General features: G+C 38.0%; 2 protein-coding genes across 4 annotated transcripts; one reads left to right on the top strand and one right to left on the bottom strand.

Moving 5' to 3' along the window:
* Positions 1–28,575: 28,575 nt before the first annotated feature.
* LOC129237029 (uncharacterized) lies at positions 28,576–49,813 on the bottom strand. Of its 2 annotated transcripts, XM_054871396.1 has the most exons (12): positions 49,217–49,813; positions 47,479–48,672; positions 35,054–35,150; positions 34,565–34,965; positions 33,992–34,506; positions 33,404–33,907; positions 32,800–32,913; positions 31,956–32,177; positions 31,753–31,902; positions 31,067–31,689; positions 30,260–31,010; positions 28,576–30,198 (listed from the first exon to the last, which is right to left on the bottom strand). In XM_054871396.1, exons 2-12 carry the CDS (start codon positions 48,121–48,123, stop codon positions 30,138–30,140), a joined length of 4,083 nt encoding a protein of 1,360 aa, XP_054727371.1. In that variant the 5' UTR covers positions 48,124–48,672; positions 49,217–49,813; the 3' UTR covers positions 28,576–30,137. The 2 variants fall into 2 exon arrangements, with proteins under 2 accessions (XP_054727371.1, XP_054727372.1); XM_054871397.1 differs by lacking the exon at positions 32,800–32,913.
* LOC129237030 (myb-like protein I) lies at positions 42,200–47,455 on the top strand. Of its 2 annotated transcripts, none has more exons than XM_054871399.1 (4): positions 42,200–42,363; positions 42,437–42,670; positions 42,759–43,820; positions 46,848–47,455. In XM_054871399.1, the coding sequence occupies exons 1-4, from the start codon at positions 42,312–42,314 to the stop codon at positions 47,306–47,308; spliced, it is 1,809 nt and encodes a 602-aa protein (XP_054727374.1). In that variant the 5' UTR covers positions 42,200–42,311; the 3' UTR covers positions 47,309–47,455. The 2 variants fall into 2 exon arrangements, with proteins under 2 accessions (XP_054727374.1, XP_054727373.1); XM_054871398.1 differs by having other exon boundaries at positions 42,419–42,670.
* Positions 49,814–72,089: the final 22,276 nt, after the last annotated feature.

Raw genomic sequence — 72,089 nt, 5'->3', positions numbered from 1 at the left:
CATCAGACATGAAAAGGCAGTTTAACATGTTTTGGTCTTCTTCCACCATTTGCAGGATCTTCTGGCAAAATTCCAAGCGAATCGGCAAGTCTGCTGCATTCAGTTTGTTAACCATTTGAATTTTGTAGGGAAATAAGTCTAAATCTTTGTGCATTATTGTTTGCAAAGACTGTCGGCTGACACCAAGTTGAGCAGATAAGCTTCTTGTTGAAACCCTTGGATTGCTTTGTATAGCTGCAGCTACAGCAGCGATCGTTTCCTCCGTCCGAACTGGTGGGTTTCGATGATAAGGCCTTCTTGCGACTGTTCCTTGCTCAGCAAAATTATTCACCAGTCTCATTATGGTCCATCTGCTCGGGGGATCGCCGCCAAACATCCGCCTGTACTCTCTCTGTACCAAAACTACGGACTCCAGTGCGTCATAGCGGCGGACTATCCAAATTCTTGTTTGCGTGTCCCAGTTATCCATTTTAATAAATTTTAAAGATCAATCTGCAAATTAAAACAAAAATGGAACAGATAACTTAAAAAGAAAAAAAGTTATTCAATTTTTTTTGGTAGCGGCTTTCATCAGCCACCCGTAGTATACGGTCAAGATCATCTTCTGAATTCGTGATGAGTACTGCACTATCCGCACAACATAAAATTTTACCTTCTTTGAAGCTGGATCAATAGGAACTGGGACTGCACTGAAGATATAAAAACAAAAATTTACATGACAAGGGCATCCTTTTACAATTATAAGAAGGTACTACGCAGTAACAATTTTAATATTCGCAATGGAAATATGGACCTTTAAAATAGCTGACTTGAATAATGTGAACAAATCAAAATAGACAACTTTTAACCACAATTAAGCGAAGGAAGACAGCATGTTTGGGTCATATCCTCAGAAATCCATAGTATCAACTGTGGCAATCAATTTTGGAAGGTAAAGTCGGATGAAGACGATGCGTCGGGCGAAAAAAATTGTCATGGCTGCGAAACTTTAGAAATTGGACGGGCTTGAGCAATATAAGAGAGATATGGCACGTTGTTAGTGATAGAGAAGCATTTTGTAATATAGTTTATAATATATATTAAATGGTTGTATTTATTTATTTATTTGTTATATGTGAATCTAGTCTAGTCAATTTATTTATATGTGCATATTTTTTGATTTTAATTACTTTTATGCGGTCACTAACCATTCGAAATCGAATATACAAATAAAGTAGACAAAAGTTACGTCATTTAGATCATGAATGATTTCATCGATTATGGTATTGAATAGGATTGGGCCTAAGCTATACTTTGTCGTATGCCTGTTCAAGGCTCCAGGGTGCTCCTTTTTTTGTCAGTCTGGGGCAGCGCGCCACCTTAAATCCCATCAACAATCTCCATTACATTAACAACTCTGGTTGGCTGTAGTTTGAGCTCTCAGAATGGTAATAAAACGGCGTTTTAGTGCTACTTGGGGAGTGTCGGATTGGTATTCAACCATTTCATCTACCTACCTCCCTTTTTGTGGTTAGCGTATTGGAGTAAGTTTAAATGTTACGTTTTAGGGAGATATGCTTCTTGCTAAGAAGTACTAACTCCGTTTTCTCTGTGGCTAATTTGAGGCCTTGGGATCTAGCCTCGTTTGTGACCGTATTCTTGAAAGTTTCGTGCTGGGATGACTGCGGCGATATTGCATGGAATCCGATTAGAAAGGTATCATCAAGCATTTCTGTATATTCAATACATAAATGGTCATAACTAATGTTCCACAAGTTGTGACCGCGAATTGATGTTTGTGCCGCTCCGGGTGTGACCGCTATGCAGCGAGAACCCTCTGAGCTTTGATAGATGAGTTTGTAGTTTCGCAAAAAATCTTTAATACATAATTATAATATTACGGCAGAAGTTCCTAAAACAATTGTCAATACTATTTTGTTTCTAAGTAGACCAAAAGGCCATTGACTTTTAAAATTCCCTTCGAGTTTGTATGATCTGGGATCTGCGCATCAGTGCTTAAATTTTGCTAGCTACTCGTTGTTTATCTTATTAAAATGTAATGAGACAAATTATTTCTGTCATTCGACACTGCTCTGTACCCAGTTATGGCCTTTAACTGGCAATAGCGTCACTCTACTCGGCGTCTTAGTTGAGTTGGTTGGGGCTGTTGACATTGCATTTGGATTCTAAAACAAATTGCGCACATTTAAAGGATTAGATCAAATAGCGTTCACTGAACGTAGGCCGTCATTTATACACACATACTTTTATTTATATTTATACACAGTAAATGTGGCCAAGGCTTGTAAGACGTAGGTCTGTATGCATTTACGTTCAAGAGTGCCTTTAGTTCTCACAGACAGATGTGTGTGTGTGTGTTTTTTTATTTGAAATGGCTTAACTCATGCATTGAAAAACGGTATATTAAACGAATGCAATGATATCCGAGTATTCCATGAAACGGCCACAAATGAGCTCTTAATTGTGTGAGTGGGAAATTTGCATGGCAACCTTCATTGTTGAAATGGCAGAGAATCCGCAAAAGCTGCTACATTTCAAAGTCTGCTCGCACACATTTGTCACATTTTATTAATATCCTTTCGTAGCAGCTGCGTGACTGTCGGCATTTCCCTTTCCTTCTCCGCTTAAACTTTTATTGCAATTTTAATGGAGTGTAAATCACGTATACGCCCACGCATACCGACAGATCTGGCGTGTCAGCGGTTGCAATTGAAAGAAAGCTTTATTTAATTGTGGTAAAATTGCATTTAAATGTGAGTTTTAATGAACAAATATTTTTTCGATGTAAATAATTTCCTTTTCATACCTTAAGTAAATGTGATTTTATTTAATATTTTAACCTGACTGTTGAAGGGTAAGTTTAATGCGAAGAAATTGCATTATATTACTCTTACACAGGTACAACTCAAAAAGTGTGCATCGAGAATTAAAAAAAAATTTCACAAAATTTGAAATAGGGGTAAATATTTTACATTCCTTTGTTCACATCTTTATTTGCACAGCACAAATATTGGCATAAGCGTTCAGTAACGCACATGTAAATATGTATGTGTGTGAGTGCTCTGACACACTCAGATGGGATTGGATATTTTTGGTGTGCTATATTAAAACCATGCCGCACAACTTCTGACGCACATCCATGAATGGAAGAGTTGGCGCGAACGCCTACCTACGCCTCCCACTTTCGTAACTATTGGGTGTGAAAGCAAATATTGAGAGTTGTTCTTATAACATTGAAGTTTTATTTAACGAAATTACATCAGTGTTTCAGGTGTTTTTTTAAGACCTTGAAAACTTTAAATGATAATAATTACAAAACCGAAATATTATTGCAATGTATTTTGTTTACTTTAATGTGGCAGATAGTTTCGTGGCATTTATTTTTTTAATTTGATATCTGGCATATACCTGCTGCGACTACTTTTTCCAATAAATCTAAGTAATAAATCTAAATGAGCTCATTCAGCAAAATGCGGTGCAAATGATGGCTTCAATTCTTATACGAACTATATTTTATAGGCAACATTTCGGCGTTTTTTTCAGCACTTCGCTCAATAAACTTCGCGTACAGATTTATTTATTTTCAAAAGTAAGTATCAAATTAAATACTTTAAAATCGATATACATTACCTTCGGCACGAAAAAAAAACTTTCAAGCCAGTCTACATAAACAACGTAAATATACCGTACGTCAACGATATCAAATATGCTACAATAATCCTTGATCCAAACTGCGTTCGAAGGCGCATGTCAGGAAAAATCATGAGGAGCTGCAACTAAAATTAATAAATCTTCTTTGCCTTGTTGGCAGACACTCTGTTCTGCCAACTCACGTAAACTAATTTCATATAACCAAGTTCTTAAGCCAGTCTGGACATATGATAGTCAGATACGGGGATGCTGAAACGAATCATGCATTACGATTATCCAACGATATCAAACGAAAGTATTGGACAACATCGTCAATGCCCCATACAATGTGAGAGACCTCGACCTCCACCGACTTTTTGGTATGCAATACGTCACTGACGTGGGGAAAAAGTGAGTGATGGCTAACTGACAATGTCTACGTGCACAATCATAACTGAAATATTGGCTTTACTCCAGCCAAGTAATCAGCGTCGGCGGCTGAAGCGTAAAACACTTTTAGACTATATCGGCATCTAGTACCAACTGTTCCTTATTTCAAGGGCCAATGTTGAATGCGAACCACACCTAAACATCAAGTTTTTTGGCATTTTATTTAACATTTTTCAATTTCAGACTAGCTAAATTTCAACCATGGAAAGACGTGTTAAAGTTATCCAGGCTTATTATGAAAATGGGCGTTCAAACCAAAATGCATATCGCGTCCTTCGTGATTTTTTCGGTCAATTTAATCGTTCAAATGTGCGTACAATCGGAAAAGTTGTGCAAAAGTTTGAGGAGTGTAGGAGATGTAAAAATACCAGTGCATGCTCGTTCAGCTCGTTTTGCAGAAAATATTGCTGCTGTTCGCGATAGTGTGGTTGAAGAGACGTCCACCTCAACTCGTCGTCGTGCCCAACAATTGCACCTTTCACGCTCGTCGTTGATGTAATGTGCATAAAGACTTGCATTTACACGCTTACAAGGTGCAATTGACTCAAGAACTAAAGCCTCTTGACCATTTCAAGCGTCGTCAATGGTCAGAATGGTGGCAAGAAATGGCAACAGTGAATGACCAATTTTCGAAGAAAATCATCTTCAGTGATGAGGCACATTTTCATCTCAGTGGATTCGTCAATAAGCAGAATTGCCGCATTTGGGCAAATTATAATCCAAGAGTGATTGCCGAAAAACCAATGCACCCACAAAGAGTGACTGTTTGGTACGTATTATGGGCCGGCGGCATCATTGGGCCGCATTTTTTCCAAAATGAGGTCGGTCAGGCAGTTACTGTGAATAGTGTTCGCTATCGTGAGATGATAACGAACTTTTTATGGCCCGCATTGGAAGATATGGATGTGGACGATATGTGGTTTCAACAAGACGGTGCCACTTGTCTCACAGCTAACGAAACAATGGCTCTTTTGCACGAAAAATTTGATGGCCGAATCTCACGTCGCGCCGATGTCAATTGGCCGCCAAGATCATGTGATTTGACACTGTTGGACTTTTTTCTTTGAGGTTATTTGAAAGAAAAGGTATACGTTGATAAGCCAGCAACAATTCAAGAGCTAAATGATGAGATAATTCGGCACATTAACGGCATAGAACCTCAAGTATGCCTCAGCGTCATCGAAAATTTGGACGATCGGATGGAGGTGTACCGCCGAGGCCGTGGCGGTCAATCGGCCAATATTTTGTTCCATACGTAATTGAACCATACCAATATTATCCTGAAATTTGAAAAGGTCGAGCCAAGGAGCACCAGGAGATTTGGTGGCTCCTAAAACACTCAGGCTAAAGAGCCCATTGTATTTAAAACTCTGGAAAGGGGGTAGATAGTCAAGGAGGGAAGGAGAGATGTATCAGAGAAAGAGAAAGGAAAGAATGGAGACAGAGATAGAGATAGTTAGTCCTGTGAGAATTTTCCAAATTCTTTGGTAAATCTGTAAATATCCTCCAGTTCTAGAGAACGAATATTACTCATTCTCATGACATCGGAACCCAGTACTCGTAGCCTTGCTCTAGCAAAGGCAGGACACTCACAGAGAAAGTGCTCAGTGCTATCCGCCTCCTCCAAGCACGACAGGCATACTGGGTCCTCGATGATTCCAATGGTGGTCATATGCTGGCCCCATGGGTTGTGTCCCGTAATGATGCCAACCATCAACCGAATATCTTTCCTTCTAAGTTTTAGTAGAAAGTTTGACATTTTTCTGTTCGGACTTGTCACAAAACACTTTGCAGTTCTGCAGCGTTCTAGACCGGACCATCGCTCTTTATGTAGATTGCCTACATAATCGGTGATCCAATTCTTGATTCTTGCGGAACTGATTCCGATTATTGGCTCTGGCCCTTATGGGGGCCCCGCTCATCCACGGTTGGCCAATTCGTCGGCAATTTCGTTTCCTTGAACACCGGAGTGTCCCGGAACCCATATAAGTACAAGCCTGTTTTGTCTTGCGACAGAATTAAGCTTCTTCTTACATTCTTGAACAATCCTTGAGGCTTGCTTCGCGTTCTCCAGGGCCTTCAATGCAGCCTGACTGTCACTGAAGGTTCCAATCTGTTTTACCCTTTCTCCTCTCGATTATCCATTATCAAATTTCCTTCCCAATGAAACTGTGGGTATCAGGTAATCTTTAGGTGCCAAAAATAGTGGACACTGCTCCGATAGCAACTTAAAGATTTCTCTGTGTCCCGAAGTTCCATCTTCGTGCCAGAAACCATATTTATGGAGTCTACACATTGCTTTTATTGCTTCCTGTTGTATCTTAAGATCCAGGGGGAGCAAATCAAGCATAGCATTTAGGGCATCACCAGAGGTTGTACTCATGGCACCCGTGATGCATAAACATACACCTCTTTGCAGCCTTTATAGTTCTCGGATTGTGGACTTAACCATGCTCCGTCGCCACCAGACCACAGAAGCGTAAGTAATGATTGGTCTGATAAGTGCCGTGTATATCCATAGGACCACAGCAGGTTTCAGACCCCAAGTTTTGCCAAAGGCTCTACGGCATTGCTGAAAAATCTTCAACGCACGATTCACCTTCAGTGAAACGTGTGTCTCCCAAGTCAGCTTCTTATCCAAGATTACTCCTCCATATTTAACTTCGTTGGAAAGACCAAGTGTCACACCTTTCAGTGTTGGAAGACTGAATCCATCTAATTTCCGTTTTCTCGTAAACAAGACTATGGTTGTTTTGTTCGGATTAACGGAAAGGCCTTGTCTCATGCACCAGTCATCGATTTTGTCAAGAATCTGCACTTTCGTGCAGAGAGAAAAATGAGAGAAATGACACTAATTTCTTAAAAAAATTGTATTTTATTTAAAATCAACACCAGCCCTTAAAACTTAACCACCCTTTATATTTACACATTAATTCTTAAAAATAAAATAAAATAAAATTAATTTTTGCATTCGAAACATCTGGTTTCATAGATGTAGTTTCTTTTATAGTGAAATAATTTTTGAAAAATTAAGAGGAGCCTAGTTCTCGTAGGAGTTTGTAAATTCTCATATGAAGATTTCATGTGCCCAAATACCAATTGCTTAAAGTATTCCTAATTATAATTTAAAATATATCTATCACCTGGCCGCCGTAGCCGAATGCGTTTGTGCCTGACTACCATTCGGAATTCAGAGAGAACGTAGGTTGGAATCTCGGTGAAGCACCAAAATGAAGAAAACCATTTTTCTAATAGCGATCGCCCTTCGGTAGGCAACGGCAAACCTCCGAGTGTATTTCTGCCGTGAAAAGGCTCCTCATAAAAACCCGACACCATTCGGAGTCGGCTTAAAACTGCAGGTCCTTCCATTTGTGGAACACATCATTTTGGATCATTTTTGGATCAATGGGTTCGAAAATAAGCAGAATTGTCGATTTTGGAGTGAAGATCAGCCAGAAGAATTGCAAGAGCTCCCAATGTAGTCGTATATGCGTCGTCACAGTTAGTGCGGTTTATGGGCTGGAGGTTTCATTGGACCGTACTTCTTCGAAGATGCTGCGAATCGTAACGTAACTGTGAATGGTGAGCACCATCGTGAAATGAATGATATCCAACTTTTTTTTGCCCAAAATGCAAGAGCTTGAATTGCATGTCATGTGGTTTCAGCAAGACGGTGCCACATGCCACACAGCGCGCGTAACAATGGACTTGTTGAGAGGCGAGTTCCGTGAACATTTTATTTCACGTTCGGGACCTGTCAATTGGCCACCCAGATCGTGGGATATAACGCCTTTAGACTATTTTTTGTGGGGCTATGGACATGGAAAGAGTATGCCAAAATTGGACTAAGCGGATGGACCATTTGAAGCGCAGTCGCGGTCAACATTTGCATGAAATAACCTTCAAACATTAAATAATATGGACTGTAACATCGGTTGAAATAAAAATTGTATGCATTTTTCTGAATTTTACGTGTGGTATTTTGAAAAACTTTCCTATAGCTCTCAAAAAATCACCCTTTATATACCACCCGAAATTTAAGCAATAAATATTCATCAGTGACTAAAATTTAAAAAAATTATTTGCCATTGTCCACTTTCGGTGATTTTAAATAGCAAAACAAAAGGAGGTTAGACGGACATGGGTCAATCGATGCATCTCATCAAAATTCGCAATGCCATTACCTGCTTTGTTACGATTTTCATTGTAAATGTTTCAACTATTCACCCAAGGGACAGTTTAACACTGAAAGCTATTAACTGTTATAAAAAAAACAACATTTATACTGCCGATGATTACAAAAACTATCAAAAGCGTTTATAGCAATTTCTGCAACTGAATTTCCCCTTGGAATTTGACATGCTTCGTCAAATAAAATCAAACTGAATATTTCACAAGCAACAATGAAAATGTTGAGGCTGCATTTTGCTGATTGTTTTCGAACTTGGCAGGTGTGCAAGTATGTGTGTGCCATAACAGTGCTGCTTTATATAATCAAGCAGTTATGCATAGGTGCTCACACACATCCACACTCAACGTTTGAAATGCGCGTCGGTCAGCAAAATTATCAGCAGGTACACAAATTCCATTAAATGCATTTGCGCATGCATGCAAATGTCAAAACAGCAAAAGCCGTAGGAGAGCGCATGCATAAATTGCGTTCAGTACAAAAGATAACAGAGAAATGGAAAACAAATTCGTTTGCGGTGAAAAAATTACAAAAAAATAAAACTTTCGAAAAAATAGCGACCAATATTTTGCTGAACATTTTTCACCTGCTGCACGTCGAGTACGACTATGAAACTATGCCTTTGTGTGGGAAACATATTTACAACAACTGCATTTGTTGGCTGCGCATTGCGCACAAATATTCATAACTGCAATCAGCAATCAATATTCGTCTAAAATAAACAAAAAAACAGAAAACACAAATCGCAATATCTACATTTCTACCTCACTTCTGCCACAACGGTAATCACTCTCATTGATTGCAACAACAAATGTCACCACAACACAACTAGAAGCCATCATAAATGCCACAAATGCTAGTATTAATCTCACATAATACCGTTACAGTGTTTGTGTTTTATGTTTTTGCTTGCCACAATCCGCCAGTGATTCCATTTTGGCCACAGTAGATTTGACAAATGTCACCAAAACCCTACTAGCATCGATGGATTTGTGAATTGTGAGTTGTGGCGCTCACGTATCGTGAGTGAGCGTTAAGCGGTTGGGCATGTATGAATCACCGCAAATCACTTTCCACATGCATGTGGCTCCGAAAACATTTGCCAGCATTCTTCTGCAATCTTACACATCATTTCCAGCTGTGACGTTCATGTGAGTTTGAGTCAGTTTCTCCCCTTTCGCACTCAACCCCTACTACCCACTAATTAAAAGACAAATATATTTCATGTTTTACATGGCCGCTGCCCCTCTCATTTTCTGTATTTTATATCACACAACTATTTCGGTATGCCGCTGCTGAGGAATGGTGGCAAGTTCCATTACAATTGGATGCACATTTGAATGTCACCAAATGACAAATTCTTGGGTTTATAAATAAAAATAAGTGCACCTACTGGCACATTTCTGCTGGTGCTGCTGTTTATGCTGCTTGCGACGAAATGGGCGTCAGTCATTGCTCAGCGAATCATATTCAGCTGTGGGTCATGCACGGCTGAGGAAGTCACAGAGCTCTTGCTGCAGGCATTTTGGGGACTCTGCACAAGCACTTTTGGCCTTAACTTTCTATTTCTGCTACCGAAAGCTTGCAGCGCCAGGGTTGGCTTCGGTTTCATTATTTTTTATTTTGTTTTTATTTCAGCCCCGTGCGACCTTGTTCCGTTTGTGAAATGGCATTTTATTTGCATTTTATTTGTAATTTATTCACTTTTATTTATGTTTGCACCCATCTGTGTGTGTGTCGAAGGAAGGAGAATTCTAAGTGAATTTTTTTACCAAATATGTTTGTGGAGCAAAATAAATTATAGTGCGGCTACCGCAGCCGAACAGGTTTGTGCAAGACTGATCATTCGGTTGAATCAGGATTTGAGTTCCATAGAGAAGATGAAATATTAAATGGTAAAAAAACATTGAAGGGAGAAGCAACTTATTGTATGGAAACATAAAAAAAGAGTTTATGTGCAAATCAAATACAGGATGTGTACGGTATTTGAAGAAAACTTAAGAGTAAAACTAATTAGCTTTTATTTTGCATAAAATTTAATGAAATTTCACGAATTTTTTACACAAAACTTACACAATGACGCTTACACCCGTTTTGGGTGTTTGGCCGAGCTCCTTATTTGTGGCATGCGCTTTGATTTTGTTCCACAAATGGAGCGGCCTACAGTTTCAAGCCGATTCCGAACGGCAAATGGTTTTTTACGAGAAGCTTTTTCATGGCAAAAACATACTCGGAGGCATTGCCCTTGCCCCGGAGGTATTGTCAGTCCAGCTACGGTGGACACCATTAATTTAATGTACATCTATAAAATCATGCAATACATTTTTCATTAGCTGCAATAACCTCCCCGATCCGGGTTCAGAAACGATTCCTTGCCCGAATCAATTCATATTGACCATAACGGTATTAATTGCAGGCTTCAGAGAAGAAGTGGTGTTGAGAGGACGCTGAACCATACCGCATAAGGAGTAATCTAGGCATGGATATACGGTTCACTAGACAGGAGAGTCAGGAGACACCTCCTCAATTACGCCGACGAGATCCAAGACGAAACGAACAGACAACTACTGAACCAGAAAACAGACAATAAACGACATCGAGAAATCTTTTCCATCTTCTTAAGCTCCCGACCACCAACCACCGAATGCCGTAATCGAAGCCCAACCACAACCTACAGCAGATGAAGAGCTCCAACTTCCCCGCGAGAGCCGCGTAATACTGGCACAATTAGGTTCTGGATATTGTGGCAGGTTAAACTCCTACTTATTCGGAATTGACCCCGACATACCAAACATATGTCCTGCATGTGAAGACATCCCGCACGACACTAACCACCTCTTCACATGCCTCACCAAACCCTTTAGTTGAATTAGTATTGTTGCTGCAACAGCAACAGTAGCAATCTAGGAGATTAAGGCCGGTGTGAGTTAGATGACTCTAAGTTCGGTGTTTTCAGGGGTTTCAGAGTGTTGCGTGTCTTTGTTTCGAAGGCGTTTTGGTCAGATCGCTCGCTGTTCATATGTTTGCTACACATAAACTATCTTCTGCGTATAATCCAGGATTTACACCGAAGATCTTCCTGAACAACTCGACCGATAAGATCTTCAGAGACTTTAATCTACGGCGCAAGTGCCCTCATTGATTTTGAAGAGTCCTCGCCAGTGCTCGCTTGCACTTGTTGAATAAATTTTGCAAACCGGACTGCGTCAGAATGTTTCTTGTATAGTATTATTTGCGTTTTTCAACAGATTCTGTACCGCCGCCTGTTGATTCCAATTCATGGCGTATCTTATGAACTAATGAATGGGCGTAAGTAGGAAATTTTCATATTTCTAAATAGGTGTGGTTTTCAGATGTGAAGCGACGACAACTGCATGTCTCTTCATTTATAGAGTTAAGTTGTTGTCTTCCATGTCTTATCTGAAAAAGAGTAAAGAGAAAAATAATGGTTTCGGGAAGTTATAGCCACATAATCGTATATACTTATTAATATATGGACGTTTCATTAAATTTTGTTGAAAATAAAAGTTTAGTTTTACTCTGAAGTTATCTTCAGATACCGCGTCTGTATTAGTTTGAAGGCTATGTGATCGATGAAAAGTAGTTGCTAGTCAAATATAATTCCCAGATATTTAATGCTGGAGATCACACATTACTTTTTATCGAGAAATAGAGGGCTTGCATTTGGCTTTCGTACACTTTGATTTTGCATTAATAAAAATATCATCATCCTATCATTAGATTTACAGCAGACTGCGAATGGGTAACAAATCGATTACCGAACTCATGCGAATATCAAATATCATCTGCTTACTTAGCATAATAGCTCTTCTTAAAAATGTCATCTAACAGTATATATTATCAAGAAATAGACAGCAACAAAAAAGGTCAGTCCATTTAGATATGTATGTCTGAGCAGAAAATTCTATAAGATAACTTCCCAATGATTTAGAACAGAGGAATTCGTGTGGGAACTAAATTTATTTCGTTTACTCATTACCAGGCTAAACACAAACATAACTCAAAAAAGTGTTTATTATTTTTATTAAATCTGGTGGAAAACAGTAATCAATCAATTTGAAAATGAATCCATTATGTCATAAACTTTACTGAAATACTCAAATCACCAAACGTAAAAAAAATTAAGAATAATTTATGAATGTGTAAATAAAAATAATTTATTAACTAATATTCAAATTAAAAGTGAGCTGAAGGCCTTGGCTGCCATTCTCCCTTAAAGTAGGGCAATACTTACACTCCACTTCTCCTATAATAAATAAATAAATAATAAATGATGTACTAATTTGTCAAAATCAACCTAACTTTGACCAAAAGCAATTAATTACTGAGGGCCACAGTAAGGGTCAATAGTGAGGGATACAAATCTACCATCAAGTCAGTCATCAGTCCTTACTATATGAAGAAAAAAGTGCGTGCAACGTAGTACACATAACAGGAGTGAAGCTTTCAAGGCAGACAAAGAAAGAGGAAGAGACCCGAGAGAGAATGAGAGAGAGAGAGAGAGAGAGAGAAAGAATATATATCTAAATAAATTGCCAACATTTGCAGAGAATACCAATAGACAAAATTTACAAAAAACAGTGAAGGGTCAACCGGTGTAGGTAAACGCCGGACACAAACCGTGGCAACAAGGCGCACTACTCCGAGCGTTTATCACTCGCAAAAACGCAGCGATTCCACGACCGCAGCAACGGCACAAATTACCGCGAGGCAATACCAATAAATCCGACGCCGCAATGTATAGCACTTTGTAGTAAACCAAAGCACTAGCCAGGAAACGTAAATAAGCGACAAAAAGTAGACACCAAAAAAAAAACACCAAAAAAATTAGGACCAAAAACGCCAAAAAGTAGGCAGTGTTATTTCTCACTAGAAATTAGCAACCACAAGGAAGAACTCTGGAAAAATAGCCTAAAGTGTATCTAAGATATATATAAGGTATAGGTATCTCTCTCCTTTTCCTCTACGTTATATCTTTTTTCTCTCTCGCAGAACGAAAATGCCCAAAACGTTGCATGGCCTTGAAACTTCACTGTCCATTCTCGCTCCTCCATCGACTCCTAAGAAGCTTCACTTCAATATAAAGATGTGTGCACTCAAATACACCTTCCTTAACATCGCCGTATGAGATTCCATTGTCGATGTGGCAGGGAGAGGAAACGCAAATTAGGTATAATTCCAAAGTCTCTTTGCTTTCAGTTACCTTTTGCATGCCCGTCCTGTATGTGTGTTCTTCTACCTTTCTTTGTGAGTGACACAGCCCTTTTATAAGTGACTCGAATCGGAGATTAAATTTTAACACTTCATCACTACTTGAACGCCTGAAGTTTTTGGTCAAACGCCACGTAAATGGTTGTTGGTGAAAGCAAAACAATTTATCTTCAGGAGAGTAAAATACAAAACACCACATTTCGCTACCGGAATTTAAAAACCAGAAATTTAATTTATTTGTGTTATGTTTATTTGACTTTTGAAAAAATAAACCACACATTTTTCTTCAACACTTAGTTTTATTTCTTAGATTTCAAATATTTATTTAATTTATAATAAAAAATGGTAGTTTAATTTGTCGTAGGTATGTATGTACGCCCCATTTGCAGAACAAGATCAAGACGCACGCCACAAATAAGAGGAGGAGCTCGGCCAAATATCTAACAGAAATGCACGCGCCAATTATTTATTTATTATGTACACTCGTGCTACTGAGCCGAATAAAGAAAAATATCAATATTTTTATGTTATATTAAAAAAAAAATATGCTTACATAAAGCTTCCATATTTTCCGTTTTTTTAATTTTTTTTTACATTTTGATTCTTTTGTATCTAAATACAAAAAAGCTGCCACTTCCTTCCAATTCTTCCTCGCAGAAAGAGTCAGCGTTTTCTCGGGTATGAAGAAAACGATTTTCTGAGTGCGAGAATTTTTTCTGAGCTACTCGAGTATCCCGTGTACCCCACCACTTTGGTTCAAAATATGGCACCTAAATGTATCAGCGGCCACATATTTTGATGCTCTGAATACTTTTTTCTTTTTAATCCCCCTAGTCTTGATTTAAATAAAATGCAGGTAACACTGTTGCTGGGCCTGCCGCAACTAATAAATGACAGGATTTAAATGTTGAACAGTCGTCCATAACACTCGATCTGGGTCCATCCAATCCTGTTGACTACTGTTTGGACTAACTATATTTGAAGGAGTTATTCTGTACTAGAACCCCAGCTAGACATGAGTGGGTTGACAATATACCTGGTCGAACTACTGATGTTTGAAAAATTGGCGATAAAGTTAGCTTTGGTGTCTATTGTAAGAAGTAAAAAGGAAGCGTTTCAGCTCGTCTTCTCAATCACTGTAGCGAGTTTCTGGCTGAAATTCTAGCCATTGATGAGGCAGCTGTCTATTTAGGCAAAAGCATGACTACCTTTCGAGAAATCTGTATTTATTCTAATAGCCAAGTGCCGATAAAATCTCTTGGTGGGGTTGTCACTAATTCCATCATTATCCGCAAATGTCAGGCATCTCTAAACGGGACTACGGAATACTTCCCAATTCATTTGATATGGGTGCCAGGGCATAGTGACATACTACGGAATTGAAATGCAGGCAAATTAGCAAGAGAGGGCACCTCCACTCGCGTCCGTCTTTATATGGAGATTTTAACTATACCACTCTGAACCAACAAACTGCGTGGGACAAGTGACTTTGCTACTTCAGCCAACACGAGATGGGTTGATAGTTTGTAACGCTAGAGATTGGCCAGAATGGCACAACAGGCGCTCAAAGATGTTACTCAGTCGGTCGTTTCTATGTTAGTTGCAGACCACTATCTCTTGCTGAAAGATTGAATTATCTCACTTCGACTATTGCAGGAGGTGCAATAATGAGAAGGAAGAAAAGTCGGTCAATCATCTTCTTTGTCACTGTTCTTGGTGGTATGCCAGTAGGCTTAGATACTTTGGCTCATCATCCTTGAATGATACTCATGGTCTGAGGAATATAAGTGCCAGACATATCAGACAAGACCCATTGCCACTTTTACTTACTTGCCCACTTTAGTATCCCGCGGACTCTCAAGTTAAGTTGTAGAATGGGCCTAATACAAATAATATAATAAAACGTTCTTTCTTAAAACTTTGACAGCCATTTACCAACGCTTAAATTTTTTACAAATTATGTTAGTTGTAAAAACGGATGAATCACAGTCGGTTGAAAATCGTAGTAACCACAAAAAATCCTTCATTGAAAAAATAATTTTATACCATTAAAATTTGCTTATGAAATTGGGCGCATTTATTTATTTTGTTTGCCTTGCAGTAATTCCGCAAATACTGGCTTTTGCCTGGAATGTGATTTCTCCATTTTTATTTCCCACTCTTAATCGGTTTTGCCACGTTTGCTTTTAGCAGCGTGAAACCAAACATTAAACATTTATTTTTGAGTAACACTCGAAATTTTGCCTTCATGCAACTATCAGCTCACTGCTGTCTCAATTAAACACGCCATCAATAATTTAATATATTTATTCGGATCCATTTAATATGTGAATAATTTAAAATGAGGCAACTAATGAGCGCTCAGTAACAGTAAGGAAAATATTTCATGGCATTCTTACTGAAATCAAATTATATTTTTTATTATTTGTAGTGATGTGTAATAAATACTGCGGAAAAGTAGCCAGACTGTTACAATAAGCAACTTAGTGCATCGATATTCGCTAGGATATGGTACAGAGGCATGGGTAAGGTGATGCATGTCAGTCTGGATGATATTGTGACATAACCTCAAAAAGCATTTGAAGTCATTGCAAAGATTTATTTCCTTATTATTAAAACACCAAAACTTAGAATTTTCAATACCAGCATAAAATCGGCCCTCCTACAGGTATCTGAGACCTACACCACCTCTGAGCACATAAGCCGATCTCTTGAAACCTTTCTCAACAAATGCTTTGGATTACATGTCGCAGTTTTTGGCCAAGCTCAGTCTTCAATGCTGACCTTTTTTCGCTCACTGATACGTGCCCAATCAATCTTGAAGTTAAAAGCTGAAATAAAACTGGATTGGACATGCTCTCCATATTTTCCAATGAAACCCACGAGGAAGCCGGCGCAGAGGACGGCCACGACAAACTTGTATTTGCACGATCCTAAATGAGAGCTCTTCCATCGCCAACTGGAATGGAATTTAGATATATAGCGGCTGACAGAAATCAATGTAGAGCCTTTGTTTCCGCCCTATGCTCCGGCTAAAAGTATACATTATCAAGGAGTGAAAAAAAACTAAAATTGACTGATGAAGATAGACTGAGTAAAGGACTTTTTTAGAAGAGTTATTGTTTCTAAACCATGGTTAATTTAGTTTATGTGGGCTGCTCTTTTATAAAAAACTAACTTCTTCGCCACAGAAGTTTTTTGCAGTACCCAGAAGAAAATTTCTCCCAGCATATTTATATGTAAGAAATAAATAAAATAAATAATTTTCGCATATACTTCTGTTAGGTGTTTGACCTCTTCCTATTTGTTGCGCGCGTGTTGATGTTGTTTCACAAAGTTTTAAGCCGACTCTGAACGTCAAACGGTTTTTATGAGAAGCTAGAGGCAAAAATACACTCTATTTGTATATGACTTGACACCGTACCAATGTGTTGACGATATAATGAATCGCTCCAACAAAACTATGTCTAAACTGCACAACTCTTCGAAGAAATGTACGCTCAGGTACCTCTAGGGTAAGATTCCTTTACGCAGAAGGGCGGGGCATTCGCACATAAATGTCATCTCGTTCTCATCCTAACAGCTTCTGCAGAAATTATGTGAGGATGCAGTTCTCTTTATCATATGACCAATAGACAAGTGTTCAGCTAGTGCCCCCCTGAACAATCGTAAAGGGTTTTCCTATAAGAGGTGTTATTTTGATATTCGAAGAAAAATCCTATTTTTTTAATACAAATGATCGGGTGTTTATTTCATTATAAAGAGGAAGGTATGCCGTTAATAGTGGAAAGTAACATCAGGCAAATGAACACCACGACCACGCTTAAAGGACAATATCCTTTTCATGAAATTTTCCATAACCGAATTGCAAAGTGGCTGCCCTATGTCCTCGATAGCCTCACGAATTTCATCTTTGAGGTCTTAAATCGACTCTGGGCTGTTGGCGTAGACCTTCTCTTTCACGTGGCCCCAAAGAAAAAAAGTCACACGGTGTTAAATCATAAGATATCGGTGGCCAATTGTGATCACCTCTTCGAGAGATAACACGGTCCAGAAACTTTTTCCGTAAGAGATCAACGGTTTCGTTGCTTGTGTGGCACGTAGCTCCGTCTTGTTGAAAATAAACGTTGTCCAGATCAATACCATCCAATTCCGGAAATAAAAAAATCGTTAATCATCTCTCGATAGCGCAATCCATTCAACTGTAACACCTGTTATTGGAAAACCCTTTATATTTATACCAGAAATGTTGGCTGAGATTTTTTACTAATACAAATATCAAAAATAGTATTATACTTAATTATTAATTAATTTTACGATAATTTCACTCAAAAAAAGAATGTTAACAGTGACCTTTATAGGAGTGCTTCAATGAAAATATATTTCCAAACATAACTCAGGCACATTCTGGTACTCTTTTCCTATATAAATAAATAAAATAGCGAGTGTCGTATTAATTTACTTTTGCTAGCTTAGGCTAACTTTGATTATTCACATACATAATTACAATTTACGTCCTATTAAACGCAAATTTGAAAGACTAGGGCTACACATTATCACTACAGCGTAGTTAACATTTCAGTAAACTTAATGTTAAATCAAACTAAGCCTCAATGATTTTGTTGTTCTCATTGCCAACACCTATGTATTGGCGCTGCCTTTATTGTTATTACCGGCACCACTGGTACTCTCTCATCGACATCTACCCCTCTCATCAAACTTGCTCTCAAATAAAGGCTGAAAGAGCTTTGAAAGCTCAAGTACTAAAATTATTGGAGATGCAAATTAAGAACACAGAAAATGTAGTAGACCTGAAATGAGTAAAGCATTTCTTAAGTAAAATCGGTCAAAACAGCAAAATCGTAAATCTAGTCACATGAAGGACATTTATATAAAAAAGTTTAGTAGAAAATTCAGCGAAGTAAAATTCAACAATATTTTTAAGAAATTAATATGCCCAATATCAGTTATAGATTGTCTGTTCATAAAATATTAGACACTTTTATGCAGAATATTTCAGTATAACTCTTTTATCATCCGAATTTTTCCTAAAAAAAACTTTTTTTAAAACTAATTTATTTATAAAAAACGAGTTTTGGAGGTACTTGCAAATCGGATCGTGTACTGGCCCTAGTATTTGGTGCAAGCTTTAAAATACAGGGTGTCCGGTGGCAGAGTCAAAAATTAAAAGCTAATCTAAAAGAATTGTACTAACAATAAAAGTTTATTCCTATAAATATTACAAAGAAGCCAGGTGTGGATATTATTTATTTTCAATTATTTCATTTAAATGTTGACCGTTACTTTGCATACACTCTTGGAATCTGACCTTCGCACTCCATGCCACTCGGTGGAGAAGCGATATCGGAATGACATCAACCTTGCCAACTGTATTTTTTTTAGTGCTGAGATGGTCAGGGTCAGGGTTTGTTTGACACACGTCACTTTTAGGTACCACTTAAAACAAAGGCCATAGAAATAAGATCGATCAAAGTGACCAGGATATGTCACCAAAACTGTTCATTAGTTTAATAGCGAAGAAATAATGCAGGTTGGAAATGTGCGGCGTGACACCATCTTGCTGAAACCGTGTGTATGTACGGAAGGAAGGAAAGTTCGCACTCTACTAGCAGAAAACAATCGTTCAACATGAGCCGACAAAAGACACCGCAAATTGTTACCGTTAAGCTTAAGCGCTTGAATTTGAAGTAATGAAAACCAAGATTCTTCCTCAATATTTTGTGCAAAATAGTTTTTGAAAGTCCCAGGGCGGCCGCTCGCTTGTGCACGTGCTGAAGCGAATTATCGTGCAGCGACGAGGTCAATATTTTATTTGTTCTCAATGTTCTGCTGGGCCCCGGTCGAGGGCTGTTTGCTATCGAACTTGCTCCGCGAAACCTTTGCACCCATGGACGCGTTTAACCGTCATTTGGAGCATCACGTAAACGTCGAATATTGTAACGCAAACAAAATCTACGACGATCATTGGCATCTACTGCGACATCGTGACTAAATAACTCGCACGAATAACGAAGCTAATTTGTTCTCCTCCCTCACTCCTACGCTCGGCGGTTAAAAAGAAACTTTAAATTTAAAATCTACTTTTGCAACCGTATACTGGGAAAGCATTAATGATTTTTTTATGGAGAGTTATGTACCATAATTATATATACATACACATGCTTATCTATCATATTACAAAAAAATTTTCGGTGGTGAATAGTCCTGCCGGTTTTTGAGAAGAAATAATTTACTAATCAATTAAAATATCAACGATTTGAACTTTTTGTTAACTTCGCTTTTACGAAATCGCTTTTTGTGGCGTAGTACTGTAAGAAAGCCCTTTACGCGTGCGACAAAGGCATTCATCAAGAAGAGCTGAACCAGTAGGTACACGTCCTCGAACGAATAAGCTGCACAAAAACCGAAGATCCGTTTTGCAGCAGTGAGTTGCGAGTGGTCAGCTTTAACAACCGATAAGGTCCTTTCAAAATGGTGAAAAGCTTTAAATAATTGGGTTCGCATGTTAGTGGAGATGGTAATTTTGAGCGAGAAATTAGCGAATTCCATGGGTATGGCAAAGTTGGAGAGTCCAGCTTCTGGAGTCCTGTGCGACAAGAAAATACTACAAAAGCTACAAGGTAAAATCTGCAAAACCATGATCAGACCATGCGCTTCCGAGTGCTGACCTATATACTTTTGTTTTGAGTCCGTTTGCAAGGAAAAAAAAACAACGAACTGATTTGTTATTTTAATTTTCACTTTATCTAATTATCCAATCTATCTTTTTGGATAGCTAATTACAGACTGCAAATCTATCTTTAGATGGCTGATTACAGACTGACTTAAACTTATTACAATTGTCTTACTTATACCTTTCTTTATGTCTACCTTGCATATTTGGTCAGCAGGAAATTAAATTATTATTTGCAAATCGATTCTTTGGAATTGTTTTGCTATACAAAAATATTGAAAATATTGGCAAGTGCCGGAAATGTAAATTCATCATTTGTTAAGTAAGTTTAATTAATATATGATAAAAAGTTCTTTAGCAAATTCAGCATTTGCTAAGCAAGTTCAATATTCTTTCGATTAATAAGTGGTGAAAGGTTCTTTAGCCATTTCAGCATTTATGAAATGTGAAAGGGTATTGGCATATGCCGGAAATGCAAACTATAATAATGAAATGTGAAAGGATATTGGCATATGCCGGAAATGCAATTTCAGTTAAATTATGAATATTAAGAATTTGTTATGCGTATTAAATTATGTTTAAGGGTTTTACTATAACACTATATCTGGCAAATTAGAACAGAAACTGCACGTGGCAGAAATTCGGAAGAACAACTTTATTCTCGGTAGCAGCAAAGTTGCTCTAATTAGCGCAAAACTTCAAGGAATTCGTCCAGAAATGAAAAGACCAAAGAATTGCGCAGTGAGGCAAGTGTTGCAGATAAAGGAGTTAAAAAGAGGACCAGACAGACCACGAGAAACATGGAAAAAGCTTGAACAGACGGCATGCGATACAGAAGCGCGAGATATCGCATAAGGAGAGCCGACCCGATATGGTATAAGGCTAAGCAAAAAAAAGAGGAAGAAGATACACAAGTTAATGATTTTTAGATTCTTCCTAAAAGTGTAGCGATTCGGAAGGAATGACGACGGCTGCTCTGAAAATTATAATACAAAATTTTGCTCGAAATTTTCTTTAAAAAATTGTAATGTAAAATTGAAAACATTTATGGTTAAATTTACTTTAACTCGTTTATGTTGGTAAAGTTGATGAATTGTTGATAAAATTAAAACTCATTATTAGCTTTTTCAAAAGTCCATCTACTTAACTATAAAAATATTCCCAACTAGTAAAGTCACATACCACTGAACTTTATAATAAATAATTTATATGGAAAAGCATAGTGAATATTAAATTTTTAAAAGCTTAATTTTGCGAAGCTCCAAGCTTTAGTAGCAGAGTAAAAAAACTTTTGCGTTACCCCTAATCTGTCCTAATAAATGAAAATGAAGCTTTGGAAGCTTTAACTTCACCTAGCAATAAAAGTGAAAATGTTGGGTGCAATTCAGGGGTTTTTTCACTTATGTTAATAAAGAGGATCCGGGAAGTTGGTATGCGACTACTTATTTCATTGCACATGAATTAAAAATTGGTCTGAAAACTATTTGAAACCATTACGATAGGGTTGATTAAACTGGGTTTAATTTCATCGTCGAGAAACAACGCAACAACTATGAGAACTTTACCTTCGTTTAATATTTTTCCTAAAGTTTTTGAAAAAGCTACTAAGTGTAGAGTTTTAACTTACAATATGTGGAAAAAATCAACTACAGTGGCTCAAGACTACTTTCTCTGTGTACGCCCACGATATTTTCATCATCCGCCGATAGCACCACATCTCAAACGCCTCCAATTTATTCATACTCGTTACCTTTAGTGTCCATGCCACCACACCGTACAACAACACTAAAGAAACCTAGCATCTACTCTAAGAAGACGTAATTTTATATTTCAATTCCTATTGACAACAGCTGTTCTATAGCTGAAAAAGGCTTCTCTTGGTGCTTTGCTCCAACAACAAATTTCTTTCTCATTTACCCAAGTGTGTATCCAAGAGTGGTGGAAACCGGTGCCTCGGCTCCAAAACGAGTTCGTGTCCAGAAGGGGATCGAAAATCAGCCAAGAAGGTGTTCTTGGAATGCGAAAGGAAAAAATTCGAGAAGGAAGATACAGTTTGCTAAATAAAAAGGTCCTTTTCAGCAAAGTTGAAATTGATTCACCAGATTTGACGCCTATCTGTTTCTTGACCTAAGAAATGCATGCATAGAAGCGTTTTTCACCAAATGGTGAGGTCATAGCAGCTGCTGAAGCGTAGAATGAAAGAGGAAAATCAACACTTCCCGCAAATGACGATTATTCGACACTAAATCAGACATTTTCACAAAACCAAAAGTATATGATACCAAAACAAAAGCACTACTGTGTCGAAGCAGTTTGTTTACCATAAATTAGATTAGATTAGATTTGTGGGGGGTTGGACAAGTCCAAGCACTCAGTCATTAGGCTATTGTACTACGCCTGGATAGATATCAGTGGAAAGAATAGAGATAGGAAAGATAAAAAGTGGATGGTAAAACGGATAAATTAGTTTGAGGTCACTCTTCCACAAATCTCTTGGATTCATTGAGAGATCCGGAAGAGGAAAAGTATGAACTTTGTTCATACTCAGTGTTTCGCAACCCAATATCCTAAGTCTGATTCTGGAAAATGCAGGACAGCTACAGAGAAAATGCTCTGCAGTGTCGTCATTCTCAGGACAGGATAGGCATATCGGGCTGGGTACGACCCCCATGGTAGCCATATGCTGACCGCAAGCGTTGTGCCCTGTGGTTACACCCACTAGTAGTCAAGTCTTTTCTGCTGAGTTTTAGGAGAAAGTTGGCTATTTTCCTGTTTAGTTCGTTCACAAAGCACTTGGCAACTGTGCAAGAGTTCAACTCAGACCAACGACCTCTGTGAGTAGACCTCATGAAGTCGTCAATCCATAGTTAAATCGATGCGGAATTGACACTTAGAAAGGGTTCAGGGCCTAGTGGCATAATTGCAGAGCCTTCATTTGCCACTTTATCAGCTAACTTGTTCCCTGTAATACCACAATGTCCATGCACCCAAATTAGACTAACTTTTTCTCAATTAGCCATTACGCCACATTCAAGATGGCATAGACTTGCCTAGGGAATACCGTGGCCATCTGTCCTGCTGCATAGGAATACTTAGTGTCTTCGTCTAATTACCATCTAGATCCGCTTCCATCACTGGTTTTAGATCCATCGGTGTAGAAAGTGTGCTGATATCCCGTTAATAGGTTCTGTGGACTTAACCATTGATCTCTATCTGAGATGAAAACATAATACTTCCTACCGAAGCCAAGGACAGATCCCCGATTGTCCACCGGCATCGAGAACAGTGTGCACCGCTCCGACAACAGGTGGTATATCTGACAGTGGCCAGTGCTTACTTCATTTCCCCAAACTCCGTTTAACTTTAGCCTGTACGCCACTTTCATTGCTTCCTTTCGAATTTGAAGATCTAGAGGTTGCAAGTTCAGAATGGCATTCAGGGCATCACCAGATGTCGTGCTCATGGCACCTATGATACCCAAGCACACACTTCTCTGTAACCTGTTTAGGGATTTTACTCTGGAATTAACCATTGTGGCTTTCCACCATACTACAGAGGCGTATGCAATAATGGGTCTAATCAGGGTGATGTACAGCCAGTGTACTATCGCCGGTCTTAGACCCCATGTCTTGCCAAAGGTTCTCTTACACTGCCAGAAGACTTTTAGTGTTCGAGAGACCTTCTGCTTGACGTGCTTCTTCCAGGTATGCTTACTATCTAGGATTACTCCTAAATATTTAACCTCAGAAGACAGTTGCAGTGTTACCCCTTTCAATGTGGGTAGTAACAGGCCTTCCATATTGCGATTCCTAGTGAAAAGCACTAATTTTCTTTTTGTAGGATTCACTGAAAGTTGTTTGCCATATGTCTAAGCTTGGTTTATGACGTTTAGGTTATGTTAGAATCGACTAGCACACACTGCTAGCGGCATTTTCCCATTAGCAAATTCTTGCAAGTAAAAATTTAGTCAGTAAGTACTTGCAACTTCCCCTCACAATGAAATGTCATTTCGCTCTCTCACTATCCCCTACTTCGTAAGTAAGCATTGTTACAAATTATTTGCTTGAAGAACTGACCTAAAGTCCCTTCAAAAATAAAGCTCAAACACAACTTTCCGCTGATTTTCATTTGAAATTCTTTATTGTACTTCAATTTATTTATTTCTTTCAATCATTATGCTTCTTGACATTGTATGTATATATCATTAATATATATTAATATATATTTATTTATCATAATAATTTATTTAATAATAATTTGTAATAATATTTTCTTTGTTTGGTTTACATTTTTGGTTCTTACTTCTTTTTGCGTATTTTTTTTTTTTTTTTTTTTTTTGTTATTTCCTCTTTATTTTGTCTTAGTCCAATCAATCAATCAACATTTATTTTAACTAAGTACTATTATTTTCTAATCAATTATTTATTAGTTTTTTTTGTGTTTTTTTTAACTTTTTTATAGCATTAAGTATGTATGTATGTGTGTATGTTTATGCCTCTATTTACTTATGCAACTTGACTGCCTTATTGTTTTTGTTGACTGTTCTTTATGTGCGTATGGTTTCTGTGTTTGTATGAGCTATTACGAATAAATTAGTCTACGTCTACATATTTCATGTATGTGTGCGTGTGTGTAGGTGAATTTATGTGTGTCTGAAAAAGCATTACCTTACTATTTGAATCGCTTTTCGCTTACTTTTTTTACTCGACATTTTTTCTTTCCTTTTTGCGTTTTTCCCCCTTTGTTTGGCTACGAGGGCGGGCACATTTTCACATGCACGCGGATGTGTGTAAGCATGCGTACCTGTGCCGTTAGTTACTTGCACTTTCGCACTTCACTTGCCTCTGCTGGTAACTGCCCATTTTGAATTTTGATTTTGCTTGTGTTAAATAGTAAAGAATTCATTTATTTTCATTTTTATTTGCTGTTATCTCTGCACATGAAAAATAGGCCAAGTAATTTTATAATTTTTTTTTTTGTTTTTTGTTAGCATTAATTTTGCTTAAATTTGCTTCAAATGTTTTCTTTTATAAATTTGACGTTATAGATTAGTATTTGTTGTATTACCGTGGTTTCATTTGGACAAACTAGCTTTGTGTGTGTGAGTGTAGATGAACATCAATTATTTTTTCACGTCTTCGCAATGACTTTTATCAAAAATCGGTCAAATAGAATTTCCAGTTTCCGTTACTCTTTCAAATATTTCCACGGCATTTGTGTCGGAAGTTGCTTCGAATGCGGTTTTGGACATTCCCTTTTGTATGCTATTGTTTTTTTTTGTGTTTTCAGTTATGTATGGGTGGGTGTAACCATGTATGCATGTGTATATGTATGCCATTTGTTTTTAACTCTAACCGGGCTATGCCACACTTTTAATAATAGTAATAACCATGTTTTATAAGGCTAATTATTAATTATATACGCAATAACAACAATTACTATTAGCTTTATTTATTTTAACATTATACATATTTTTTGCTTAACAATTACGTAAATATTTCAATTTGAATCTTCATTTTCAAGTTTCTATGCGTCAGTAAAAGAAATTCAATTCGATTTTGCATTACTTTGCTTTGCGGTTAGCGTTGGCCAGCCCGTCGTCCTTCGGGTCGTTTTTTATGCTGCGTGCCACAAAATTTGTGGCCCTTATGCCGCCATTTATACACTTTTCCTGCATCAACAATTTAAGTTAAAAAAATCTAAATCCTCAGCTTCTCTGTTGTTCACTTATTTTTATTTTTTGTTTTAAATTTTTTTATTATTTGTTGTTGGTTTGTCTACTTTTGCGCCCTTGCTTTGTATGCTGTTTATCCTTATAATGTAGTAAAGTATATTGATCCATATTTTCCATAAGCTGCTCTCTACTTTTTTTTCTGCGCTTTTCTCCCTTCTCTCCCCTCCTTTCACCCTTCTCTTTTCCCTACTCTCTTTCCTGCTTTCACTTTTCAATGTAAATGTATAATTTGGCAATTAATTGTAACTAAATTTCCTATTTCAAATTCTAGGCCTATTTCTGCTACGAGTTGGCTTTAAGCGATTTCGACTATTATTTTTCTCTTCGCTTTGGTTTTATTTTTATTCAACTTTTTCTTAGTGAGTGTTTTTGAACGGTGGTTTCATTTATTTTTAGATGCACAATATTCATTTTTTTGTTGTTTTTTTTATTTTATTTTTTTTTTTGCTTATTATTTAAATTTAAATTTCCTACTTGTTAAATGTCGCTATGATGTAAATTTGCTGGTTAATTTCCTTTTGACGTTTTCTGTTCTGTTTGCATTTTTAAGCCAGTTTCTAGTTTTAATATTTTTACGATTTTTAATTTTTGGTTATTTTTTATTTTTGTTAAATTTTTTTTTGTTTTTGTAACTCTTTGTAAATAAAATACTCGAGCGAGCTTATTGAGAATGAATTGTCTAACCAACAACCAATAGTTTATTTGTTTATTTAGCTCGTTTCTTGATTGAGAATTTTCCTTAGTTTGTGGTGAAGTGAGTGTGTGTGGGTGAGAGTTTGTTTCAGTGGTGTTGGTTGGCTGAATGCAACACAAAATTAGTGCTTAAGTATGGGGAAATAAATGCTTATGTTATTAAATTAGACCAGCTGCTTATAAGTAAAATTAAACTAATACTGCATATTGAAAAAAAATAGTAAATTAGTTATAAATAAATATTGTATAATAAAATTTGTTAATGCTCGCAAAAACAAAAAAATTTAATGTGCGAAGTTTTACTGCCACATGAAACTTTCCGAATCTGCCGTTGTTTTTCACTACTTTTCAATGATTTTTAGTATAATTTTCATTATTTAATAATAAAATGTTGGAAAATTGCTAAACCAAAAATTAAAAAATTATTATTATTTTAAGACTTTTGCTTGCACCTCCTCTATTCACGAATGGAGTCCACGACTGTAGCTTTACCGCGCCTTCATTTTGCTTCTGTCATACGTAAATGTTTTTAAAACTTTCATGCTTTGCCTTAAATGACTTCGCTTAGTGCTAAGAATATTTTCTATGCATGTATTTTTTCTTGATTTTAATTTAATTAGTTTTAATTTTTTTTTGTATAATTTGCAAATTACTTTAAATTTTCGATCCAAACGATTACAGTTTGGTATATTAATGTAAATGTATGTGTGGGCTAAATTCCAAGGGATACACCAAATATATATGAATATTTTTAGTTTTCAAATTAATTTTTTTTTTGCATTTTTGTTATATATTTTTTTATATTTTTTTCATACTTTTACTAAATTTTTTATAATTTTTATTTTTTTTTTAATTTTTTTATGCATTTTTTTTTTTTTGGTTAATATTCTGTATTTTTTTTTTTTTAATTTTTTCAATATTTTTTAGCTAGACACACAAAATTTAAAGGCTATAGGCGCCAATTTGGTCTGATTAATGCATAAGTGAGTAAATATTGTATCTAAACGCAACAATACGTATCAGCGCTTTTTTGAAACACACGAAACAACGAACATTAAGCATTTTTTCTAAGTTACTTTTTTTTTGTTTGTTTTTGTATCTATCCATCAAAGGTACATTTGCTTAGTTAGTGTAATTCAAGTTTATATTCAACATTTATTACAGTATAATTTTTCCATTTACTCTCAATTTTATATGTTGTTGGTTTCCTTTTTTCAACACAATAATACAATATGTATTTACTTATTACTAATTGAATTTCTTTACTACTTTGGCATCTCGTAGAATGATGCATTACTTGCCGTGACTCCGGACTGCATCAAAAAAGTTCTTTACTTGACGTTGTCTCGTTTTCGTTGCATACATTTTGGGGCTCGAGAGTTGTGTGTGCACGAAAGACGAGACATTGCAGCTGGAGTACACATTCGCTGTCTTATGCAGTGGCTTTTTATATAAAGCATCATTCTACAAAAGGAATCGGTTGCTGCGAAAGTTTTAAAAATCATTTACGTACTTTTGTTTTTGCAAATCTCGCAAAGTAGTCGTGGTGAGAAATGCACGTCAGGGGTGGTTAACGAAGTCATTCAAAATTATTGTTGCTTGCTGTTGTAATTCTATTGCAGTCTAAGTTTGAGAGCGACCGGCTCTCTTTTTAAATGAACCAAACAAACGGTTATGTAAATAAGAGGTCACAGCTTCATTAGAGGTGTGTTGAATAAATAAGTTGAGGGGGATAAAATAAGAAATAAATAAATAATTTAAAATAAACAGATTCGGTCTCTTGTAACCGCATGCATCAATTTATTTTTAAGCTAATTAAAAACAAGTTAATAAAGCCTGCAAACATATGTACGAGTGTACGTGTATAATAATTAGAAGCGCCGCTCTGCAGCAAAACACACCAAAACTCGCGCAGTCGATGCATTCGTTAACTCTGATTAACAATAAACTAAATGGAAGTTGTACATAGTTTTGGTTTTATTTCTTATTAGTGCATTCTTGCTTATGGCAAAATAAAAATAAAAGCATTCACTTTCCGAATATTTTTCTTCTCAGCACAACTTATTTTTGAAATGTTTTACTTGCATGTTTCCTCTTTTATGCTTCTTTTTCTTCCTCTTCTTTTTAGCAACTTCCTCTTTAAGCAACAAAACCACTTCCCTCATTTAATCTCCAAGTTCATTCTTCATTCCTTAAGCATTTTCTCGCCTTTTCAATCAAGCAAAGCATAGCTTTTGCAATATTAGCAGCTATTTTTCTCCCCTTTTTCTCTTACGTTTTCCCTTCGCAGCTAACTACAAAAAAACTTACAGCAGCATTAAGGTAACCAGTAATTTACGTGCGTAAATATGTATGCATGTAATTCAATAATGTGTTGGTATGTATGTGTATTTTATGGCGTAAGACCCTCTCTAGTTATGCGTTTTTTGCCTTAAGTCACAAAATGTTGCTAAAGTTTCTAAATACTAAGTAATAGTTACAGTGTGTAAGTACTCTTCAGCGATCTCTACCTTAACTTCCCCTCTTTCTTTCTTTCACCACGCATGTATTCACGTATTCTTTTATTAAAAACTATTTTTCAGCAACAAACAATTCACTTGGAGTGGCGTACTAGTTAGGCAATGAGTTCAACTTTTCACTCACTTCCTGATTGCATGCATTTTACGTTTCTAAAGGGCACCTTTTTGGTGTGACGTGTTCGAGATTTCCATATAACCATGTATGGGTATTTAGTATTGTAGTTATTCTAGAACAATTTTTTAAATGGCCAATTCTTCGCAAGACATTGTAGAATTATGAATGTAATGTGAATGTGTAAGTGTGTGCTTAAATGCGACCTGCAGGAAAACTACAAGAAGAGAGAGAAATTTTCAAAGAGTTTTTATAAGGATTTCGCTTTAGAGAGATGTACGTATGTATGTATATGCACAGAGGAGAAAAAAACAGAAGTAGCTTTCTCTTCTGGAGTTCATTATTCCAAAATCTAATAAATAATTATTATTAATAAAACTAAATTAATTAAACTAGTAAATAAATATTAACCTAAAGTGATATTTTCGGCTTCACAAATATTGAAGTGTTATTTGACGAACGGTAATAACTCCCTTTTTGGTTCTAAATAACTCAATAGCAGGCTGCCATAAGAAGCATTCAACTCTTTCATGTCTGATAATTTTTGTTTATTAAAACATTTTCTTTTATGTATTTTTTCGCGGTTCAATTGAAAGTAAACCCCATATAAAGTACGCTTACAGTCTACTCTAGTCTTCCTAGAACTAGGAATTGCCTAAAAATGCACCAGCTGGTACCAGTTTGTAACCAGTTACACCATAGTTTGGAATCAGTAAATTTCCCTGCAGGGCATTAATCAATTTCTACATACGTATGTATGTGTGTATGTGTGGGTGTTCATGAGTTTGTGTGTAACTTTGTGATGCAAACAAGTGTCATTTCTTTTGATTTTTCTTCTTCTTCAGTATTTTGCTGACCATAGATTTGAAAAGATTCTGTTTTATTCATAAATATCCGAGCGTTGCGTAGGTCTTTACAAAGGTTCCATCACTGGTGGTTATGTTTCTGAAATGTAAAGAAGCAACTATTTATATAGAATCCTCATTTTGAGCCATTATCCACCTACTCATCCTCCCATGGACACACCGCATTGCGGTCAGCTTCGGACTTTGTGCCACCACTCGCATCCGTTGTGCCACCTGCCGACGTACTTGCCTTCTCTTTTTCATCGACGGAGTGTATTTTTTTGCTATCCATGCCACGCTTCTTCCGTCGCTTTTTCACTTCTTCTGTGTTTGCTGGTGCTGCAGTTTCAACAAGCGCAGGCATCATTTCGACTGCATCGATGGCTGGTGTCGGTGTTGTTGGTAATTCAGTCACCTCAAGCATTAACTCCGGCTCTTCACATGGCTCATCGTCCACGGTGTCTATGTCCATTTCAGCTAGTGGTGCCATAGATGGTGCCGGCGTAGGAGCCGGCGGTATATAGCCAGCTTGTGTATCTGTATCTACGATGTCGTAATCGTAGTCCTCCTTGCCATCGGTGTCGAATTGCAGGCCCTCTTGGTACTCATCAGTCGTGGGTGACAGCTCTTCTTGTGTTTCTTGTGCAGCTGCGATTTCCTCTTCTATGCGCAGTTGTTCTTCCTCCTCCATAGGACCGATGGGTGGTGGTGGTGGCGGTACCGTTGACGCGGCCATTGGCAGTGCACCCGAAGACATGGATGTGTGTATTTGTGGCGATGTTTGTGGTTCTGGAGTGCTAGCAGCTGACGACTGCTGCTCTTCAATTTCTGGTGTTTCTGGCACGGAATTATCACGACTTGGCGTTGGCGTTGCGCGTGCTTCGTCCTTTGGGACCTCAGTTTTTCTCAGCGCTTCTGCAAATATTTAAAATTTAGAACTTTTTGGAACATCTTTCGGTCTCACTAACCTTCGTGTACATCAGCTGCAGCTGGCGCATCCATCTCCAGTTCAATTTGTATTGTTGGTGTTGGCAACTGTGGATTATTTTCTTCTTGAAAGTCGAAGCATTCAATTAGCTCTATTTGCACTTCCTGCACGGGCACCTCCACCTCAGTTTCGGATATGATTATGCTGCCATTGTCACTGCCGCCACTTCCTTCGGCGCCACACAACAGATCGCTTTGCGAACTCTCGCACGATACTATCTCGACCTGCTGATAGTAAGTGCAGACGCTATCATCTGGGGGTGGTGGTGTCACCTTAGTAAGGGGTGGCGGTGTTGGGGTCGGAGGTGGTAGCACAGACATTTCGGATGCCGATGATTCGCTGTTGCGTTGCGATATCGCCAGCTTATTGAGCTCCTCCTCGACTTCCGCATCCGATGTGGAAGGTGGATCTTTTGTAATCGTGCCGGAGGAACTACTAATCGCCGTTACTGCAGCCATGGTGGCTATGCTTTGTGTGAAGAGCGGTGGAGTTGGTGTTGGGAGTGTGGCGTCCACAACACTTTGGCAGCCCACAGTGGGCGATGGGGCAGATGAGGTCTTCGCAGACACGGACGTCTGTCCGAATTGATACTCTGATAGACGACTGTTGAAGGCAAAAAGGGTTTGAAAGTGAAAAATGAAAATTCAAATTTGTACAACAACATACGATGGTGTGAAGGACATTGAAGCTCTTCGTTGTTCAGTGAAGTTCGGTATAAGACGTTTACTCGCCTCGCCGCTATCGACGGTATTCTGATGGCGTATACCCAAGTTGCGCTGCATGCGATCCGAAACATCGGTGATATCCGAAGAAGTGCTACAAAGTCAACTTATGCAAAATCGAATCACACACAAATTAACACTTTCTACCTGGTGAGACGCTGTGTAGCCGATTTGGCTGCGTTACTGCTAATGACGACAGGTTCGCTTTCCTGCTCCCAAGGGCACACCGACAACTTAACTTGCGATATCTGAAGCAGTGTGGGTGCGTGCGCTTCAGGTGGCTCATCAGGTATATCCCAGGGGCACACTGCACTACTGGACGATTCGACGGTGGTCTCCAGGCGGGCTGCTTTCGGTTTAGATGTCTCTCTGTGAAGTGGTGGAAATCAAATTAACAAAAATTGTACGACATATATCGTTTGAAATCGCCGTTAGTGAATGTTGCAAGTTCAGATCATTTAATAACACATACACATACATATTTACAACAGTCAGAGGTTCTTAAACTAGTAATTAGAAATTTAGCATTGCAACAAAAATACAAAAAATTCAACGAACAAAAATATTACAAATGTAAATCAAAAAGTGTTAATAATACAAGGTGCCACAGATTAAGAGGAATGAGACAGATTTTCAGAGGCCACTTTACACTGATAAAAAACGAAAAACTTCACACGCAACATAGATGAGAACTGGAGGTGGGGTATGAGTGGTGAAACCATGTTGTGTTATTAAAGCCAAAAAATATTAAAACAAGCAATAAAAACAAGAGTTATTAGAAGAAATGTGCGACATGGAGGAGATGTGTGATGGAGGTAAGGGTAAATTAGACCCCTTTTGAGGTGAGTGGTTAATACAACACGCCAAATTTGACAACAACTGTAGTTTGGTAAATTGTAGGGCGATAGCAACATCAGTTTGGGAAGCAGTGGATAGATAGTTCAGAGTTGTTCAGAGATGCTTGTTGGTTAGAGAGCAAATAACGTCTTACTGATGGGAGCGTAAGCTACTCTCACGATTCTCGCGCTTTCCGAACGGAGCAGCTTGTGTTGTGATTTCTGTGACCTGGAGTTGCGGCATGTCCCCCCTGTAAATGGACTCACAACTACCACATTCCACATTCATAGGTAAATTCAGTATGATTTCGTGATTTTTCCAGTAGTTTGTTGTTGTTTTTTTTTTGGTTTTGTTTATTTTTTGGCAAGTGCACACATGGTGAATACATTTGAATTGTGTGTGGAACAAAAATTTTTGTATGAAAATATGCGAAAAAGAAAATTAGATTGAAAAATTTTAATTCAAAAATTTTATCAAACTAAATGGCGTTTTTAAAAAGCTACATATTTTTTTTATATAATATATTTAATTCGTTTCTATTTAGCGCTCAATTTTACTTGATTAATTTAGCAAAAAGTTTATAAATTTTTAAAAGTGGAAATTATATAAAATTATTTACTGAGTATTGCAGAAAAAGCAACATCTATGACAATTGCATGTTTGGCCTTTGGTTCACATCAACTGGAAACTTTGTAGAACCAACAAAAAGTGCCCACTATTTGTACTAAGGAGAACAGACAAACTCGCAGCCACCTCACCTGTACGGAATCTCACTCAAGTTGCTCTGCGAGTGCGAGTGCGGCACTTTGGATGTAATATCCTTGTTCACGCCAATCACAGCCAACTCATGCGCGGAGCCGGTGAGGCTACGATCGCTGCCGCGCCGTCGTGCCAAATGGCCGGGCGGAGGTGCCTGCATCATTGAAACGCCGACTCCGCTAACACTCTTCGCAGTCGCCGCGTCACCAAGATTCGGTTGGCTAGATAGCGCTGCAGTCATCTTCTTTTTCGCACCGCCGACGCCGCCAAAGTTAAAGAAGCGTTTCTTGTGCGACGGCTGTATGCCGGACTCCAGCAGGCGCTTGTAGTGGTCGGAGCGTATAAAACGGGGGTAGCAGTCCTTCTTGAGAAGCAGCGTATAGATATGCTCCGAGGCGGAGTCGAATGTGAAACGAGATGGATTTTTGAGACCCTTCAGCACGCTCTCCATCGTTTTACCGTCAATATTAATTTCGCATGGTGCGCCCGGCTTCAGAAATTCCCTGCGGAGGAGAAGTAAGAAATTTTTAATTCAAAAATCAGAATCAAGAATCAACTGCAACGGCTTGGCACTCGGCGACACTCACTCATAAATTTCGTTGACCTTGTGTGGCACCTGAGAGTGCGCTGAACGCCGCAACCGATTCACTGCTATCCAGAAACGAATATTTTCGTGTGAGTACTCCTTTTCCAGAAAGCTTGTGAACTCCTGCAGGCCGGTTGGATCAGAAACTAGTTCCTCGATGGAAATGGCCCAACGCTTGACACGCTTCTCCGTAGGTATGTCGACGAAGGTGTTGTTTAGCTGCCAAAAGGTGATGTCCTCCGTCACCCATGGGTTCGATGGCAATACTGGCTGCAAAAAGAAGTCATACTCGGCGAACGTCTCTGAATAAGCGACCAGTGACTCGCAGGCCTGTGACATTTTCATGCGCGTGCGGTTGAGCGATTTGCGGAGATAGTCTACTTCGCGCTGCACATCGTCGATAGTTTTCTTTTTATTAGGCTTCGAGCCCTGGCGGTCACGCGACGGTATGGGGCATGGTTCTAAAGGCGTAAATTGGCCGGGCGGTGGACGGTGTACACGCCAGTAAGCGCGTTCCTATAGACAAAAAATATAAATTAAGGCAAAGCATTTGAGCAGAAACGCAGCAGCTTACTTGTGAGTCACCGACAATCTTGTCACCCTTTTTACGCTCCTTCGCCAGCCGTACCTGCTCCTCTGCCTGCATCGAGATGAAGTCCCATTTGCCTTTTAGACTCTTATGTAGCGATGCCAAAGCTTCGGCCTCATAGTCCTCCAAAGCATGACGTTGCTTATTGCGCAGTGAGCGCTTGGCTAAATAAATGGCGTACTCTACATTGTCGGGTGCCTTGTGCTGCCACGGCCAGTAGTATGGCGTCTGAAAGCGATACAGCGACGAATCATCCTTAACAGTGAGCGTTTTGGTGTCGTTGACAGGAAAGAAATAGCCATGCAAGCAAAGTTGATTGGCTATGCTCAACGCCTCGGATTCCTCGATCAGCAAGCGATCCATTAGCCACTCGATAAGATCATAGCCTGAAAGAAAGAACATAAAACTTATAAAATGAAAAGTAAACAGTGCGTGAGGGCCTATGCGTCAAGAGTGGCGCGCAGACAAACTTACCCATAAACGCAGATGGAATATTGCTGAGAAATATTTTCTGCTGACGCACCGGCACGGGTTTTCCAGAGTTCTGCATGGCGCGCACTAACGTCTCCATCTATAAAGACAAACAAGACCATTAAATGAAATGTGTAGACAGACCCACACACCCCTGGTACATTCATAAACATTTCCGATTGATTTTGTTTATTCCTTCAAATAAATAATCATATCTTATTTTTGGGAGCTACTCACTCACATACATACATATACATACATTCATATACATACAAGTACGTTAGCAACTTTCAATATTTCTGCACAGCACAGCTGTTCACTTGAGTCTTTAGTGACTAGCAACTGAAGCCGCAAGCGCCACTTGGATTTGAGCGGCTGTCATGAAATTAGGCGCGCGAATCAGTCAATGTCAAACAACTCAAGTGCCACACAAAGCCCTCACTGCCGCACATGTGCACATAGCAACGCAGGCACTTCGAGTAGGCCAAAAGCGCACCATAGCTTCGAGGGGTCGACTTTGGTTGCTGTAACCGCAACCACAAGGCAACTGGGGCAAGGCTCGCATATGAAGCAGTAAAATTAGATGCACTTCCATACGAGTATATGCACGGAGAAAAAATGACGAGAGCGGCATTGCCGCACGCATAGCTGCTCAAAATCGAATTAATTAAGTTTCAAGGATTTTTTACGATGCAAAAAAAGCCGAGTGCGCAAGCGTTGGTAGTTGCACAAGCCCCACTTAGATGGATGAATGTGAGCTGTCGTTGATGTAGTTTAGTTTTGTTGAGTTGGTATTGGTTTGGTCGACTCGAAGGCGCAACTTAAATTTTTCAACTACTTAGCTGTCAACGTCAACGTCAATGTCTCTGGTGAAATCCAATTTCTGAATATTCTTTCATTCGTTGTGGGTGAAGAGGACAAGGCCAAAGCTGAGTGAATGAGCGAAACACTGCAGAGTCCTTGCATACGAACACACTTAAGAATATATATATATATATATATATATATATATATATATGTACATGTATGTGTGTGTGTATATAATATATGTAACCGGTAAGTTCATAACAGAATGCAACGATTAGAAGCAATAAAAAGTTCGACAATTTTTAAGAGAGCTAATGGATTTTTAGTTCATCAAAAATGCAATCAGTTGGTAATTGGAATTTCGGGAAATTATAACAAGCAAGAGCGCGCTAAGTGTTAAACTATACATACGTGCACATATCTAGGACCAAGACTAGGCACATATCTAGGACTAAAAAGTATAATTATAGCAGTGTAATTACTTTTAGATCATAAAAAATGTATGTGGGATAATTTTGTGGAAACTTTTGTGTCAACTTTCTAACTAGTTGCCTCGTTTGTGCCAAAATTTTGTTAATATTTTCCGAAAGTACAGGGGTGAAAGTACAGTGTTACCAGCTTCACACTGCTGGTACCTGTAAAACAGCCCATGGCATCAACGTCAAAATTGTTCTAATGACAGTGCAATATATTGTTTATAAGCCATCAAAAGCATTTGGGTCTCAGTTTTGTTGAATTTTTTGTTTCTGTGATGGAACTCAAACGTAATAGTGTGATTGCGTTATATTTGGCTGGAAAACCGCAACCAGCCATTGTTCGTGAGCTCAGTCACCTCAAAGTAAATAAAATGTTTGTGTATCGCACTATAAGACGTTACAATGATACTGGTAGTATTGCAAAACGTTATGGAGGTGGGCCAAAAAAACCGCAAAACCGTCAGAAATGGTTCGGAAAGTGCAGGATCGACTTGAACGAAATCCACGTCGAAGTGGAAGAAAAATGGCCAAAGAACTAAATATATCGCAAGACAACATTCGACGCATATTGAAAATGAGCTCAAGGCCAAGGCTTACAAGTTCCAAGAACCACACGATCTTTCACCCCAACAAAAAAAGTTCGGTGCGAAAGAGCAAAGGAGTTATTGCGCTTGCACGAACGTGGCGAATTTCCTAACATTGTGTTTTCTAATGAAAAAAACTTCCAATCGAGCAGTTCATAAACACTCAAAACGATCGTGTACGAGAATTTGAGCCTACGTATGGCCACTCGAAGCAATTTCCCATCGCAAGTAATGGTTTGGGCCGCAGTGACCGCTGATGGACACTCTCCAATCGTTTTTATCGAGCCTGATGTCAAAGTGAATGTGACTTATTATCGGGAAAATGTTGTAGAAGCTGCTTCAGAGCCATGGGCACGCAAACATTTTGGTCGTAGACCATGGACGTTCCAACAGGACTCGGCACCGTCTCATAAAGCTCGCGTGAAGCAAGAATGGTTAAAAAATCATGTTCCACACTTTATTTCGTCCACACAATGGCTTTCGAGTTACCCAGATGCAAATCCGATGGACTATTTCATCTGGTCCATTTTGGAGAGCAAGGTGAGGACTAAAAAATATGCCAGTATGGATACACTGAAAATAGCGATTATACGAGAATGGGCCAGAATGCCTCAAGATCACATTTGTGCAGCATGCAACTCATTTTTTGACCGTTTGAAGGCTATAGTCAAGGCAAAAGGTGGTCATATCGAGCTAAAGTGAATATATTATATTTTAAAATTTTAATCATTTTTGAACAATTTTGTCTTTGAAATCAATAAAAACTAATTTAAATTTGAATTAACTAATAAAGTTATGGTGTTTTGAATAGGTAACACTTCATGTTGTTCACCTTGTATACCTATCCAGTGATAAACTACTCAACGAACTTTTTCACGGTCTCTGCAATTTTTTATTGCTTGACCTAAATTGTTTTTAAAATAGTTTTAAAAATAGAACAATTTTTTTTTTATAGCAGTCTTAATTGAAATTCCGTACTTTTGGATTTTTGTGGACAGGAGCACTGAGTTTGGTCTTCACAATTTACCCAGTTGTGAAAATATGTTTTTTGCCTTGCTGAGATGTGGTTCAATATCAATTACAGTTCCTTCGTCAACGCCACCATTGCTTCCTAGATTTTAAAAGTTCGCTACCTCTTCTCGAACACTACCGTTTATTCACAGGCGGGTTTTATTGCTTGCATTTACTCTAATTGTTCTTATCTTCACTGCATTAATATTTACGCCGACTTTTCTTGATTCTGCCCTGAGTTTGTCGATGGCGGTTTGCATATCTGAATGCTTGTTCGCTAGAGGTACAATATCATCAGCATACTCTGGATGTCCTAACTTTTAATTGAGCTTCCAATTTATGCCGATTTGGTGCTCATCTAGCACTTCGACTATTTAAATATTTCGCCGAATTGAGTTCTAACGCTTGTTCTGTAATAATTCGCGTAGCGCTAATATAGTCAACACAGATTGTCCAAGTCTTAAGCCTGCTTGCGTACCATGAATTGAGCTGCTTAATACCTCTGATAGACTCTCTAAAATTATCTTGTTAAACATTTTCATAACTGTGGGTAACTTCTTGTCACCTTTTTGAGAGAGTTTCACTATTATCGGCCCCTTCCACTCATCCGGAACGACAAACTCTAGAATAATTTAACCGTAAACAACCACGAGATTATATACCGGTAGTTTGGCTACTGTTGAAAGCTAAAGTTACTTGATTATGAATAGCACATTTCTGTAGACGAAGTCAAACTTTCCTCAAGAAGCCGTCGACGCATAAGGGAGTTTACTGTTCCATCTTCTCTACCTTCCTTCTACAGTAAAATAGAAAGCTCTTCAGCCACTTCGCTTTCCAAATCGGTTGGAGCATTCAGTGTTGCTTCCTCTGACGTCCGCACACCGTGGAAATTAAAAGGATAAAATTTGGACTTTTCTGTGAAAATTACTTTTCCCCTTTTCAGCATTTTCGTCTTCAAAAGTGGCCGTTTAACGGACAAATCTCGTACAAATCATATTTTCGATAGTTCTTTTTTCGAAGCTTTTCCAATGCAAACAGCGACTCTGCCACGATCTGGATTTTCTAACGCGTCAACGTCATCGAAATCTTATTTTCTCATTTACTTCCCGGATAGTTTATTTTTCTCTACGGGATCAACGCTTTTTCTTATCATTTTCAGCCATTCCATTTGTATATTCACTTTTGACAAACACTTTATTATTAAAAAAAGGGATCGATTTCCATAGACCTTCTAGCGTTGGAACGCAAACAGCTTTGGATTTAAAAGAAAGAAGCTGCGCGTTTCAAGAACAACATGAAATTAAAACGCAAACAATCTAAAAGTGGTAAGACAAATAGCACACGGAAACTACAGGAAGGTGGACACACAGAATAAGCAGCGAATATATGTAGGTGCAGCAGAAGAAGAAGTAAGCTTTTACATAGTTTCTCTTCGACCATGGGTATTTTAGGCAATACCTTTTCAAGATGGACAAAGTGGATTCCATCGACTGTATCAGTATATACGGTGGCAGTTTATCAGATGACGCAAGCCACATAGTTTTTGATTGCAAAAGATGGCAAAAAGAATGTGAGCGACTTTAAGCTGAAGTAGGAAATGCAACAGCCGAAAATAGAGTCTCAAAAATGATAGAGAAAGGAGAATATTGGAAGAAGGTCGCCTTCTTTATAGAAAACGTGATAAGCAAGAAGAAGCGCAACCTGGACGCAGGTACAATGTGGCAACTTATATATATATATATTAGGGCGGGTCGATTTAAAAATCGCTCATTGCTCTGTGAACATCGTATTCTAGGGATCAAAATAAGAAACTTTGCCGAAGGAAGCATACCTCTAAAGCGAATTCTGATGTCCCCCATTTTGGGTCGAACTTTTGGGTAGGGGCAAATTTTGAAAAATCCCACTTTGACCCATTTAGAGTGCTCCAATCGAGTCCAAATGTGTGGCCGACCCCCACTAACTTTGGACGGCCGATCCACCCATGCCAGTGGCACACCCCCTGGAACTCCCCTGGGGGGTTCCCCATACAATCATTTCAAAATATCACCATTTTTGGCCTTTACATGAAAAAATCAGCTAAATGGCTATGGGGGACATCAGAATTCGTTTTAGAGGTATGGTTCCTTCGGCAAAGTTTCTTATTTTGATCCCTAGAATATGATTTTCACAGAGCAAAGGGCGACTTTTTTGCCTCCCCACAAATCGACCCAGCCTAATATATATACATATAATTGGCGCTTATATCCGTTGTGGGTGTTTGGCCGATCTCCTTCTCTTATTTGTGGCGTGCGTCCTGTTGTCTTAAGCCGACTTTGAACGGCAGATATTTTTTATGAGCAGCTTTTTCATGGCAGAAATATACTGAGAAGTTGTCATTGCCTGCCTAGGGGCGAGCGCTATTAGAAAAAGCTTTTTTCTTCATTTTGGTGCTTCACAGTAGTCTCACACCAACCCATTCGGCCTCCTTGGGCACTTACGTAGTGCAATAAGAACTCCAACCCGAAGTTATGTGACAGCGGTTCCGCGGTGGATTTACATCCATGAGGAGGATTGTGAGTGCCTCATACCACTGATGCGACGGCATCCTTCAAACTCCTCGACGAAACAAAAAACAAAAAGGCATATGTATGCTAAATCTTATATTCTTCAAGCGCTATAGCCTTTCAAATACAAGTTTTCTAACTGTCGAGACATGGATGTCGATTTTTGAAAAAAGTCCAAAGCGAAACTAATGGCATCATTCTCGGTTATTTTCACTAAACTGTAATCTTCTGAGGATGACGGCCGAACGGTGGTTGAATTGCGTAGCAACAGAGCAGCGAAGGAGAAGAAGAGGAGATGACCGTTTTCACGACAGTCGGTTCTATATAACCGAAGCGACCCGGATTTATATCCGGCCAAGGACTCCAGCAGCATTCCTCGTATGTAAGTATGGGGAATGTTTATACTGCTACAACAACAACACGGAGGAGATGATTCCGTACAACTCTTCGTACTGCTGCAGCAGAGCATGCATACCTTATGCCTAATATCCGATAAAGATACCCAGAACATTCAAGAGCTAAGGCTTAGTTAATCTTAGAATCTCCCTCGAGCATCTTCATCTACAGCCACACCTTGTTGAATGGTTGTCGGAGTAGATATTTACTTCCCTTAAAGTAACTACACATATATGCAGCCTAAATGCAGAGTTCACTGTATTGGTCCGGTAGCCTGAGCTTGAGATTGATTGCAAGCTCCCCACAGAAAACAACTCTCCCAACTCTTTCATCAGGATTCGAGCATCTTAGACCAAGTGAGAGTTTACATTGATCAGTCAAAAGGCGGGGCGAACTCAAAGCTTTTAAGAATATGTAAATGGTCGTAAGTGTGATCAAGTGTGTAAGGCGAGCTTCTTAGTCTGATTGCGGTTGCTGCACGGGCAACAGTTTTTCCCGGGATGTCCACGGCAACCACATATAACACTGCATGAGGCGCAAGAGTAGGAGTGGTTCGAGGCGCCGCACTGATTCCAATAAAAGTAGATCTTAGCACTCTTCCTAGTTTCTTCGTCTATGCTCCTCTCTCTCTAGCCAATTTTACCACACAAGCACTCCATACAACAGAATTGATTTTATAATAATACTAAAGGGTGGTTAAATTTCAAGGGCCGATGTTGAATGTGAACCACACCTAAACGTCAACGACACCGTTGGACTTCTTTCTTTGGGGTTGTTTGAAAGAAAAGGTGTACGTCGATAAGCCAGCAACAATTCAAGAGCTAAAGGATGAATTATGCACATTAACGGCATAGAACCTCAAATATGCCTCAGCGTCATCGAAAATTTGGACCATCGGATGGAGGTGTACCGCCGAGACCAGGACGGCTATTTGGCCGATATTTTATTCTATACATATTTGAGCTACACCAATATTATCATACTCTAAACAAGAGGCTCTATCTTTTGCCTTTAACGCTCCTGCATCCATACAAGAAAGGTAACAGTTCTTATGCTCTCCTAAATATTAATTGAGCTTCCACGAAAGCATTCTCTGAGTCGACTGTACCCATGTAAGAATTCCATCTTATAAAAAGCACCAACGGAGCACCCTCTATTGGGAGAAGTTTAGCTCTGGGTACTTTATGACTCCTCGTAAGTAGAACGAGCTCTGTATTGAGAGGATTTCACCCAACCAGTTAGTCGAACTCAAAATATTTTCTACTGTAGTTGTTTAGCCACTTGCTTTTCTCCAAATAAATATTTTTTCTTCTCCTGCAAAGACAAAGCAAAAATATTTGATTTTCTCCGTCAACTTTGAATTTCACATACGTATATTTTTCACGCTCGCAAAGCATTTTTTTGAATACTGCAATCCATCTGCTTACAACAAACCAACAGCATCATGTACAGCTTGCGCAACTCCAGCTTATTTCTTCTCTTGACTTTATGCGTTTGTAAGTATCTTTTAGCAGATTCATAATTATTTGACACCTTCAGATGCATGCGTAGGTCTAACCCTGGTCGCAGTTACATTTCAGCAAACGCAAGCGCTGCGTCGCATCAAGCGCGGCTCGACAGGGGCGCAAAACAATACCAAACTTACCAATGGCATTCTAACGGATCAGCGCAACATTTCGAATGACATTAAATTGAGCGAACTTGCAATGGCTACGCCGGATAAGCAACAAGAAGTCAAAGACCACACCGAGCATGCGTGGGCCAAAAAGGCCGTGGCCGCCGTAGGGCACGCAATCGATAAAGGTTTGTAGTAGTTGATTTGAGTCGAATTATTTGCATGTGTGCGTGTTTGTTTCATGCCTTCTATTCGAACACTCGAACAAAATTGTAGCCTTTGCTTCACTCAGCCACAAATCAAACGAGGAAAAAAGCAAAAAGAATGCACAGCCCAATCATTCACCATCACAATTTACCAATAGCGGACAGCCAAAGCCAGGGGAGGGTAGCATTGCCGCCAAGGACCTGCACAAGTCATCGCTGGCTTATCTGCTAAACCATCATGGTCTCGGCGAACGCTTCTTCGACGATATGCAGCATGAAACCAGATTCGGTGCTGGCGAGGGTGCTGCGGAGGTACTGATTATTGACAATGGGTTGCAACCGATGTTAGACATGCAGCACGGCCTCAGCTCTTTCGCATTTCATCAGCCGAATTTACGTAGTATTGCCAATAGTTTCAAAAGATTTTCCGAGATTAGTAAGGAGTCTAAGCTAAATAACTTGAACGCACTAAAAATCAATACGGACCAGTCGGGCAACAATGCAGGCAGTAATAGCATTGCCAGTAAGCTAAGTAATGATAACGGGATCAGTGCAGAAAATGGAAACAAAGATGAGACAATGCCAACGAACAATAAGCTCAATGATAATCACAACAATAGCGGCAGCGACAAAAGCGAGGATGGCACGGGCGACAGTCGCAAGCGGAACAATGACCACTTCAGCACCGCTGGCGGGGATAATGGCAAAGCGCAGCACAATAGCAATAATAGTAATAATGATGCGCTTATCGGTCGCAAAAGTCATCACGCTAACTGTTTGCAGCCACATAGCCAACAATTGTCGCAACAACAACTACAGGCACAGCATGCGGAAGTAAAGGAATCATTTCCCACTCCGTTATCGCTTTCGCACAAGTCAATGGATGGCAATGGAGTGCCAAACAAATTGCAAGAGGAATCTCAAGGGCAACAACAAAGACTGAAACAAGAGACAGCGGAAGAGGCGGAACAGCAGCACAGGCAACATCGGGCACAGGCACAAGCACTGGCACAGACACAGCCAGATAAACGGCATCAGCAAGTGCAAGTCGCCAAACATTCGAGCGGGAAAATGCTGCCAATGGAGAGTTTTCTCAAATTCGCCAACATGATGCTGTACAAAATGGGGCCAGGTGAGTAAATTCGGGCGCAAATTAGTGAGTCTTGTGATACTTGGGCAGGCACGAAAAATGGACGGCTCTGTACTTCCATTTCGAGCAATAATTGATTATCTAAAGCATTTGGACGGTATGAACAATTCGTTAATACAGCAAAAATGAGTTTCTGAATTTTCTGTAAAAGTTTAAACTTAATGAAACACAGCTCGTTCCATACATTTTTCAAAGGAGAATAAAAAATGTTGCTATAGATAAGTGGAAAAAATGTAAACTTTTGATGGCTATTTTCATTATTTAGACTCATTAACTAAATATGATTGAAAATTTGTATAGTTAGAAAATTTTTTTTAGACATGTACCATACATTTATTAATTTGTCGTAATCGGTCGTTAAAATCAATTTGAAATTACATTTTTAGTTCTTTTGCTCTTCTTTATTATTTCTTGGCCTTCTCTGGTATATGATAGAAACAATACGGCGCCCATTAGAGATTGAACGTGACGTCACACTAGTCTAGTTGTGCAGTGTTGCCAACCCTTTGCTCTACGAAATAAATTTAATGCTTTTTTATACCCAAAACGCGAAAATTTTTGGAAGTTTGGAGTTTGTTTCTTTTTTTTTAATTTAAATCTTATGCTCTTTTTTGATCCTTTTGAGGTCACACAAGAATTATTGATCTTCTCTCCACTCTTTTTAACATTTAACTTCTCTTTATAAATTTCAAAACGCCAGAAAACGAATTAAAGTCATAGCGATGCATTCCTAGTAATAAAATAACATAAAATAAAATAACAAAGACATTACCAGATAATATAGAATATATCTTATTACATAATCTCAAATAAAGAAAAAGATGTGTTTCGTGCTTTTTTTAAAGAACTTTTCAAGCCTTGTTTTTTCAATACAGTCTATTGTACATAACCATTCACATTTATTTAAAAAACCGCACAGAGAAGTTCAATAAAAGTTTGGTATTTCATATTCCTTAAACATTTATTGAGGAACTTATGGATTTGTTCAAAAATCAGCCAAGTGAAATTAAAATCGAGGCAAATTTTATTAGAAAATATGAAGAAGTAGTAAAAAACGCTAATATAGAAAGTGTAAAAAAATAAATAAATTTTTTCTGCTTTCCATTTTCACTCAGCAACGAACAACGTGAAACCAAAGTCACGTCTGTGAAAATGTTTCAACTGCGAAATGAGTTTCAACCGATTGCTTCGATTTGTTTCACGTCTATGGCCTACTTAACGCACGCACAAATAACACGCAAATACTCACCAACACCAGCAATAATTGCAATCGCCGATAGTGTAGCCAGATGATGAAAAAAGTAATGCTAAATAAAACTGAGTGAACAAATTAAAAAAAATTGTATTTCACATAATTATGAACATCTCATTTCAATTAGAAGAGGCTAGAAAAATGTCAGCAAGAAAGCCCTAAAACTCTTAAACTAAAAAACCAAAAAATGCTAAATTAAGTTATGAAAGTGGTAATCTGGTCACACTGATCACAAATTCGACTAAGGTGACGTCAGGAAAATCAGCTGATATTGTCAAATTCGAAAAAGTGTTCAAAAAAAGTACGCTAGTAGCCTATTTCCACCGACAATTTTGTGCGGTATAATTTGCATGCAGAAATTCTCTGCCGCTATTATTACCACAATATGTATCCTAGGGTTCCAAGTTGGAACAAAGGGCCACAACAAGTTTTCTCAATTCGGGTCGGTTGTAAGCCAAAGCGTTCATTTCACCCCAGCTTTGGTTCATGGAGCGGATTTTCTGTCCTAAATTCAGTTCGTTTCAGTTTCTGTTCGTCGCCAGATCAGTCCAGGGTAGTTTTTGCTAGGTCGCCGCTTGATCTGCGGAGGGCATGTCCAATCCAGCCGCAGCTTTAATTTTCGTATCTGAAGGAGCACGGGCGTTTACTGAGTTTTGCTCCATAAGTCCGCGTTTGATGTACCGAATGAATTAAATAGGGCCACAAATAAGATTTCTATAAATATCTCGACTCCCTAGTGGGTTGAAACAAACTCAGAAGCCTTTCCAGAATGGGTCAAGCAAACTGTCACATTTATTTATATACAGAGCGTTTCATAGCTATGGTACAGGGACTTCTTGAGAAGTTTTGTCAATTTATTTATTTCTTATTATTTTACTAATTTTTGCTATATTTGTAGCTCATTTTTCTACGCAAACCATATAAATAAAAGTTTCAATCTTTGTGCAAAATAATTTTTTTTTTCTTTGCTGACGGTGTTGGCTGCTTTCTTTCATATAAAAAATTGAGAAATGGACGAAACCGCAAGTAAAAAAAAAATTCAAAAATCAACGCGATTCTTGAGCCACTTCAAACTTACATTTTTTAAACCAGAATTCAGTGGGATATAAAGCTGCATGCTTGATTTTTATATTTTTATTTTTATTGAAAAGTTTAAATTTGTGATAAAAATTAATAGTTTCTTTTTATAAATTTTATTAACAAGCTTAAAATTTTTATGAAAATTTGAAGATTTTTTTTAGTATTCAAAATGTTTAAAACTTGTATTCATATAGTTTTTAAAGTAGAATAAATATGAATGAAAAAAAATAGTGCAGGCAGTGCCTGTGCTATAATTATGAAACGCACTGTATAAGCAACATTTGAGCTTTTCTGATAAGAAATGGCTATCAGAGCAGCATACATTCTTATGTAAAGGATGCTAAAGGCTATTAGTTTAATGTTAATGGTAATAATAACGGCAGAGAATTCCTGCATAAAAATTCGACCACACAAAATTATGTGAGCGTCGGTGCAAATAGGCTATTATTACTATTTTTCCACTTAAATCACATTTTATTAATTTTATAAATTTTACTAATTTTGATTTATATGCAACTAAGCGACTTCTTGAAAGAATTCAAGCGCATTTGTTTCCTATTACATTCCTTGAAATTCCATCCAGTTTTCGAAGCCGGCACAGTTATCATAAGTTGTTATTGTTATTGTTGTTATAAAATCCCGCTTAACCAAATTTATTCGCTCATACACTCTCCCAGATGGTCCTCCCATTCATGCCCAAGGCGCCCAAATCACTGTCAATGGCAATCCAACAACGTCGGTGATAAGTATTGGCCCAGCCGTAGAGGGTGCCGACGACGCTGATGCTTTAGATTATCTTTACAACTCGCTGGATCCTCAATTAAACATCTTCCACAACCCTACCTCGCCAGGCACTGCCTCATCCATAGTAAGTCCTGGTAATACAGCCTTGCTTTCGCGTCCCTTCCTGTTACCCTCGTACAGCATGGCCGGCCCTACCCAACCAATAAACTTCATCGAAAGCGCCTTAGATCTGCTGTTAAACGCCGAAGATGAGGGAAATGACGAAATGGAGCTGGTATGCCCCATACACCATCCGAAAAAGAAGTCGAGCGAGAACACTGGAGACAGCAAAGACAAGGATGGAGTTATTCAAGTGTGCTCATGCCGCTTCTTTAAGAAGAACAAGAACGCTTAGGATGGAGAAGAACTCAGACGTTAATTGCAATTCCGGAGATCTGCCTTTTTTTGGAGATATATATTTCATATGTGCCTTTTGTTATTGACCCCAACCATTTTCCGATGCAATAAATATTTGTTCTTTTACATCTAAAATAAAACTAAATTCGGCTTGCTTTTCCGACTTACCTTATCGAATGCCATTGGCCGCGACAGCTTCTCGATAGTTTGTTGCTGTCCACTACCCGAAGTGCTGCTACTGCCGCTCGAGATGCCACCCAGTAACGACGAGGTGGATGATGAATTATGGCCACCATAGGGCTGTGACTGCTGATGTGGTAAGTGGTGCGTGTGATGGGGATGTTGAAGGTGAGGCTGGTGCTGCGTCGAATGCTGATGATGGGGCTGATGGTGGTGGTGAGGATGATTCTGCACACCCACTGCACTGCCGCTGAACGCAGTAGCCGCCTGAGTGGTGCCCGATATCGCTATGGCTGCGGACGCCAGTGCAGGGCCGGTGCTTGTTGCGGCAGTACTATTGGATGCAGCAGTTACACAAACAACATCACTGCTAGTCACGAGCACAAGTGCGTTAGTGGTGTTGATCGATGGCGCATTTGCAGAGGCGTTCGTTGCAGCAGATGAGCTAGCGTGCGTTGCAGCCGCAGCTGGCGATGTGGCAATGGTCGTTGGTGCTTCCTGCTGCTGCTGTATATTTAGTGCTAGAGTCGGCTTCACTTGCGGCAACAAAGGCACCAGCTGTTGCTGCTGCTGCTGTGGGCGCAGCACTAGTTGTCTATCTCTGTCCGGCGGCAACCCGCCAGGAGGCTCCATGGCCACAGCACAAATGAACAATTGCGCCTTGATTGGCACAATTTGCACGAAAACGTCTGCCTCGTTTGGGAATTTATTTTGTTGGCTTGATTCACAAGGGCCGACGTTTAGTTAGCGCAAATCGCTGGTCTGCTAGATTTCAGGTGTACTGCAACGAGCGCGACGTTATGAAGAGACAGGACGAAATTGTAGTGACGGCGGTGGTGTTCGTTGCTATTCAATTTTCACTTGGCGTCAAAACTGCAGCAGCCTGAGTCGTCGCAGCTACAGCTCAAGTAGAGTCGAATTGATTTAGTTGAATTGAATTAAGTCAAGACGAGACGTAGTAAGGCGGCGAATCAATTCGTGACAGAAATTAAATTGAGTTCGCGCAAGACAAGAGAATAGTTTAGGTTGGTAATGTTTTGTTATATTTTGTTGGGTTTTTGTTTTTTTTTTTTTGTATTCTTATAGTTTCTATTAGCTGTTTTTTGCTTTCGATTTTGGCTTTCAGTGCAACAAAATCCTCTTAGCCGAATTCCATCATGTCTTTGTGTATAAAAATATTTGCTGCAAATTACAAAAGAAAATTATATATTAAAACTTCATATTATGCATATACGCGTATATTGCTTGTTTGCTGGAAGAATGTCATAACTAAAAATAACAAAAATTCGGGAAACAAGGGTTCAAAGTTTGCAACTTACTATGGCTGCCTTATTAAAAGTAAAGAGGCCTTTTCAACTAATTCGATGGTGCCAATTGAGCTGTCAATGGAGCTGAAGAGTTGATGATCATTCCTGCACAGTTACTAAAATATGTATAATATAACTATTTTTGGGTTATGACTTTCTTCCAGATAATGAGCGATTTATATAAAATTAAATAATTTGTAAGAGTCACGAGTTGATATTATCGATATTGCTTATAGATGAAAAATTTAGAAAAAAAAATTTAAAAAAAAAAATTTAAAACAAAATTAAAAAAAATTAAAAAAAAATTTTTTAGAAATTATGTGAATTGAAAATTATCATAAAATTTTACTATGAAATGAGCTCTGGTTATAAAACTATTTTCGCATTTGGCGTTTCAAAAGAATTTGTCTAGCACTCACAATGTTTCATTTTCTTAGGTGTGTTGTTCCCGTTATTCGCGTAAATATTTATTTCGCCTAAAACAGCATTTGTCGTTGTACCCGTTTTCCGTTATTGTTATTTCTTAGGCTCTATGTAGCTCTCCTCCTCTTCGACTTTTTGCTGATGCTAGGAGGGAGGTTATGTTAGAATCGCCTGCTTCTTCGCCGCAAGCGTGAATTGAGTGAATCTGGTGGCACATCCGTGGCCACAACGTCTGCGCGCCACCGAAACTCTCGTGAACCCACCTAGGCTAGTGGTGGGGATGGTGTTGGTAGTGGTAGCTTTTGCGGTGGCAAATGCGTTTATTTTCTGGATATCCAAAATGTGCCAATGGCGAAGGGATACTTGCGTAGTTCTGCCAATTTTTGGCTTTTCTCGTAAATTAATTGTAGTTGTTGGTGTTTCTGCTTCAGCTGTAGCCGTAAGGGACGCTGTTGCTGTTGATATCGCTCTTGGTTTCGATTCTGCTGCCGCGCTATTTGCAGCCTCACAAGTGGGTGCGAATGTCGTTTTAGTATTGAAAAGCGCCCACTTGAGGCCGCAATCCATTGCGTCATCACAAAAGCATAAAGTACAAAGCCTGTAACGAGAAGAAGGGAAATAGGAGGATTTAGAATATATAGACAAACACATACATACGCATAACTAACTACAAGCATATTTGTGTATGGATACATGGCATTGGCCTAGAAAATAAATTTCTAAACTAAGAACGATTTAACTTTTTGTATAGTTAAAATTATTAGTTATTTAGTATTTAAATCTTCAAATTACTCATAAGACAGAATCGGATTTAACCATTGTACAAAAGCGATTCTAATTGGCATTCTTTGAAGTCTTAAACCCCATTTCCACTGAGCACCGAACAGCGCTTCCAAATAAATTTAACTTAAATAGCTGGGCAGTTTTAACATTTTTGAGTACTCATTGGGATCTCATTGGTTTTGTTGCGCCTTATTTCTTAAGCTGTCCACATCTCTTGCGCTACCAAGTCAAGTGGATACAGGCCACCTATACGGAGCGCAGCATCTTCCTCCGATCCCATTTTGAGGGTAGAGCAGACTAAGAACGCATAAGCGATGCGTGGAACTTATGCTTGGCTCGCCAATGAGCTGCGGATAATTATCTGTACACAAATTTCTTGACCTTTGCGGTTCAGGAACTATCGTAAAGAGTCTTACATGACATGTGTCGTACCGAATTTAACACTTTCTCACTTTCTGTGATTTCATTCTCGAAGAAAATAATAGCCATAAATTAATATTGCACTCTTACATGTTGATTATTCGCATTCCGTTGACTTTGGAAAGTAAAAATTTGTAGTAATTTTCACCACTATTTAATATAAATTAACCACGTAATTCATCAAAATAGGAAAAATGCAGCAAATATTTAATAAACTGAATAAAAAAAAACCGATATGGTTACAGCCAAGAATTTCAAATTGGAACCGCCTTCGAAACAAATATTTCTGTGAAGGTTAAAAAGCCATGTTTTTTTATTCACTGGACTCACTGTAGCTTATAACGGAATTTTCTCAGTAAGAAGACATAGTAAAAGAGCTTTTTGCGCACACGCACAGTGACCAAAAATGAAAAAAATCTAAAGTCTTGAAGCTTGGACTATTTGGTGTCATTTGAAAAAGAAAAGTAGTTTTTAATCTATTTTGCGATAAAATATACCTTAATTTGTACATACGATTTCACTTCCATGCTTGACATATAAAAATTGTCATAAAAAATTTGTCTAAAATACATTTTGTCCTTAACAAGAAGATAATTATGATGAATCAAAAATATATGTCTCATGAAAAAAAATTTAACACAAATATATTTCTTTCAATATTTAGCAAAACCGTGCTTGAAGATGCTAAAACCCCAAAATTGGAGAAAAAATCTTCTAAAACCTTCTAAATATTTTTTTATAGCTTACGGCAATTTGAACCATCTGTTTGTTTGTAATGTTTTCTTCACCTTTTCTGCCTCGCGAACATTTTTGATTTTGTAAAAGTGCCTACATGCACTTTTTCGTATTTTTTTAGATTATCTATAATTATAATACGCGACGGCATTTAATACTTATAACTTATAAGCAGAAATAATTAATAATTTTTAATTAGAAGCAATTAGTAAGAAAATGTACATTCAGTCAAAAAAGTACCGGGAATTGTCCAATAAAACGCAAAATAATTGTTTAATCATTGAAATTTATTTTGTCGCCTTCAAAATAGGCTCCATTCGAAGCAGAACACATATGCCAACGATTAGTCCAGTCTTCAAATCATCTTTTAAATGTGCACATATAAAAATATCATCTTCAGCTCCTTCAGCGAATTCTCCTTAATGGCCTCTATCGACTCAAAGCGGCGTCCGCGGAATGGCAATTTAAGTTTTAGGAAAAGGAAAATGTCACAGGGGGTCGGTGAAGACGGTGGTTGTTCGATGATAGTTGTCGAGTTTTTGGTCAAAAAGTGTTCACAATATGAGCCTTGTGAGGCGGTGCGTTATCATGGTGCAAGATCCATGAGTTTTCTTTCCACAAATTGGGCCGTTGCCTACGCTCATTCTCTCTCAAAGGTCGTATAACTTCCAAATAATATTCTTTATTTAACTTAGAACCATTTGGAACGAGTTCCGGGAGCACAAACCCATGATAGTCAAAGAAAACTAGTAGCATGACTTTCACTTTCACTCAGTCGCCTGTTAACTGGTTTGCATGACAAACTTATATACCCATATCCCATCACCTGTTATGATGCGCTAGATAAACGTTGGGTCGGAATTCACTTGCTCAAGTATATCTTCAGCCAGTTTCTTCGGATGAATTTATTGAAAGAAAGAGTCGAGCAGCCACGCGTCTCATGCCGAATTGATGGTGTAAAATGTTGCGAATTGATTCGTGAGCCATGCTAGGCTCACGAGCTACCTTCCTCCAACTTAAATCATGGTTTTCCAGCACCATTTCCTTGACTTTGTCGGCGCTTTTGCACGACTTCTCGGCGCTTTGCAAAAGCCTTATACCACTCATAGACCCGTGTTTTTGATAAAGCACACTTGCTATAGGCTTTTTGTAACATTTTCAATGATTCGGTACACGAAATCCTGTTCAAGACACAAAATTTAAGACAAATTATTTGTTCGATATTTTTATCCATAGTGAAAATCGCAGAGCACACTCGCGGTTGACTGATAAAAACAAGCTAAGTGACAGATCACGCTCAAACTCAAACTTTAAAAGAACAATTCTCGATATTTTTTTGATAAAACCTAGATATTTTCAATTGCATGACGAGAATGAAAACATGAAAAGCAGTCGGATATAATTTTTGATTCCTCAACCTTCGCTCATATTTATTATTCAACGCAGCACAGGATAAGGGATAATATCTGTATGTAATAACAGGAGGAGATCATATCATTTCACATCGATGACATGGACTCCTCTACTCATACAGGCGCAAATTGGTCGAGTATGCTTGGGCATCTGATTTTTGTTGTCGTATTCTCCAAACACGTGGGTGTACAGTACTGAATAGATGCAGCTCTCACGTACACTCACACACATACACACTCATATGCATATATGGCCCTAAAACTCGGGTACTTGGGTAGGCACTTGCTGGGCCACTTTGATGGTCATTTTACTTTGTTGGTGCCCCACTCACTAATTCGAATTGTTCGCTGCGTGTTGAGATGCTGTGCAGATGTAATAAAAAACAAAGACAAAATGGTTTTGCCTGGGCGAGTGGTTCCATGTTTGACTGGGACAATAGCCATGCTTTTAAATGCACTCTGCGGAAGCCTAATTAATTCTGCAGGAAGTACAGTTAATATGGTAATTTCCGGTTATTTGTACCTGCACACATGTACCGTGACTAAGTAGCATAAAGGCATGACTGACTCACTGACTCACTGGCTCACTGGCTCTCACTGACTATGCTTGGGTATGTGTTTCTGTATATGTGAGAGAGTGAGGGCGAAGACAAATGAATGCCTGATTCATGACAATGTTTAATGTGAATCGGGGCGTGTATGTGTGTGTGTGTGTGTGTTAATGTGGGTGGACTGACAGCAGCACGTGCGCAGGGACAATGGGCCAGTGAGACATTGGAAGTATTTCAGTATTAATGAACTGTTGTTATTCCGCCCATATGTTTATATTTACTGCATATACGAGTATGTACGTACGCACATATACATACATATATATAGGGTGATCAATCATGAGGTGCTTTTTTCAATAGTTAAAAAAAAAACAAAAATGTAAATTATGTTCAAAACCTTTATTTATCATTTGAAAGGACATTCTTTGACATTTACTTTTTGAATATGACTTCATTCAAGTGTTGGCCGCAACTACGCTTAAGGTGGTCCATTCTGAAGGTCCAATTTTCAATCACTCGTTCGAGCATTTCGACTGGTATGTCGTGAATAACACGCGTAATGTTGGCTTCCAGAGCTTCAATCGTAGCTGGTTTATCAGCATAGACCTTGGACTTCACGAATCCCCAAAGAAAAAAGTCCAAAGGTGTGATATCACAAGATCTTGGTGGCCAACTCACAGGTCCTAAACGTGAAATCAGCTGCTCTCCGAAATGACTTCTCAATAAAGTCATTGTTTCACGAACTGTATGGCAACAGAACGCTGATTTTCATAATACAGTTGAACAATTTGTAGACGTTGTTGCGGTGTGAGTCTTTCCATGATGAAATGCCAAACGCTGTTCAACAAATCCACGATGACAGTTTGCCACAACTCGCGCGCGATCTGTAAAAAAACGCAAATGAAAAAAGCTCCTCTTAATTGATCACCCTTTATATACGTATCCTCAAGTTCAATCTGTACATAAGACCAGCATACAGCCAAAAAAAGGGAAAAGTTGCTACCAGCGGCAAAACTCCGCTGATGCCTTGAATACTTTTACGAGTTTTTTAGTGCTTGAAAGCCATTCCGCTGTTCATTCGTAGACCCAAAAAGACACTGATTAAAAAAATATTCAGTTTCGTATAAAATTAGCCTACAAATAAATTATTTACATTTTCTTCAACATTTTGTTAGCCAAATATTGCGAGTAGCTCCAAACAAATGTCACAAAAAAGACCGTTATAGAGTGTGTATATCCAGTTTAAAGACTTCGCAGCTAGGTTAGTAATTCAATTGTACGCCTTCTCTTTTTCTATGATTCCATGCCGTTAGATCTTTCATAAATTGTTGATGTCTTCTCCAAACAGATGCATTTTATGAGATATTTTTTATAACAAACCAACGGGGAACCTGTTCAGGAATGGCTCAGAAGTGGACGGTGAAGTTGATAAAGGCATTTCTGAGAGAAACATTTTAATCACTTAAACACTACGGTCCCTTGTGGTCCATGTGAAATCCACTCAGATCAGCCAGATATACATAGACTAACCCACAGTTGAATCAAGTCAATCGGCCAAGAAATCTTTTTGTATTCAAAATATAAATCTAGCCTCCTTCAGGTTAGAAGCTTATAATGCGCAATGGTAGCCAGCCCAAAGAATAACATCGCAAAAAACCTCCATAGAACAAATTTAGCAGTCCTAGCCTATCCGTATAGAAAACAATTTTCACAAACATCTTAACGAAATTCTAAGCCAAGTAGGCCTTTTTGCAGGAGTAAATGAAGCTTGAAAAGCATAAAGCATAAAAAAATTGGAAAAAGCATAAATCAAAAGAAAAATTTCCTGGTTCGTCGACATATGCAAAACGACTACAGAAAAAAAATTATAAAGCGAGTAAAGCAATAAAACGCGAAAATATACAGAAATGTATACAAATGTACGACACGAAGAGAATTTTAAACAAGGAAAAATTTTAGCAACTAGAAGCAGACTTCAACTGCCATAATACACGAAGTTTTTTTCAAAACCGTGAACCATCAATTAGGCGAGCTTAACTCAAAAAAATAAAATTCTCGAAACGGGGACAACTTATTTCGATAAACTCCTTCACATAAACATTAAGAGCATTTAATCCGAATACCTACAGTTAAAATCTTCAGAAATGATAAGAGAGCTTACTTTCTTGGAGTTCATGGCAGCAATCGACGCTCAAAAAAGCAACGAACTCTGTGGTTTGGATGAGTTCCCAGCAGAGCCGTTTAAATACATGAGCAATGAAATCCTGAGTCTGGGACGAAGCACGCATACCAAAGATGTGGGGAAATGGGAATAATTTGTCCTCTGTATAAAAAGGTGACCCATTACTCTGTGAAAATTATCGCCCCATAACTCTTTTGAACAACATCTGCTTAATATTCTCATACATATATTTTAGGCGCTAGACTTAAACCTCATATTGGACGCATAATTTGTAGGTACCAGGGCGGATTTCAAGAAGGAAGATCAACGATTGACCGAATTTTCGTACTAAGGCAGATTAGTCTCATGAGTGCAACATTGACGTATCATATTTTCATAGATTTCAAAGCTTCTTACGACAGCTTTCGCAATCAGCTCTTCTCAACAATGGCCGAGTTCCGTATTCACGATACGCTGGACGCGGTCCACTACGAATTATGTAAGGAACGTTGTAAGAGTTCAATACGCTCTTTCCCGAGAGTTCACAAAGCTGAACGGACTCTGGTTAGGGAAAGGAATCTCCTGTTTTCTATATTGTCCTTGAAAAGGTTACCAGGGATTCAGGCGTAAACTCAAAGGGGCCTTTTTATATTTAAATCGGTTTAGTTGCTGCCTTACGCGGGCGCCATAGACATTCTTGTACCATCGCTGCCTTAGAAAGTATAGAAAGAACAGCAAAATATATGAGCTTAGAAATAAATGAAGCCAAAAATAAGCGCTTTGTTCAACTTCTTCGGACTGAGGCAGAGACACCGTGGGTCAAATACTCAAAATCGGTGATTATAGCTTTGAAATAGTGAGGGAATTTAAGCACCTAGGAGTAACCATTGATCATGACTACAAACTTTCTGTAGAAATTACTCACAGAATCCATAGTGAACCGCTACCTTTTATCTTTGTACAATCACCTAAAGAGGCACCTTGTAGACAGTACAACACAGATTTTTCTCAATTATTATTCAACCTTCCTATTTTCGCTATAGTGAGACCTGGTCACTCAGAGACGCAGACGAGTAAGATAAGCTACTGATCTGCGAAAAATCTGCGATTTCGAAAAGCTGTGCCGACAGACCACCGACTAGGGTTATCCAGACAGCCATGAGGATGATGGGACTATGCAATGTAATTCGAAAAAGAGGAAAGGAGTTTTTGGATATTGACTAGTGTTGTCTTTAAGGCGACAATCATTTATGCTCATGGCCAAATGGCAATCAAAGGCTTGAACTTACTGATAATGCACGCGAAACTAGTCTCTTTTCCCTCGTTCATATCTGAATATTTCCCTAGCAAGCTTATAATGTTGCCCAAATAACAGAGGCATTGCGGGAAACTGGCTGTCTGAATATCTAGCTAGACAGGCACTCAAGTAGGATACTTCTCCATGCAGAGATAGGAGTACCTGCTGTTTGCTCATGGATGGTTAAGCATCGAATCAGTTCATCAAAGGCTGGAAGAAATCACAGGCATGCAAAGTCGCGTAGTCTTTCTGGTGATGGTAGACTTGGATGCATTCGAGGGAACTTCTAACGCGAGCACTTCAATTAGCGCACACCTCACTTCCCACTATCCAGTGGGCATCTACATGGGGAAAATCGATTTCCATCGAACGCAAGTGAGATTGGTGATATTTGTTTTACTCTGGAGATGTTAAAATAGAGCTCAGTGGCGGTTTTTCTAGCTCTTCCTATTTTGATCAAAACCCATACAGAAGATAAGTCCATATCTACCCAACAACAAGTCAAATCTTTGATCAACATCAAGTTGTGTTTGTGACTAAATTAAATAAATTATTAAATAAATTATTAAATAAAACCACTTTTTTAAGCTTTAAATTTACATTTTATTCAAACTTTTTGTTCATCACTTAAATTTTTTCCGAGTTTTTCCAAAATTATTTTTCTGAATTTTTCTAAATTAATTTTTATGATTTTTTCTAAATTTATATTCCTGCATTTTTCTAAAATTATTTTTCTGAATTTTTCTTAATTCATCTTTCTGAATTTTTCTAAATTCCTGAGACGAGTGCCTGAGGTAAGAAATGCAAATGTTGAATTTTCGTTATAAGAAGCGCAATTTTCGTTAATAGCTTAATAAATATAAATTGCGAAAATGTTGTTGTTGCTTTCGCAAAATTCCCTCAATGTGCAGTCATTGTCTACACCTAACACGTAACGAAGGCAAACTAAAAATCTGCATTTTGATCGAATCGAAATCATGATTTGTGCCCTGTGTGAAGAAATGAAAAGGAGGCTTGTCGTTTATTTGGCCCTTAATAGTTGCCAATTTATTTTCTTTATTTTACTTTGCTTTAATCTCATTCAAGATGCCCTTTAAGAGGCAGTCAAAGTGCAAAGCGGGGTCATTCAATAGAGCTGTAAAATGTAAATTCAAATAAAATGATTTCATATTTTCGGCGAGAGAATGTGGTGTTGAACCCCGAGAGTCGCAGATGACCCAATGTCTTTTCACTGTTGATAAAAAATAATAAAACTACTCATCCGTTGTGCGTAGTCATCAAAATTTCTTTCGCTTGACCGCCAACTTTGACCTGCGCTGATACGTCCTTCAATCCGGCAAAGTTGAATTTATATTCATTGAAGTAAAATCTCAATTCCGGCTGTTGAAATTGTTATTTTGTCAACGTACAGATATATATTTTATATTGTCCTATAAACATATGCACATACTCTTCTTTTCAGAAAGCGAGCAGTCACAACTTAACAGTGATTTTGGTTGAGATTTTTCCGCATGAAATTTAGATATATTTTTAGCGAAGGTAAAGTAATCAAATCAAGTAAAGAGTAATTGTGTTTTGTTGGCATTCTTTTTTCTACACTTTTCACATACTCAAGTAGAATTAGATATTCTTCAATATTCGCGTCATTCGTTTCAGAGTGACAATCAGAGCAGAAGAATTGTTGTTTGGATGTACTTGGCCGCACTTTTGGAAAAAAAATTAACGGATTGTACAAAGTTACGAGGCATTTTTCCATTGAGTAAATATTGGGACGGCCGCCATAGCCGAATGGGTTAGTGCGTGACTGCCATCCGGAATTTACAGAGAGAACGTAGGTTCGAATCTCGGTGAAACACCAAAATGAAGAAACAGTTTCTTTCTAATAGTAGTCGCCTCTCGGCAGGCAATGGCAAACCTCTGAGTGTATTTCTGCCATGAAAAAGCTTCTCATAAAAAACATCTGCCACTCAGAGTCGGTTTAAATCTGTAGGTCCCTTCATTTGCGGAGCAAAATCAAGACGCACGCCACATATCGGGCGAAATCGAGCTTTATTTCTTTTTTATCTGAAAGTAGCTCGTTGTCCAAAATTGTATAGTAATCGGTGGCTACTATATGCATTTTTTTCATTTTGAAAAAACACCATTCTTCATAAAGTACAGAAGTCGTTTTAGGCCTTTTGGTATCGCCATGCGTTAGCAATTGGCGAATAGATGAAGCAACTGGTATAAATAAACGTAGGTGGCAACACTGCAAAAGAGTAAAAATTTTCCAAAAATTTCGTTTATTTGGAAGCACCTAATGAGTACTGGTAAGACCACGTTCAACCAGGTAATTTTTATTGCTTCAATTCGTTACTTGAAATGATCCTGTTCTGTCAACACCCTTTGCGTTCTCGTTGTTCTGGTTGTTCTCAATGTTGTTGTTCTAAAGCAATACAATTTGCTCTGTATCAACATTGTCTAATGAAGCTCTCTTTAAAGGGAGTTGGCGGCATTGTCAGTAGTGAGTAACATCAGTTTAATGATAATGACCAATGATAATAGAATACAAGGTTATGCCTTTCAAACTCGCTGTGTCGTCAGGCTTCATGATTAAACAAACAAAAGAAAGGGGAATTACTGTTTGTGAAAAGAAAAGTAGGCGAAAGCAATGGAAACAGCCAAACTTTAGAAATAATATGCACACACACACACTTTCTTGACACGGATATGAGATGAACATGAAAACTAATACGAAGAATTTTGATGATAATTAAATCGATGAAAAATGTGTTGTCAAAGACAAGTTACGAGAATATTTAGCGCGAAACGTCTGATTAGGTCTAGCCGGTATGGATTTGTAGTTGTTAGATTTAGGTATATTTCCAGATCACTACCAAGTAAGTTTCCTTTGACCTTCCTGAATTGTATTCGATCTTATTTAATAAATGGAAGCAGTCCAGCAGTTATCGTTTGAGTTTCTTCGAAACAATCTATGGCCACTTCTCGTGTACCTCAGTGTAGTACTTAGGACCTTTGTTATTTGTTATTTGTTTCGTTTATTAATGATATCTGTTCGTGTTTTCCCTTTGCTAAATTTCTACGCCTTGTAGGTGACCTATGTATGCTGAAATAAGAAATTCTAGTGACTCCGCCAACCTTCAGTCTGAGCTGAATAATTGATTTTCCTGGTACCCATGAGTCGTTTATTTCTTATGTCATATAATCAAATTTTCTAAGCTTCAAACCCCCCTAATACCTCTTATAATATTAGATTAAATTAGATTAGATTAGATTAGATTGGATTTGTCAGGAGACCATTACACTACACCCGGGTAGATTACAGTGAAGATGATAGAGAGATAGGATAGATATCATATGGTAAGACTGAAAAATTCATTTGAGTTCACTCTTCCGCGAATCTTTTGGATTCATTGATGAATCTTAAGAGGTCCGAAAGAGGAAGAGTATGAACTTTACCCATACCCAGTACATCGCACCCTAATAGCCTAAGTCTGAATCTAAAAAACGCCGGACAGCTGCACAGCAAATCCTCTGCAGTGTCTTCATTCACGGCAAAATAGGCATATTGGGTCTACAATGATTCCCATGGTAGCCATATGCTGACCACAGACGTTGTTCTCTGTGATTACACCCACAAGTACTCTCAGATCCTTTCTGCTGAGTTTTAGGAGAAAGGGCGCTATTTTCCTGTTTGGTTCTTTCACAAAGTACTTGGCTACTTTACACGAGTTCAACCCAGACCAACGACCTCTATGAGTAGACCTCATGAAGTCATCACTCCATAGTTGACTCGATGCAAAATTGACACCTAGAAAGGGTTCAGGGACTAGTGCCATACTTGCAGAGCCTTCTTTAGCCAGTTCATCAGCTAACTCGTTCCCTGTCATACCACAATGTCCAGACACCCGAATAAGACTAACTTTACTGTGTTTTGCAACACTGTGCAGTTTTGTCTTACATTCATCGACTAACTTCGAAGAGCAGCGTGGATTAGCAAGGGCTTTCAGTTGCAGCTCTTATCATTTTAATAATACATATTTTGCATTGTCTCATGCTATTAAAGTGTTTAAAGGATTAAGGGGTTTTCTTTGATTCAAGACTCAATTTTATTATGCACTTAAATTAGCCGTTTTCATTTCACTTGCCATGCTCGCTTTTGTAACACGTTGGTCATCGTACTTCACTGATCCATATACTTTTAAGATATTATACTCCGAATTTGTTCGGTCCAAATTAGATTATACTGCACTCCATTGACTTAATTTCTCAGTCCCTAATCCATCTCACAAATCTCGCTGTCGATTGATTGATTAGTCTTTTTTCATTCCAGAAATCCATTTTTATAATTTTTTCGAGGATTTGCAAATAGTCAACACATGTAAATATTACTATATTGCATCGAGGTGGGAGCGCTTTGAAGGTGATGAAATAAAATTAAAAAATTAAAAAACGATTTTGAAAATTATAAGCAATTGGAATTTACTTTTTGATATCCCTCTCAGCTACCTATTATAGGTTACAGCAGTAGGCTTGCTGATTTGTTTTTTTTTCTTTTCCTTTCGTCGTGGACATTCAGATGCCAGCACAAAATGAAATAACGAAAAGCTGTTCCATTCGCAATATGGTCGAATGCTTCTGGCTTCAAATGTATGTAGGCTGTTCAACGCAGTTCGTCCGTTTCTGTTTTTCCCATTTTCTTCTGTCCTGTCGTTCCAATGAAAAAACGAGCACTAAAGCTCTCTGGTATCAAAAATATGTACTATATAAAAATTATTCGACCGCCTCTAACTATTTGCTTTTCCCAAAAGTGAAGTTACCGCTCCTGAGAACTTGTTTGGAGTTTATTCCGACTGTAACCTGAAATTCGCTGGCTTTTAAGCGATTCGAAAGTAAATTTACAAGATGTTTCAAAAAATGGAAAAAGCTTTGTGAAATTTATATTGCATCTGAAGCGAGGTAATTTAGGGGCGACAAAATGAATCTTTGACTAAATGAATTTTTGGTGTTGTATTAAAATATTTTGCGTAGAAATTTAGCTGTTCCTGTTTCGCATACAAAAGAGTCGACAGTGACTCTTTTTCGTACAAACGCACTTTATTTATTTTAGAGTACGGTTTTAAGAATTTTTATCGAAATACCAAAGCGAAAATATTTTAATGTCAAATCGGGCGATAGGGCGATGAATCGGAAGATCAGAGATAACCCAGTGAAAGTTAAGAAAGGCAAGAAAAGTCTGACTTATCGCCAAATAAACTAAATTAAAAAGGGATTCACGAAATAGTTTTTTAAATTCGACATAAATAAAAAAGAAGCTGGGTCTTCCAGTGACAACCAGGCACATCGCACACATTTTTTTGCAACACAGATAACGTAAAATGGAAAACCCGCTGTGCAAGCCTGTGTTGAAGACGCATCACAGACAAGCGCGTTCAGACTTTGCTCGAAAACGCATACACAAAATTCAACGTAGATGACCCAGACTCATATACTTGTTCTTGTGATAACGACGTACGCATGGCAGAAAGAAAATTTGGTGGGGGTAGCGTTATGCTGTGGGCGGCATTTTCATCAAGAGTAAAAGCAAATATTTACTGGGGACTCCATGCCATTCAATTTCCAAGCTCGTAGCTGTGTTTACCGGTCATTTGGGGATCAGCACTCATACAGAAAAACGGGATTTACCATTTAATACGCATTGCAGAAACTGTGAGGACCTTTCAGAGAAGGAGTCCTTTGACCGGGTTTGGCAGCCAGACAATCCCTTCTTCGACAGCCAGGACCTATGCTCCAACCTAAGACCTATCAACCTTCTCCATTATATCAACAACTCTGGTTGGCTGTAGATATCTGCCCGTTGGAGGTCCCATAATGATATCAAAACGGTGCTTAAGTACTACTTAGTGAGGGCCAGCCTGGTACTTGAACCATTTCACCTACCTACTTACCTAAAAAAGTTTGCCTTGTTTCGAAAGAAATGCAATCTAAAACATACACGGAATTGTTGGACGATGCTTTCATCTTGTTTTCGTATGATGCATGGATGAAGACAGCGTTTTCAAACAATATAGCCCTACCCTTCACGTTTCCAAAGAATCGTTGAAATTCTTTGAAGTGCTCAACGTACCGCTTATGAAATGACCTGCATGATTTTAATCCGGTGGATAACCTCTGGGGTGCTTAAATCAAGAGTGCGTTTATACGAATATGTGTCACTGTATACAAAAGAGAAAAACGCACAAGAATATGTATGCAATCGTGTTTAATTCACCAAACCATCACTGCATTACTTTTGTTCGGAAAATGAGCACAACAACTTTAGTGTGATATTGCAAAGGGTTTGCGAGTTATGAAGAGTAATGCGAATATACTTATATATTTATATATGCAGATCTCTTTATCATTGATCCTTTGTTATTAATTCAAAATCTCCAATTAAAATTTCAACATTAACTATGTATGTAAGTAAAACACTGTGCGCCCATTCCTTGGGTTTCACTCACAAACTACCATTGCCAGTGAAGTATCCACTTTCGTTGTCAATGTCTGTTGAAAATGAGCTTCCCGTCTAAAATGTGAATATTGTACGAATGAACAAATTCTGAGTACAGACTCAACAACAACAACAGCAATAACAAAAACGATAATAGCTGAAACTTAACTGCAAAAAGCAATTGTCAGCATTTCGGCCCGATTTCAAAAAACAACAATTTAAGGCAGCCTTAACGATGAGGGAAACAGAGTACAACATATTCTTATTACCCTTTCCTCCAATACACTCTTCGCTTATGATTTTAACTATTTGTACTGTGACAATCTGGATTTCCACTCCATAATTTTGGCTTCCCATGTGACCTTTTTGGTTTTATACAAATGAGAAAAATACAAAAAGAGAAACTTATAATTTTCTTGCCATCAGTGGGGCTGCGATATTATTTGTGTTTGGGTTGGTTAAGATGAGTTGATAGCTGTGTCAAGATGGCGTACATACATGCACACACACATGCAACTTAACTTGCCTTGTAGAGATTTTCTATCGTCCCGCAGCGCATTTAGTGGACTTAGAACCACAACTGGGGTAGACCCGTTTTTTTTGCGGTTCTATATAAATAAGTAGGAAGCTTTTCTTGGTGATTTCTATGCTAGCATCCACCGTATTCTCTGTTGCATATATTTTTGACTAATTAAATATAGTATTGGGTATGGGAACAAGTTTCCGGTCTTTCTTAGCCAAAGCTACGAATTATTTAAACCATTAAATAACAAAAGATATTACGAGAAGTATGTGCCATTGGAAGCTACAACTTTACTCCATCTTTCAGGCAGAATACGGATTCCTCCGTCAAAAAATTCGAGTTCTTTTGTCTTGATCCATTCATTGAGCCAGTTTGCGATGCTCTCTTAAGAAGTGAGCCACTCTCCTATAAGGGATGACTGCACTGATCAGAACAGATGATAATCCGAAGGTGCAATGTCTGGGGAATATGGAGGGTGGTACAAGATTTCCCAGTTCAGTCCCTCTAAATATTTCTGGCCCGATTTAGCATCGTGTGGCCTGGCGTTATCATGCAACAAAATCAGTTTGTCATGTCTACCGTCCCATTCAAGCCGCTTTTCTTTGAGAGCTCGATTCAAACGCATTAGATACACGATCGCCAGTGATCGTTTCAGATGGCTTAAGGAGTTCATAAAATATCACACCCTTGTGACACCACCAGATGCACAACATAACCTTTGAAACATGCATTCTTTTCACTGCAAATGGAACTGGTTCACATGGCAGGCTTCAACATTTTCGATGTTCATAATAGATCCATTTTTCCAACAGCTTCAAGACTGAAAATTGTACTGTGGTTGAATGGCATTTGGACAGTTACTTTAACTTTTCTGTTTTAGATATAATAATAACTATTTTTCAACCGGCAGTCTTTGCACTACATAAAACATATGAAAATATCAGAGTCTAAGGTGGCAGCTCTGCTGCTCTTAGTGCCTTAGAAACTTACACTTACGAAAACGAAGTCCAGGAGACTTAACTCCATTGTAATTTGGATGAGCTTCAATTTGTGTGGGTGTCTGATTAGACTAGGTTAGGACAAATGGCTGCCCAAACGAGGACCCACTTGGACAGAGAACCAAATTCGTTCATTGTAATGCCATACAAAGGATAACGAAACGAAGCCCGAAAAGTCTTCATGCCTTGGAGAAGCCTTTGACCATACCTTGACTAACCACTTCAATCTGCTGATGTAATTCACCAGGTACGTAATGTTTAAACCCGATATATCCGCAGGTGTAACAAAAATGTGAGAGCCCAGATGTCTGCATCTTAACCCGACGAGAGCAGGACAGCTGAGAAGAATATGGGCGGGGGTATCGGGACATTGTATGCAAAGCAACGTGCTGGCTGATGAATTGGCGAACTATGGTGCTTTGTAGCACACAATAATACGAAACCAATTTTACACCCAAGCATAACCTGAGCAATCGGGTACATCAAGATATTCATTAGCAAAGCTCACGAGAGCTCATGACATCTGCAAAACAATCAAAGTGTTTTCTGAACAGGTCTGATAGGGTAGTAGCGATATTTGTTCTCAGATAGAGAAGATAGAGAGAACGAGCTATGTGGCTTCATAAGACTGATTATGGAGCATAATTCATGCGGGCAACAAATCGCCAATATAGTCAGCATCATGGATTCACGTGGTGTGCGTCTTATTTGAAAGATGAGGATAGTACAGAAGAAGATGAGGATAGAACAGTTTCTCTGGTCTTTACCAGACATAGATGACACATATTTGGGTCGGCTACATTGAGAATGAACGAGCTACATTCTCTTTCCCTCAGTTAGCCGCTAAGATTCATAAAAGAGTCTGCGAAGTTTGCAGAGGAGCAATGGACTCTCACCCAACTAGCCTTTCCCCATTTTATCCTGTTCTCTTGCTAGAACTTAAGAACAACGGGCAATATTGGCTGAGTGCTTAGAAAATTTGCGCTTGAATAAATTGGCTCATAACTGGTGCAGTTCAACTGGTTCTGAACTAGAAACTAGTTAATAGTTTTCCTGCAGGCTAAAATTATACTCAAGTGTGTATAAGTGTACTTAAGCATTTGTGTGAATTTTCAACTTGTCTTCTGCGGCAACTGACGCCAGTGTGTACATTAAGAAAATGATAACGATGAGGAATACAAAAATTTAAGTTAGATTTCCAAAGGAAATTTGTCAGGATTAGAAACTTTGTAAAAGTTGGGGAAAGTTGGTTGGGGAAAGTTTGACTTATTGAAGGGTATTTAGAGCAAACTAAAATTAGATTCACCCTGCGCAGTATTAAAGGGGTTAACTTCTCAAAATACGCAAAATACGCGTATGTTTGAGTCTCATATATTTACATATTAAATATATTGCAAATAGATTATGAGGCTGCGCTAGAAATATTCACTCCTATTAATAAACCAAAATGTGTATTGCTATACAATTAAATTTCTATAAAATCATTCGTATACACCTTTTTTAATATGCAAATGTTATAAAGGGTGGTTAAATTTCAAGGGCAATGCTGAATGTGAACCACACCTAAACGTCAAGTTTTTTTCTGTATTGCATTATGAAAACGGGCGTTCGCGCACTTCGTGAAGAAAATCATCTTCAGTAGTGAGTCACATTTTCACCTCAGTAGATTCGTCAATAAGCAGAATTGCCGCAATTCGGCGAATGATAATCCAAGAGTGATTGCCGAAAAACCAATGCACCCACAAAGAGTGACTGTTTGGTGCGGTTAATGGGCCGGCGGCATCATTGGGCCGTATTTTTCCCAAAATTGGCCGATATTTTATCTATACGTAATTGAGCCATACCAATATTATCATAATTAAGAGAAATGACAATAATTTTCTAAAAAAAATTGCATTTTATTTAAAATCAACACCGGCCTTTGAAACTTAACCACCCTTTATAAATCTAAATTTCTAATACCCTAAAATAAATTATTGTAAAGTAATATTTTTCTACTGTTGACACCATTTGCCTTAATTTTAGGCAATAACTGCAGAATATTTTTGTGTCGCAGACGTTGGTAGGTAGTATAAAGAAGTAGCAGTCGGTCTTTAAACTAACTCACTTAGACCCTTGCCGCTCCATTGTGATAGCACAGTAATTTGTAGGCCGAACAAAAACAAAACAAATCAGATAAACGAGTATACACTCCTATAACTTGAACAGAATTCAGTAGAAGTTAATAAACAAAATCTATAAAATATGGTTTCGACGAAAATGACATTTTGAATATCAGAATGTCCCGAAACTAGAAATTAGAATAGCAGTAAATACAAAAAATGTTATAAACTAGTACATTTAACACCTCTGTCTCTGTTTTAGGGAATCGTGCTAATATTATTATTTTTTCATTCGACTAGCTCACATACCAGCAATTCTCTACCGGCTTTCGAAGCATTTTGTTAACAGCGCGCCCAGGAACTCGTTTGTGCACTTGGCAGTACTGTCAATCTCTGGGCTCATGGACAGCTCATGGATGAAATGGCGAGCTACCAGAAACAAGGCACCAAAAATAACTGACGAAAATAGTTCGTTTTTACTCTAATGGAAAAGGGACGCGATTTAAAAATTTATATTTTTTCAAATTTTTAGAAAATGTATATTATTATTCTAAAAATTAAATATAAATTATTAAGGGGTTAGGGGTAGTCAGAGGTCCGAAAAAATGATGGTTTTGAAATTTTTTTTTTTTTTGCTAGTCAATTGCTTCATTTTTACAAAAATAAAAACATAGCATCAATACATCATGTTTCGACTTGACTTTAACAAAATTGCAAAAAACAAATTAATAATTGTAAAAGTTATCGCTGTTTGTGTGGAGCCGGTTTCTCCAGATGTCCCTTGCGGTGATCATCACAAGTCCTTGGAGATTCATTTAAAATCAATCGGACAAGATAAAATAGTTTTATTAATATATAATATACTGCCTGATCGCAGCTTTTTTTTTTTAATTAATAATACAGCGGCCTCAGGAAATATTTTTCAGATTTTTGGAATTTGAAAAAAAAAATACTTCAATCAGGCACGAGTGTTTTATGTTTTTTAAAAACAGTATAAATTTTAATAACACAGTTTTCACCAGCTCAAAAAACATAGTTTTGAGAAAAACTCTCCTTGTGAGCCCGAAAAAAATGGACGATTGTCCTAATTTTTTTTATATATGTTTTAGAACTTTTATTCAAATGAAGCATATATATTACTGAAGGGTCACTCTCGAAGAATACATTTTGGTGTTTTTATTTAAAAAAATGTTATTATTTATTGTTGATATCGCCCCTCCCCCGAAACACCGTTTTTTAGAAGAGGCCCATGAGCAGCTCAACTGAAATCAAAAAAATTAAATGATTATTGTAGAAAAATGTTTTTAGTGAATCTGAACGGTTTATTTACCCAACAAAATTTTTTCTCGATATGAAAACCGCTTTGCACCAAAAATACGATTTTTGAGAGGTTGAAAAATGAAAAAAAAAATTTATTCCAGCGAACTATTCAAATGTTTATAAAAAAAGAACCGTTCAGATTCATGAGCTTGTAACTTCGAATAATTAAAAAAAAAAGTTTATGCAAATCGGTCAAAAAACACGACTTCGAGATAATCGCGTCTAAATTTTTACGTGCAATTCATTTATGGATATTTTGCGCGCTTCCACGGTCTGTAACTTTCGTTGTCCGATCTTTATGATTTTTTGAATTTATATTTTTAAGATGATGTACTTTTAGAATATGCCACAAAAAAATTTTCAATTTTTTAGTCCAACACAAGGTATGATATATAACCCCTAAAAGTCTTTGTTTTTGTTTGTTTTTGCCTGAGCGCCCTTTGTTAATTGTTGAATAACTCAAAAAGCGTTCGTCAGATTCGCCTAAAATGTTCACACAATATATGTATTTAAGATATTATACTTTAAGCAAATGCAAAACAATCCAATTTTTTGAAAATTCTGACTACCCCTAACACCTTAAAAGCCGTATCTAAATAGGGAAAACAATTAATTTACTTTTAATCTCACAATAAATCAAATTCTGTCTTAGTGGTTAACAGGTCGGTGGCAACTAACTAAAGTTATTAGATGGCGCAATATATGTATATTGAAATTGGCTGATACAAAATCTGCACACACACTGATGCAAAAAAAGTGATGCCAACACAGTTTAAATTTCACTAACCTAACGGCGAAATTCAATGTGTCGATATCCTTATACCGCACAAAAAAAGAATCAAACAAAAAACGCATAAAAAAGACCGCACAAAAGCAAGTTTGTAAGTCTATTGAGAACTGGGTGTTGGTTTACGTAAATATGTATTATATATACATAAGTAAATATTTTATGGCTTAAAAGCGTGGGTAAGCGAATTGAATTTGAATTATTATCTCCTTAATTTGTGATATTTTACAAACATAAATACCATTTTTTATCTATTTTTAAGCTATAAAAATTAGAGGTTCTCTTGGCCAATCGTTAACAGTTTTTATTTTTATTTTGCTTTAATTTATTCTCTTAGTTCTTTCACATATTTTCTTATGCTGTCCTATTTTATATTCTAAAATATTAATATTTTATGTATTTCTTTATAATTATGTTTTTCGTGCTCATTACTTTTCTGTTTAAATTTTGGATAACTTCATTTAAGTCCTGCTATTCATGTATTTTAAACCAATACTAACCTCAGGGGTGATGTGGAAACTAAAAATCCCTAATTAAGATTTCTTCCTGATGGCATTACTGACGAATGTTATACAAACAATAGAAAACAGTTTTTTTTTGTTCAGAAAAGCAGAAAATATTTGCTCTTGTGTTGAAATTACAGATTTATTTGCAGGTACACCTCCTGATGGAAATTAGCGGCGCTTGCTCATCGTTGCCTCGAAATAGAGCCCTTGCCCAATCGAAATAAAAAATCCTTGCATTTCGATTGCTGATGCGATAACTTTTTTTATTACAAACATATATACAAAATAAAATGCATCACAAAGATTGTTGACACTGCAACTAGTTACAAATAAGCCAACGAACAGTAAAGTTTTAGTAACATAAAGGCAATTTTGTGAAAAGAGTTTCATAGTCCCTTCCTTAAGTTAACAGCCATCATGCCAGATGTTTGATTCGGTGGAGTCGTGGGGTTAAGCTTGAGATGTTGCTTGCTAGCTTCTCCATCGCGATGCCTTTAACGCCTGCGGGAGTGTACTTCTGCTTGTTTTTCAATTAACTCAGCAACGATAGAGATCTTGAGGCCACTATGAATGTTTAAATAAAGTTCTACATAAATTTGAATTAATACCTGATTTATGTTAAATTCCCATCTCTTGATAGGGATGAGATTGTTGTTCGGGTTTTTTGTAACTGCAACTGCTCATCATTATGAGGAAACAGGAAAACTTTTGACTTGATTAAGAACTTCGTCAAAGCTCTCAACAGTGAATTACTGCCTTCTGAGTACTAATTAAAGTTACGCCTTAAATTTTCATACCCAAGAATTAAATTTGGAATGCTTTGCGATAAGTTTACAGCGCAACAAAGTGGCAAGTGTTCTTTCTCGAGCTTTCTCGATCAAATTGCCGTACTTTAACCAAATGTTCAAAAATGCAGAATTCAATTTATTGCAGAATTGCCGCAACATTTGTTACCGGCTGTCTCTCAAAATACATTTCCTGAGCTCCTAGCTTGATATTTTCTCTGATAATTTGGGCGTTACGAGCGGTGGGCTGCTATTTATGCTGTACTTTCCTTAAAATTCACTGAGTGCGTCTGTAAGTAGAGTTTTATATTACCTCCGGAGCGGCACATGGTATTTTATGGAATCCATTTTTATGGTACAAATGATGCGCCATGGCTACTAGGAAAACTATCTGAATTTGGTTATAATTTTAACTGTTTTAATGGCCTCAAATATTTGATTTTTGTATCACGAATTTTGTGAGGCCAGTCGACAAGGCGTTGCCAAAGGTTCATGATGAAGACGTCTACTTGAGGACAAAATATTGACAAATAAATAATGACAACAATTGAGTTTCTTATTTTATTGTTAAACCTGCCTTGAGTTCACCAAATAATAAATGCGAAATCTAAATTTTCATGTTCGCAGCCGGTTTCACATACAAAACAGCTATAAGTTTGGGTACGTAGAGGTGCTTTAACTAACTCTTCATCTTAATGTAATAATTAATGTTAGCATAATCCCCTCGCGACAAACTGCCATAATATACAGATAGTAAAACAGAAGGTACAACTTTTAGAAAATATTCACGGAACCACATGGCTGTCCAATGTTGTCTGTGCATTCTTCTTCTTTCTTCTGCATCAGTAACTTCTTTTTATAATTGGCGATAATTTCTTAAGCGGTTTTATTTTAGTTTAACAAAGCGCATTAGTCGTTTCTTTCTCGTGCTGACTGGCACCAGTTGGACACACCAAGTGAAGCCAAATTCTTCTCCACCTGATTTTTAAAATGCAGAGAAGACATTCATCTTCCTCTGCTATCACCGCACCTACCGTATGGTACCGCATCGAATACTTTCAAACTCAGGTTGTTGTATCCATTCAGATGACATGGCCCAGTCAATGAAGCCCCTAGATCTCCCAGCCTCTTTTAGCCTCATACAGCCTCAACTTTCAAAGCTCATACAGCCTTATAGCTACAACACTCGCTATTGCCAAAGATCTTCCGTAGAATTTTTCTCTCAAAACTTCAAGCTTATGCACCATACGATAGGTTGGACATGTTGAGAGCCTTGTAGAATGCTAGTTTTGTTCATCGAGAGAGGACTTTACTACTCAATTGCCCACTTAACGAAAGTAGCATTTGTTGGCAAGAGAGATTCTCCGTTGGATTTCAATGCCGACATTGTTATCAGTGTTAATGCTCGGTCCTATATAAATAAGTCTCTTACAACCTCGAAATTATAACTGTCAACAGTGTCGTTTGTGCCGATACGCGAGTGTACCGACTGTTTTTTTGATGACAGGAGGTACTTTGTTTTGCCCCCGGGCACCGCCAGACCCATTTAAAAAATAAGTAAATAAATTGTGCGTACACTTTTGTTAGATGTTTGGCCGAGCTCTTATTTGTGGTGTGCGGATTGATGTTGTTCCACAAATGGAGGGACGTGCAGTTTTAAGCTGACTCCGAATGACAAATGATACCTGCCGAGAGCACATCGCTATTCGAAAAAAAATGTTCTATCATTTTGCGGTTTCATAAACGGAGATTTAAACCTACGCACTCTCGAATGGTAGGTTCGCACCAACCCATTCGGCTACGACGGCCGATTTGCTTTGCTTCTTTTTCTAGTTTAGAATAGACCGGCCAGCAACTGTACGCTCTTGTAAAAAAGTGTGAATGAGCAATTAAGTTCTACTGGTCGCACGATCTGTATCAGTAACTGGTGAACTTTAAACGTCGGTTTCCTAAAAAAGGTCCACGTTTCATCATCATTTCGACTGTTCTTAGCTAG

This window comes from Anastrepha obliqua, chromosome 2 (genome assembly GCF_027943255.1).
Source record: "Anastrepha obliqua isolate idAnaObli1 chromosome 2, idAnaObli1_1.0, whole genome shotgun sequence".
Lineage (NCBI taxonomy): Eukaryota > Metazoa > Arthropoda > Insecta > Diptera > Tephritidae > Anastrepha > Anastrepha obliqua.
This window is presented reverse-complemented; position numbering and strand designations above follow the sequence as displayed.

Excerpts from the sequence above, each read along its gene's own strand:
- LOC129237030 (XM_054871398.1), top strand. The coding sequence starts at position 42,312 with ATGTACAGCTTGCGCAACTCCAGCTTATTTCTTCTCTTGACTTTATGC. Across the intron at positions 42,671-42,758 it reads AGGGCACGCAATCGATAAAG|CCTTTGCTTCACTCAGCCAC; the intron begins GTTTGTAGTAGT and ends ACAAAATTGTAG. Across the intron at positions 43,821-46,847 it reads GCTGTACAAAATGGGGCCAG|ATGGTCCTCCCATTCATGCC; the intron begins GTGAGTAAATTC and ends ACACTCTCCCAG.
- LOC129237029 (XM_054871396.1), bottom strand. The coding sequence starts at position 48,123 with ATGGAGCCTCCTGGCGGGTTGCCGCCGGACAGAGATAGACAACTAGTG. Across the intron at positions 34,507-34,564 it reads AGATTGTCGGTGACTCACAA|GAACGCGCTTACTGGCGTGT; the intron begins GTAAGCTGCTGC and ends TTTTGTCTATAG. Across the intron at positions 30,199-30,259 it reads GTGTGTCCATGGGAGGATGA|AAACATAACCACCAGTGATG; the intron begins GTAGGTGGATAA and ends TTTACATTTCAG.